This window comes from Schistocerca piceifrons, chromosome 7, assembly GCF_021461385.2.
Source record: "Schistocerca piceifrons isolate TAMUIC-IGC-003096 chromosome 7, iqSchPice1.1, whole genome shotgun sequence".
Taxonomy (NCBI): Eukaryota; Metazoa; Arthropoda; class Insecta; order Orthoptera; family Acrididae; genus Schistocerca; species Schistocerca piceifrons.
In genome coordinates, this window is record NC_060144.1 from 457,392,319 (window position 1) to 457,464,407 (window position 72,089).

Below are 72,089 nucleotides of genomic sequence, written 5' to 3' on the forward strand. Positions count from 1 at the left end.
TCATTTTTGAAGCTTACACTTTGGAACTGCTTTCCTTTGAGCTTGTCTTTGCAAGTTTGAAAGAAATCTGTACAAACATTTTTTGTGAAGCTGTCCTGGAGATTTCCTAATTTTGCGTTCTCAAATGATGGTTTGACTCTGCGGAATATCCTTGATGTTTCTTTTCTTTGTTTTCTGAATTCTTCCCAGTGCTCCGTGTTTCCTGAACTTTTCCATCTTATCCATGTGTCGACTCTCTTTTCGAGTGCTTTCTCGTATTCTTCAGTCCACCAGATTGTCCATTTTGTCTTTACGAGATCGAGTGTTTTCTTTGGGGCTTCTTTGGTCCCTGTACTGTGGTGTTGCCAGGTCCCTCATCTAGAGGAGCGTATTTCTTCTCTGAAGTTATTTATAAATCTTGTTTGATGACCATTCGGTTGGTGTTATATTTGGTCCCTTTGAGTGGATCTCTCTTTCGTGTTGGTGGAAGAAAACGCATTTTAACTTTGGAGAGGTAGTGATCAGAGTCGAATTTACCATCTCTGATTACTTTTTACAGTCATCAATTCTTTAGCGTTTGTTCTGGTTATTGTTACATGGTCTAATTGGAATTCTCCTAGGTAGTGATTTAGAGATACCCTTGTCTTTGCTTTTCTTGGGAGTTTCCCAAAATGAGTTAACATTAGCTGGAAAGTTTTGCAGAGTCCAGTGAATCTTTCTCCGTTCTGATTTGTTCTCCAATGTGCTGGATGGTCTTCTACTACGTCTCTATATTTTCTTTCTCTACCAGTCTGTGCGATGAAGTCTCGCAGAAGGAGTTTTGTATGTTTCACAGGTGTCCTGGCGATTTCCGTTTCCAGTAGATCATAGAAGTCATCAACTTTCTGTGCTTTCTTCTTGTTGTCTTCGTTAATTGGAGCGTGGCAGTTTATATTTCTTGCTTTTTCACTTGATTGTCAGTATGGATAATCTTTCAGATTTTATGAGAAGTTTATGACATTGTTAGCTGTGGTTTTGTTTACGTAAAAGGCAGTCCCCAGGAGATGGCTGTTAATCATTATCTTTATTTCTGGCTTTCCTTTGAATACTGTGTAGTGTTGTGTATCCATGATGTGCTCGTCTAGGAATCTAGTCTGTTCTATGGCCAAGATCTGAATTTCGTGGTCGTCCAGGAGCTTTTTCTGTTCTTTCTGTTTTCCAATTTGGAGAAGTGAAATTACTTTTACGGTCCCAATAAGTGTTTCTTCCCAAATTTCAGTTTGGAAGGTGCTCCCAGACGCTCCGACTCATCTTGTATGCAAGTGGTAGGACTCCCCAGAATCTTAGTTCCCGATGCATTGGGCATTGCAATGGTGGATTCCTTTATCAGGTTACCACCTGGAGTAGTGTTCTCATTTAGCGACATTTCAATTTGCGTATGAAACTGTTTTGTGTAGGTGGAGGAAATAAATTCTAAAGTAAGAACAGACTGTTAGTCTGAAATGATTATTTTTAGTGGTTTACTACACTATGTTCTTCCGCTCTCTCAGCCGTTGGGAACTGAGATTCGTTTTCCGCCTTTGAGACCGTTGACCGCTTTCACCTAGTAGCTCTTACTGGGTGCTACCATCTGAAGCCAGAAGGATACAGGTTTTGTTACGAGGTTGTTACCCCTCCCTTCTCCTTCCTCTTCACTTGCAAATGAGGCTCCGGGCTTGTGGCCGGCATAGCGGAGTTCGAATATTTGATTATTTATATATACTGTCTAAAAATTAATGTTCAGCTGCAACATTTCTGATGACGGTATTTGTGCTGAGAACAGTGCTTATTGATGGGAAGGATGGACCAATAGTAAGTGCGTCCTGATAGGGCAGGCGCAAAATTGCTAAGATAGCTCGCAAGTAGTCAATGATCGGTTACCGAGTATGTAATACACGAATCTGCGTGTAAAATGTGATCCCACGTGTTGGTACTGTCTAATGTGGATTCTAGGAATGTGTGAGAATTTTGTGGCCTTTGCGATACCCGGGAAATATTTATGACCAGTTATCTTGTTATGAATATTAACGATAGGATGGCTCTAGCAATCGTTTAACTAATTTTGTAAATGGACAAATAAAACAAAAATTATTTGTCATTATAGCATTTTACGATTCTCATTATGCTTATCATTTAAGCTTACCCACTTGCCAGATAATTATGCACTCTTTATTGCACAAGTTAGGGGGTTTACCCGTCGTCTAGGGGTAGCGTCTTTGATTCATAATCGAAACGTCTTCGGTCCCGGGTTCGATCCCCGCCACTGCCAAAACTTTGATTAATAATCAGCATTGGCGGCCGAAGACTTCCGGCATAAGAAGTCAGCCTCATTCTGCCAACGGCCTTGTCAAAAAGGGCGGAGGAGCGGATAGAGGTTCAGGGCACTCTATTGTACTAGGGGTGGGAAATTGCCCCTAAAGGCGGAAGAATCAGCAATGATCAAAGACATAGGGATGCAGAAGGCAATGGAAACCACTGCATTAAAGACACGTAACGTATATCCACAGGACATGTGGCCTGTAATTGAAGAAGTGTCATGATGATCTCTCCATTGGCAACAGATTCCGGAATAGTCCCCCATTCGGATCTCCGGGAGGGGACTGCCAAGGGGGAGGTTACCATGAGAAAAAGATTGAATAATCAACGAAAGGATAACGTTCTACGAGTCTGGGTGTGGAATATCAGAGGCTTGAACGTGGTAGGGAAACTAGAAAATCTGAAAAGGGAAATGCAAAGGCTCAATCTAGATATAGTAGCGGTCAGTGAAGTGAAGTGGAAGGAAGACAAGGATTTCTGGTCAGATGAGTATCGGGTAATATCAACAGGAGCAGAAAATGATATAACAGGTGTAGGTTTCGTTATGAATAGGAAGGTAGGACAGAGGGTGTGTTACTGTGAACAGTTCAGTGACCGGGTTGTTCTAATCAGAATCGACAGCAGACCAACACCGACAACGATAGTTCAGGTATACATGCCGTCGTCGCAAGCTGAAGATGAACAGATAGAGAAAGTGTAGGAGGATATTGAAAGGGTAATGCAGTATGTAAAGGGGGACGAAAATCTAATAGTCATGGGCGGCTGGAATGCAGTTGTACGGGAAGGAGTAGAAGAAAAGGTTACAGGAGAATATGGGCTTGGGACAAGGAATGAAAGAGGAGAAAGACTAATTGAGTTCTGTAATAAGTTTCAGCTAGTAATAGCGAATACCCTGTTCAAGAATCACAAGAGGAGGAGGCATACTTGGAAAAAGCCGGGAGATACGGGAAGATTTCAATTAGATTACTTCATGGTCAGACAGAGATTCCGAAATCAGATACTGGATTGTAAGGCGTACCCAAGAGCAGATGTAGACTCAGATCACAATATAGTAGTGATGAAGAGTAGGCTAAAGTTCAAGACATTAGTCAGGAAGAATCAATACGCATAGAAGTGGGATACGGAAGTACTAAGGAATGACGAGATACGTTTGAAGTTCTCTAACGCTATAGATACAGCAATAAGGAATAGCGCAGTAGGCAGTACAGTTGAAGAGGAATGGACATCTCTAAAAAGGGCCATCACAGAAGTTGGGAAGGAAAACATAGGTACAAAGAAGGTGGCTGCGAAGAAACCATGGGTAACAGAAGAAATACTTCAGTTGATTGATGAAAGGAGGAAGTACAAACATGTTCCGGGAAAATCAGGACTACAGAAATGCAAGTCGCTGAGGAATGAAATAAATAGCAAGTGCAGGGAAACTAAGACGAAATGGCTGCAGGAAAAATGTGAAGACATCGAAAGAGATAGGATTGTCTGAAAGACAGACTCAGCATACAGGAAAGTCAAAACAACCTTTGGTGACATTAAAAGCAACGGTGGTAACTTTGAGAGTGGAACGGGAATTCCACTGTTAAATGCAGAGGAGAGAGCAGATAGGTGGAAAGAATACATTGAAAGCCTCTATGAGGGTGAAGATTTGTCTGATGTGATAGAAGAAGAAAGAGGAGTCTACTTAGAAGAGATAGGGGATCCAGTATTAGAATCGGAATTTAAAAGAGCTTTGGAGGACTTACGGTCAAATAAGGCAGAAGGGATAGATAACATTCCATCAGAATTTCTAAAATCATTGGGGGAAGTGGCAACAAAACGACTATTCACGTTGGTGTGTAGAATATATGAGTCTGGCGACACACCATGTGACTTTTGGAAAAGCATCATCCACACAATTCCGAAGCTGACAAGTGCGAGAATTATCGCACAATCAGATTAACGGCTCATGCATCGAAGTGCTTAGAAGAATAATATACAGAAGAATGGAAAATAAAATTGAGAATGCGCTAGGTGAAGATCAGTTTGGCTTTAGGAAAAGTAAAGGGACGAGAGAGGCAATTCTTACGTTACGGCTAATAATGGAAGCAAGGCTAAAGAAAAATCAAGACACTTTCGTAGGATTTGTCGACCTGGAAAAAGCGTTCGACAATATAAAATGGTGCAAGCTGTTCGAGATTCTGAAAAAAGTAGGGTAAGCTATAGGGAGAGACGGGTCATATACAATATGTACAACAACCAAGAGGGAATAATAAGAGTGGACGATCGATCAAGAACGAAGAGCTCGTATTAAGAAGGGTGTAAGACAAGGCTGTAGCTTTTCGCCCCTACTCTTCAATCTGTACATCGCGCAAGCAATGATGGAAGTAAAAGAAAGGTTCAGGAGTGGAATAAAAATACAAGGTGAAATGATATCAATGATACGATTCGCTGATGACATTGCTATCCTGAGTGAAAGTGAAGAAGAATCAAATGATCTGCTAAACGGAATGAACAGTCTAATGAGTACACAGTATGGTTTGAGAGTAAATCGGAGAAAGACGAAGGTAATGAGAAGTAGTAGAAATTAGAACAGCGAGAAACTTAACATCAGGATTGATGGTCACGAAGTCAATGGAGTTAAGGAATTCTGCTACCTAGGCAGTAAAATAACCAATGACGGACGGAGCAAGGAGGACATCAAAAGCAGACTCGCTATGACAAAAAAGGCATTTCTGGCCAAGAGAAGTCTACTAATATCAAATACCGGCCTTAATTTGAGGAAGAAATTTCTGAGGATGTACGTCTGGAGCACAGCATTGTATGGTAGTGAAACATGGACTATGGGAAAACCGGAACAGAAGAGAATCGAAGCATTTGAGATGTGGTGCTATAGACGAATGTTGAAAATTTGGTGGACTGATAAGGTAAGGAATGAGGAGGTTCTACGCAGAATCGGAGAGGAAAGGAATATGTGGAAAACACTGATAAGGAGAAGGGACAGGATGATAGGACATCTGCTAAGACATGAGGGAATGACTTCCATGGTACTAGAGGGAGCTGTAGACGGCAAAAACTGTAGAGGAAGACAGAGATTGGAATACGTCAAGCAAATAATTGAGGACGTAGGTTGCAAGTGCTACTCTGAGATGAAGAGGTTAGCACAGGAAAGGAATTCGTGGTGGGCCGCATCAAACCAGTCAGTAGACTGACGACAAAAAAAAAAAAAAAAAAAAGAAATTGCACAAGAGTTAGATCTCGCGACTGACGAAGAAGATATTAATCCATACAACGTCGATGAGAAGAGTGGTAAGAAAGTACTATAATTCAGTTATGACAAGGGGAATGGGGGCGGACCCACTGAACTTTCATCTGTATATCTCAAGTAGTATCATTGTGCGTACCAATGTACATATTGTGGCAGATGATATTTCCAGTATTCAGTCTTCTGCCTGCCATGATAGTGTTACACTAGGTAATTAATTTCAGGAAGCTTAACAAAAACATGCTTAACGCAAATAACTCTTTAACTCAAAATAGAGCTGTGGTCTCGACAAAACACGAAAGAAAATTTTTTTTAACACGAATATTTTTCACTTATCAAATGTAAAGAGATACCTGCCTTCTACAATAGAGACTTCAATCAGATTCTTTTTTCTGGAAGGCACTCTTAAGTAAACAAGGACTGCTACTGCTGATCTTTCAGCACTAGTCTTTGGGTTCTGCCATTGTCAAAACACTGCATTTACGAATTCGATGGTGGGTCTATCAAAGTCGGTGATATGCGTACCGAAATAAGTAAACTCAGTAACGAAATTATTTCAATTCTTTTTATTTAGTTAATAATTTCCTTAAATTTAGAAACTTAATATCTGTGTCTTCACCTCAAAGACAGAGTAATGGCAATAGCAAAATTTTCGATTAAAATGATGCAACTGTTTAATGAAGTTGAGGGTAATAGCTTGGCTTGACTATATTACACTACTGGCCATTAAAATTGCTACACGAAGAAGAAACGCAGATGATAAACGGTATTCATTGGACAAACATCTTATGCTAGACCTGACAAGTTATTACAAAAAAAAAAAAGATTATGAGACTTACGCGCCGCCTACTGCGCTACCGAGGCAGGTAAAGTTATTACATTTTCACGCAATTAGGGTGCATAGATCCTGAGAAATCGGTACCCAGAACAACCACCTCTGGCCGTAATAACGGCCTTGATACCAGTGGGCATTGAGTCAAACAGAGCTTTGATGGGGTGTACAGGTACAGCTGCCCATGCAGCTTCAACACGATACCACAGTTCATCAATAGTGACTGGCATATTGTGACGAGCCAGTTGCTCGGTCGCCATTGACCAGACGTTTTCAATTGGTGAGAGATCTGGAGAAGTGCTGGCCAGGACAGTAGTCGAACATTATCTGTATCCAGAAAGGCCTGTACAGGACCTGCAACATGCGGTCGTGCATTATCCTGCTGAAATGTAGGGTTTCTCAGAGATGGAATGAAGGGTAGAGCCACGGGTCGTAACACATCTGAGATGTAACGCCCACTGTTCAAAGTGCCGTCAGTGTGAACAAGAGGTGACCAAGACGTGTAACCAATGGCACCCAATACAATCACGCCAGGTGATACGCCAGTATGGCGATGACGAGTACACGCTTCCAATGTGCATTCAGCACGATGTCGCCAAACACTGATGCGACCATCATGGTACTGTAAACAGAACCTCCATTCATCCGAAAAAATGACGTTTTGCTATTCGTGCACCCAGGTTCGTCGTTGAGTACACCATCGCAGGCGCTCCTGTCTGTGATGCAGCGTCGAGGGTAACCGCGTCCATTGTCTCCGAGCTGATAGTCCATGCTGCTGCAAACGTCGTCGAACTGTTCGTACAGATAGTTGTCTTGCAAACGTCCCCATCTGTTGACTCAGGGATCGAGACGTGGCTGCACGATCCGTTACAGCCATGCGGATAAGATGCCAGTCATCTTGACGGCTGGTGATGCGAGGCCGTTGGGATCCAGCACGGCGTTCCGTATTACCCTCCCGAACCCACCGATTCCATATTCTGCTAACAGTCATTGGATAACGACCAATACGAGCAGCAGTGTCGCGATACGATAGACCGCAATCGCGATAGGCTACAATCCGACCTTTATCAAAGTCGGAAACGTGATGGTACGCATTTCTCCTCCTTAAACGAGGCATCACAACAACATGTCAGCACGTTGTAGGGGTCTCCACCGGCGCCAACCTTGTGTGAATGCTCTGAAAAGCTAATCATTTGCATATGACAGCATCTTCTTCCTGTCGGTTAAATTTCGTGTCTGTAGCACATCTTCGTGGTGTAGCAATTTTAATGGCTAATAGTGTACTAACTCCACTACGCCCTCTATCTCTCTCTCTCTCTCTCTCTTTCTCTCGCTCTCTCTCTCTCTCTCTCTCTCTCTCTCTCTCTCTCACGCACTCTCTCTCTCTCGCTCTCTCAGCAATGTTATGTGGCTGTATTTTCTTGTCAGAGTAAAAGAAAAAAAGATGTAGGAGAATGGCTAGACACAGACAAGAAGAGACTGAATAGTTTATAGCTTTAGCGACTTTGACATGTGCGTTGCCTTTAATATGAAACAATACAACATGAACGGTATCTTCAAGGCAATAAAACTGACTTATTGCACCGCTGCTTACGCAATAAAGCCTTAGCACTGACGGACCAAGATTTGAAGATGGCCCAGTTCGGCCGAAACCGGTAGTTATAATAACCAATGTAGACTGCTGTGGTCACAAAATTATCAATCAAGATCACTTTTATCTACTCCGACAGAGAATCTCCTTTCTTCTATAACAGTGTTAGAGGTATGAAGGGTAATTCAAAGTATTTCCTACAAACGTCCAGGGGAAAGAGATAACGTCACGGAGAACAACTGTTGTTAAAGGCAAAATGTTTGCTAATGCTTGTCAGCAATGCTAGGAGTTCAAAAATGTTTCAAATGGCTCTGAACACCATGGGACTTAACATGTGAGGTCATCAGTCCCCTAGAACAGAACTATTTAAACCCAACTAACCTAAGGACAGCACACACATCCATGTCCGAGGCAGGATTCGAACCTGCGTCTGTAGCTGTCGAACATTGGCCCCCTGTTCGATTGTCCAGGTGGCATGCTGACGGCTCCACTCTAGATGTTCTCTTCTGTGAAGACGCGTCAGAGGTACATATACAGCAGGCCTCCGACAATAAAGGTCACCCTGCCAAATCTTCTGTACACTATTTGCTTCGCTATAACATGTCCAGTGAATGCTGCCAGGTCAGGTGTCAGTTGAAGTGCAGTACTAAGGCGCTACCGTCGTGTCCTTACAGCCAAATAACGGTTCTCTCTTTCTGATGTTACACGGGGTCAGCTCAGCCCTGGTCTCTGGGATAAAATGTCACCACGTACAAAAAACAAAAGATCGATTCAAATTAAGTCATCAGGCCACATCAATTTGCGACTTTCCTGCTTCCATTCCCCCCAAGTCAATCCACCGCAGAAAGCCTGGTGGTGGCAATGCATTGTAAACCCATCAAAAGAGCTGCGTTTCAGTGTGTCGTCAGTGACATAAATGTTAAATAGAAACTTGGATTGTGCGTGTGTTTGTCAGATATGTAAATAGCTTGTCAGTTACCTTGTCACACAATTCCCGTATAAAATGTGTCTGTGGTCTATAAACGCGTGGCTGGAGACCAATAGCTTGACAGATGCGTTCAATCGGGTTTAAATCAGCCGAATTTTGTGGCCATGACTTAACCTCACTATCATGCTTCTTAAACCTGCGTTGCAGAAATCTGTTCTTATGACACGGACAGTAATTCTGGTGGAAGACACCTTTGCAGTCGTGGAAGTTATCAGCATAAAGTTTGCCTTATCTACAACAGTCCTAGTGCCTATCATTATTTAGACAGGCCCCGTGTAAGCCAATAAGAACGTCGCATAGTAGAACCCCACCGGCCTACAACTTTCGCGCTGTGCATGTTTGGAGTGGCCATTTACGTGGATGACGGCACAGCCGGATATGATCACCAGCCAGGTGTTGTGAAAAACTTGTTTCATCCGATCAGGCAGTACTTTTCCATTCAGGCACTGTCCAGACTCTGTAATCATCTGCCCACTGCAATTGAAATTGACTTTGGCTTTGTTTCAACATGAAATACGTAGGGGTCGGCTCCTATAGAATGCCGTGTTCGACAATGGCCGCTGAAACAAGAGCGCCTGCACTAGCATTGTACCCTGTATTCACATCTACTACAGATGGCCGCTTATCGTACTTTACTAAGAGGGCAAGCCCCAGGACTCAATGTCCTGTGATGAGGGATGATGTCTAACACATTGTCACTCACTGGTGATTTCTCGTCCTTTAAGCACGAAAAGATTACGACAGTGACACCCAAACAGCATGAGTCCTTAAATTCATCGATATCATGGACATCAATACTTACGTTAAATTTGTTGTTACTCTCAGTTCAACTAATTGTAATTCATTTCGTCTATTTTCGGTTTAATTCTCAGTTCATGATGTATGCTCTTTACAGTGTTCATTGAATTTAACAGATATTAACAACAACAATGCAAGTTTACGAAGCTGTATGTTTAATGTGACACAGTAAAACACAATCAAGACAATGATGCATTAATAAAAGTTACCTACGTAGTTACCATAAAAATCGTTCGATACTCCTAAGTTCGTGGTCCTTACGCACATAAATTATTGGGCAAAATAATTTAAACAGAAACAACAAGCCATTGCGTGTAATTGTAATGTCACTCATTAACATCTCAATAGAATAATGTTATTTCTCTTTTGTGAAACCTGAGATTCTCTTTTTTGCGGTGTACAAAAATCGTTCTGCTTAACGTACCGATGCCAACACTGTTCAGTGTATTCTCGTAATTAGTGTCTTGATATTATTTTTCTTGTGCGAAACAGCAGAAATAGTTTTAATTTAAATGTTACTGCTGAGATTTATTTCTACTGCAAATATCTGTTAACCGCTGTCGACAATTAAGCAAGCAAATGAGGGTCAGCATTCATCGAATTAACTGTACCATGATTCCCATGTTCGTTAAAGCTTTTGCTGGACCAAAAGCTGACATCAGTACCAGACTTTCCTTATCATCTGGAGCTAGTGGGAAGTTAAATAAATCGGCGACATCTTCTGACAGACGTCTGCTGATGGTTTCCAGATGTGTCTACGTCAACATCTAGGCCCTGTGAAACACTGTGCACTGCGTCATATCTTTAGGTTTCGTGAGTTGCATTCACAGATGGAGCGTCGAAAATAAGACTACCTGGATGCCACTATGTCACCAGATACTTACGTGACATTAAATGTAATAAGCATATTGGGTAAACAGAATGAAGAAAAAGCACATCCGCTGTTTCTGTCCTGAAAGATGGTTCCTGAAGGTTTTAAGCAGGTTATTGTGAGATACATTGCGGCTTTCATCTAGTCACCAATCGAAGAGCCCTTCTTATTATTCTGTCTTCGTGTGGGTGCCGTATATTTCTGCAGTATTCAAGTACTGATAGTACAAGTGTCTTGCAGGCAGTCTCAAACTGTATTTTTTAAGCTTCGTGCTAATGAATAGTATGCTGCCGTTTTATTTTACCTAGAATTGATTGTATTTCCATTCCATATCTCTATACATTGTCGCTCCTAAATACTTCCGCGACGAGGCTACCTTCAATGAGACTCATAACTGCTGCAGTCCAAGGATATCACGCTCTTAAATAGTTTGGGGGTTGAGCACGACTGGAATTCCTCTAGCAGCTCATGTCACAACTAACGAAATTGCGGGCTCTGTTCGATAATTTAACATTTTGAACGATCAGTTGCAACTCGGGAGTAAACACTTTCTTGATGAATTTCAACCGCTGGTCACGGTCACGTAATGCGTATATACCGGTCTCCGCTAACACCGGTAATCGTGCCGTTTTCCTGAAAATAATTTTTTCTCTGCTATTGAGCTCCTGACATTTCATATCACGGGCTTTCATTTTTCGTGGCTTTATCAATACAATTTCCTGCAGTTGTTATTCCAAAAATGATATTGTTACAGTTTAGCAGAATATTTTCTTTTTATGTTGTGATGCAGCTGTATCGACTTATTATGTCCTCCACCTTTTTGTTACAGAAGTCAGTTTTGTAAGTGTTATCTTTTGCAAACTAAAGCTACGTGCAGTATCACTTTGCTACAAAAATGTATTACAGATTTCGTATTTAATGTATACTTGTAAAATTGTTGCTTTTGTTAGTGGCCTTCTACAAGGAATTGTCATAATACTTTAATGTAAAATTATGCTACTCAACACCATCGAGACGCAGTGCCTACCCGCATGTTTATAGCGCCCACTGCTTTCCCACTTTCCTTATCGCTTTAGCTTCCGTAGTTTTAAGCGGAAGTTCTTCCTTTTTAGTGACGTTTTTTCAACTTATATTTTCTCTTCTTTCCCCATGAATTTGTAAAAGTGATCGTTTGAGAACAGAATTCTAGCTTTTGCACTCTGAATTTATGTACAGAACTACTCTGTAAGCAACTACATTAGGAATTTTATACGTGATGTATATCTATTATATTTTTAACAGCCTTGTAGAGGAAATTTCACGCTTACTTTAATGTAAAATGCTGTTGTCCACCACAATCAAGTCGCAGTTCTTACACGCATGTATTTAGAGCCCTCAGCAACCCAATTTTTCCTGTTCACGTGAGCCTATATATTTGTAGCAGTTGGCCTTAGTCTCTGTCATCAAGTACACGTAACTTACGCAAATATCTTATCCTGTGACGCTTATTACAATTTTATGTTGACTAGATCGTCTATGTGTAGCATTTACTAGTGAGCATTCATTCTGAAGTACGATAAATGTAATATGGCTGCTGTCTAAAGCCATGGTTGCGATAGTTCTCGCTTTGTTAATTTTGTTTATGACAGCCGCTGCTCGGCATCACCTTATCTAAAGTACCACCACGTGATGTGACAAGTGAGTACGTTTTCTTAAGAAACATTTCCTATTAATATTCCTGTTTGTAAAAATAATTTTGTAACTGGTTTTATACATTTTTAGGGCCAACTACTTCTGAAGAATATGTTTTTACAATATATCGAAAGCTAGGTCAAGGGATAATAAGCCGTTACTGCCAACTGGTTGGCTGATTTTTCAACCTCTTCCATAAAATGTATTTACTACTCAACTAACCAGCTTAACAGAAGACTATCTAGTGACTCCACAGAAGGGATTAAACGCAAGATAGTTTCACTTTTGAAAATGAATGCACGTAATGAACTTTGTCCTGGTGCTGCCGTTTCGCCTAGATTGTATGATCTGCCGAAGTTGCTTAAGGAAGGGGTTCACCTAGGCAAATTGTTAGTAATCTGGGTGCAGCCACTTATAACCTGGTGAACTTTTTAACATCTCAGTTTACATGCTGGCAAGTGTGAACACCATATCTCATTCGGTGGATTTTATTCGAAGACTGAAATCTTTGAGGTTGAGTCCTAGTAGGTTTTGATGTGATATCTTTGCTTACACCTGTCTCTCTTGGAGAGTCCCTGAATTCGATTAGAGAAAAGCTAAGATGAAGAGTTGGTGAAGATCTGTCGTCATGTGCTGACATCCATATAGCAACATTTTGAACAGACTGGGGGATTGGCTATGGGTAGGTCTTTACCGCCCACAGTCGCCAATTTATTTATGGAGGACTTCGAAGATACGGCGCTGAAGATTTCAGCTTTGAAAAGAACGTGCTTCTGGAGACACGTACATGATACCTTCCTCGTCTGACTACATGACCGTGATGTTCTCAACACAGTTTTGGGCCACTTCACCAACGTTCATCCCACCATTAAATTTACCATGGAACTTGAAAGTGGCGGGATGCTTCCACTTTTGGATGTCAAGGTTTACAAGAAACAAGATGGTACACTGGGACATAGTTTACACCGAAAGCCGACACACCAATCGATATCTGCATGCTAAGTGTTGTCATATACCAAACCGACGCACTGGCGTCCTTAGGACTCTGGTATGTACACCCTATGCCATTTCCGACGCGAACAGTTTAGCCCAAGAACTGGCACATGTGTGGCAGTTTTGAAGAGAATGGATACTCTGAGAAGCAGATTCGTCGGTCTGTGGAGTTTAGACCGTACCGGAGATGCATGAAGAGTAGCATAGAACTGTCGCATTTATTCCTTGTGCTGTGGAAGAATTTTAAGGAGTTTAACCTTAAGCTTGTGTTCCTGCCACCTTCCAAGAAAAATGATTTGGGACTTAAGAAGCCTGAAATATATGTAACTTCGTGTCAGTATGGAAAGGCACGCATGGGCCTTCCGATTCGCACAGTTGAGGACAGGTGCGTGGATCGTCGCCACCATACGAGGCTACAACAGCCGGCGGTAGCAGAACGCTACTTAAACGACGGACACGGGATGAAATTTGACGGGACTGTGATAGCTGCCAACACTTCTGGTTTTTGTAACAGTATCATTAAGAGGCAGTTGAAGTTAGGATGGCAGACGATTTCACTAATAGAGACAATGGCTTTCCTCTTAGTAAGACGTGGAACTATACCGCATCAAAACAGAACATTCTTCTATGAGGCCACTACGAGTGGCTGAAAATAGTGTTTGAGTGTCATATATCGTTGCCACCGGTGTTCTACTGAGGGGGTAGCCACCTGCCTTGAAGGATAGCAGCTGTGGTAGGGGCCGCATGCACCTTGTACAAGAAACTAGTCAACATGCCCTTTTTGTGCAAGAGGGAACCCTACCACATTACCACCTCAAATTTCACAACACACTGAACAACAGCTTTTAAAATGATTGTGTAGGCAGGGATGCACCTGTCCCCTAGCCTCCAATAAGTCCTCTACTTACCTCTTTGGACCTCTTTTTCTGGGGCTTTGTAAAGAACATTGTCTATACAGAAAAAATTGAAATTTGAGGCAGGACTCTATAGGGCGAGGTTTGTTATCTTTCCATCAGTTTTCAGCGGGACTCAGCAGCAGCAGCGTTCCCATGAAAATAGCAGACAGTTGGATTGCCGAAATATTGAATAAAGGTGATTTTCGGATACGGCAACAAACCCGAGGAGACTTTCAACCATCAAACTAGTTAAGAGTAGGATATGTAGCACAAATAGGCGGATAAATGATTGCTGCTGAATAATTCTACATCCGCTAAATCACTGGAAACAGTAAGAACCATAAAATCTACATTTATAATTAATCACCCGAGGACACCCAAAGTACAAAAAAAAAAAAATTCTACGGAAATGTAATTCATCCACGAAATTAATGACATACAAAACACATTTTAGTGAGTTTTTTCCCACATTACGCGTCAGTATTGGAGCCTAACCATTCGAACTAATAGCGTAGATCAGTCAACAGCCTTGAGAGCGTAACAGAACTGCTCGTAATGCACCATTAGCACTCACTACAATAGAGGCAGTGCGGGTAGTGGAGAGCTTTATTGTTAAAATGGTGATACAGCACATTTCAGGAAGAGTCACGCAAAGTCAAGCAGAGAAACTACACTCCTGGAAATTGAAATAAGAACACCGTGAATTCATTGTCCCAGGAAGGGGAAACTTTATTGACACATTCCTGGGGTCAGATACATCACATGATCACACTGACAGAACCACAGGCACATAGACACAGGCAACAGAGCATGCACAATGTCGGCACTAGTACAGTGTATATCCACCTTTCGCAGCAATGCAGGCTGCTATTCTCCCATGGAGACGATCGTAGAGATGCTGGATGTAGTCCTGTGGAACGGATTGCCATGCCATTTCCACCTGGCACCTCAGTTGGACCAGCGTTCGTGCTGGACGTGCAGACCGCGTGAGACGACGCTTCATCCAGTCCCAAACATGCTCAATGGGGGACAGATCCGGAGATCTTGCTGGCCAGGGTAGTTGACTTACACCTTCTAGAGCACGTTGGGTGGCACGGGATACATGAGGACGTGCATTGTCCTGTTGGAACAGCAAGTTCCCTTGCCGGTCTAGGAATGGTAGAACGATGGGTTCGATGACGGTTTGGATGTACCGTGCACTATTCAGTGTCCTCTCGACGATCACCAGTGGTGTACGGCCAGTGTAGGAGATCGCTCCCCACACCATGATGCCGGGTGTTGGCCCAGTGTGCCTCGGTCGTATGCAGTCCTGATTGTGGCGCTCACCTGCACGGCGCCAAACACGCATACGACCATCATTGGCACCAAGGCAGAAGAGACTCTCATCGCTGAAGACGACACGTCTCCATTCGTCCCTCCATTCACGCCTGTCGCGACACCACTGGAGGCGGGCTGCACGATGTTGGGGCGTGAGCGGAAGACGGCCTAGCGGTGTGCGGGACCGTAGCCCAGCTTCATGGAGACGGTTGCGAATGGTCCTCGCTGATACCCCAGGAGCAACAGTGTCCCTAATTTGCTGGGAAGTGGCGGTGCGGTCCCCTACGGCACTGCATAGGATCCTACGGTCTTGGCGTGCATCTGTGCGTCGCTGCGGTCCGGTCCCAGGTCGACGGGCACGTGCACCTTCCGCCGACCACTGGCGACAACATCGATGTACTGTGGAGACCTCACGCCCCACGTGTTGAGCAATTCGGCGGTACGTCCACCCGGCCTCCCGCATGCCCACTATACACCCTCGCTCAAAGTCCGTCAACTGCACATACGGTTCACGTCCACGCTGTCGCGGCATGCTACCAGTGTTAAAGACTGCGATGGAGCTCCGTATGCCACGGCAAACTGGCTGACACTGACGGCGGCGGTGCACAAATGCTGCGCAGCTAGCGCCATTCGACGGCCAACACCGCGGTTCCTGGTGTGTCCGCTGTGCCGTGCGTGTGATCATTGCTTGTACAGCCCTCTCGCAGTGTCCGGAGCAAGTATGGTGGGTCTGGCACACCGGTGTCAATGTGTTCTTTTTTCCATTTCCAGGAGTGTAGATATCGTACGAGGCATAACCAACCTTGTTTCCTCCCACGCACATCTACGGATGTGTAAGGAAAGTGTGTGTGTGTGTGTGTATGTGTGCGTGTGTGTGTGTGTGTGTGTGTGTGTGTGTGTGTGTGTGTGTCGTGTGTGTGTGTCAAATACACAACGTACCGTACAGTGGGTTGAGGGGTACAATGCCTAAAAGTGTAATTTTTCATATATGTTGCAGAATGAATTAGTTTCCTTTATGTACCGCGTCAGTTGCCACATAAGGTCTTAGTTATTTTCAAGAATGCATTAAGACTGAAATCTCTTAAATTAACTGGTGTGGTAGTAGTTAAAAGTAAATTCTAGTAGGAATATTGGAAACCGCTGTTGCTGTTGTCTTCAGACTGAAGACCGGTTTGATGCTGATCCCTGTCGCAGTCTGTCCTGTGCAAGACTCTTCATTCATGCTTAACTACTGCAGGTACACTATTTTGAACCTGCTTACAGTGGTCATGCCACGGTCTCCCTCTATAACGTTTACCCCCACAGTTCTCTCCATTAAATAAATGATGATTTGCCCTTTAACCGATCTCTTCGTTTAGTTAAGTTATGCCAGAAACATATTTTCTACACAGTTCGATTGAATAGCGCCCTATCACTGATCTGATATATTCATCCAACCTCCAGCATTTCAAACTTAATTTCTTTCTGTATGAAATGTTATCATCCAAGTTTCAGTTTCGAACAAAGACTGTACTCTAGACAAACTCCTTCATAAAATGACTTTCCAACGCGGAACACGTTTCTTGCTATTGTCAATCTGCTTTTCTTTTATCCTTTCTACTTCAGCCGTCGGCAATTATTTAGTCACCCAAATAGTAAAACTCGTCAGCTTTTATTGCCTAATTCCCTGTTTGTCATCTGATTTAATTTGACTACATGCAAAGAGCATTTACTTTTGACTGTATTCATCTTACAACGAATGTTCAAGACACTACCCGTTAAAGTCTATTGCCACTTCTGACACAATTATGACGTCATTGCCCTACCTCAAAGTTTTTATTTCTGCTCCTTGAACGTAAATTCCGCTTCCATATCTCTCTTTGGTTCCCTTTATAGTTAGTTCAATGTATAGTTTCAATAAAATCATGAATAGGCTAAAATATTGTCCCACTCCCTTCTTAATTTCTGCTTCCCTTCAATTAATGTAATTTCTTTCAGGATTCAGTATGAATGGCATTTTTTTCCGTATAGAATATCTAGTACAGCACAAATAGATACCTCACTTTTAACCGTTGTTTAGGGAAACTACAGTGATGGAAAACGTATGTATGGTTACGTTTTCAGGTACTTAGGCCGAAATGGTCATTATAGCCGACGTTCTGAGTAGCAGAGCAATGGTGATAGCGTGACGACTGCGTTATCTCAGAAATGATTGACTGACGTGGCCATAGGAAATTCGTGAAAGCAATATCAGTTGCCGATTGGCAGAGGGAACGTCTAGTTGTCAGACCCAGGCTGGGGCTCGTTAATCTGCCCATCACTGCAGCTGGTATTACTCACAGTCTCGACGTAAAGGAAGAGATGACAAGCGAGTGAGATAGCTACGCACAGGAAATTCTGCAAAAGCTGGGCCACAACGCCAGAAAATGATGCGGCGGCCATTGCTTTTGGTTTTACAGTACGTTACCAAAGATTTGAGATACTTTCATAAAGGTGTATATCAGAATACAAACAGAGCGGTGGGGGTTTTAACGTGGAATCCTAGTTTGTTTTTGCTGTATAAAAGAAATGTTTACTACCGTTTCAGATTCCAAAATTAGCCAAAGCTAGTTCATAATGCTTTAGCAATGAATGTAATATTATGAAACACAAAAACTAAATATGTTAAAAATTAAAATAACGTTTTCTGCTTGCACAACAACTCATTAATTTTTCAAGAAGTGCGGGTAATGTAGAAACGCCTTAAAATTGTGTGAAACTGACTACTTCTAGCTATTAAAAATGTCAGAAACTATTTTATTTTACACTAAATTTAAATAACACAGAATATTTTTAAATGCAACTGTAATAGAAAAATGCGTCATAAGGAAGTTCACTTGCAAAAATCGCATATGTCAATATCTACTTCATTTCCTGCACACAAAGAGTGACTCCACTCCTCACACACTACACACTTAATCCACAATTCTCCCTGAACGTCTCTGGAAAATGCGCTTCCAGTAAAAATACAAATGGCGTGTTCCTCAGTAGGCTGAGGAGATGGTGCATTGCGCTCTTCATCTGAATCCTCAGATAACTTAAGCTGTTTTTTTGCATGGTTTTCTGAGAGGAACTTCACGTTTCTTCTTGCTTCTGGCAGGTGCCTTATGAAGCTTCTGTTTACCCTTCAGTAAGGAGTCTTCAAGGCGTGTTTTATAAGGAGAAGATGTCAAAACACTTGATGAACCTGGCTTACGACCTCTGTTGGAAACCGTCCTCTTTAGAGGAGAGATTGGCATGATACCTTGTGAAGAAACACACGTGTTTGATGAGGTGTTTGACAACGATGTTGACCTTCCGATTTATCTTTGCCCATCTTCACTTGGGCTGTCAGTTATTACAGGTCTGAATGCGTTCTGAGTGTCTTCTTGTCTGAGGTCATTACTTCCACCTTTAGATGCTGGATTCTCATAAGTTCCTCGCAGACTTCTGGCCTCATCTAAAGCCGACGTAGCAACTATAAAGTCGATTTCTGCCAAAACAGTCCTGTCACATGGGAAAATTCCAGTCTCCAAAAATCCTCTTGCAGCAATAGAGTCAGTCTGGCACTTTACGTAGGCTTTCCCAAACAGTTCATATATGTCATATGATCCCAAGAGCCGGCTGCTGTGCCGCAACCATTGGCGAACATTCTCAGCGTAATAGGTTTTTAGAGTGCCCATAAAGGTTTTATCAAGTGGTTAACTTTTATGAGAGGTTTGAGGCGGGATGCTCACGATTGAAACATGGTTCTCCCTTGCACGTTCTATAACTTGAAGGTTTCTTGCATGACTGTTATGCCCATCAAGAATTAACAACACAGGAGATTTTTTTGAGGGATGTACCTTAGAAATGAAGTGGTCAAACAACTCGGAGAAGAGGTCAGTTTGAATCCAGCCAGAAGGATGGCATTTACCAATTTTTTCCAGGTGGTGGTCCTTTCAGTAGAGTATCAGTCCAATTCTTCCAGGGGAAGACCATCATTGGTGGTATGAAAGTACCGCCAGCACTCATACAGCATATGACAGTCACCAGGGTTCCTCGCTCTGCCGGTGTGAGGGCACCTACTTGACGTTTACCTTTCAGTAAAATTACATGTGGCATTCTGCTCTGGACGACAGAGAGCCCAGTCTCGTCCACATTGGACACACTATCAGCACTGTAGGAATGTTTACTGTACTCAGCTTCCAAAATGTCAAAAACCTTTTCTACAGCTTCCTTGCTGAACCAGTTTACTCTTGAGAATGAGGTCCCCATAGGTTCGTGGATTGTGAGTTTATTTCTTTGTCGTCTAAGAAGAAGGCCAAACCAAGCTCTACCTGCAGCATCTGAAGTAAAAGGATGATTAATATTATTTCTTTCCACTAGCTGATATGCCATTCTCTTGACATCTAGTACAGTAAGGCCATAGAAGCGATTATCCATTTCAGTGAGATACTGTACCAGCTGCTTCTCAATAGCATCAGGTAGTACAGGCTTACGTCCAAGTCTGAAAGAAACACATTCTTCAGGTGACATATCACTATGCATAAACCTTTGAAGTGTCGTCTGAGGTACACTGAAAGCTTTTATTACTCTTCTTAACCCTATCTGCTTTCCCTCAAGGCTATTATAGCCTTAATCATGTTTTTAGCATCCCACGTCTTCACAATAGATCTTGGTTTCCGATCAGTTAGCTTTCGTGGCATCTAGAAACAGATGAGAAACGTATTAGAAGTAATGTATTTGATGTCGGTATTGTAGAAACGTTTCCACAATGCCATCGTATGTATGCTTCCACATTACCTACACAATGGCCATTTTATATTTCGGTAGATTACATTAAGCAACTATCCATTTAAGGTTGACAAAGGACTGCTAAACCCTTCTACGCACCTCCCTTTATAAGCTATCAGACTTAAAGAAAGATAACTACAAAGTATGTAGATAAATATGATACCACAACTTCCATCGAAAAAGGTTTAGAAAATGCGCGAACGTAAATTGCATCACTGCCACGGCGTCTGTTGCTCAACTGACTGCTAACCCTCTACCGTGACAAGTAGGAACTATTGCAACAATTTCTGGCTGCCCAGCTAGAGTGCAGCACTCTGCAGGCCAGATACTAGACGTTTCCACATTACCAACATGCTTCCACATTTACATCCCTACCTCTACCATCGAAATATTGCAATGTGTTATTGGTTTACTTCATAGAAATGGGCAGAATACGTGTACCTTTTTTTTTAAATATAGTAAATGAGTTAATTTAAGAAGTAGAATAAGACTATTTCATACAGTGATAGACGAATTGTATGCCATTACCTTGAAACTGGATGACAGTTCTTTCAATGCCGGATACGTCTTTGAAATTTAGAAGAAACAATGGTGATGTAAAAATCTAGGATCATACCCATTGTGATTTTGTTTCTGTGTCACTGGTATCATTCTCTTGCATTGGTTTCCCAGAGAAGCGTTCTTGATAGAGCTGGCAGGTTTATTGACGAAATGAGGAAGAATTGAATGTTCCTGAAGACAACAATGGGCAAGAAGCCGTCGTTAAAATAGAAACATATCAGCATATGAATGTAGAAGACTTCTGAAACAGTGATAGGTATAGCATGCACAATTCGAATCAGGTAAAGTGTATACTTCAGTTTTCAGACATGTTTAATTCTATTTTCATGTGTGGTCCATTATATAAACATGTTTCCTGTATTTATAATGCACCACAGGGTATTTGAAAGAGTATCGTTGGATTTTGTGTTCTAGACGAATGAAGATAGAAACTTGGGACGCATTTCAAATTACGTATCGAAAGATAAAGCTTTCTTTGGATCCAGTTATACGTTGTCGGTTCACGTGCCTGCCGGTAGGGGTCTCTGATTCACCCATCTCGCTAACTTATTTGAGGCACTGAGAGCACAAGCGGACTAACCCACACGTTACGTTTTGTGAATTTGAGGTATTGACATGTTGTGATAACAGTATACGAGTATTATGCAATGCATGTTGATCTGTTTGTTTATCTGAAGGTTTGTCTAATGTAGCAACGTAAACATTGCTGTTGCACTCAACCGCCGATAGATACCGTTGAGAGCAGGAGTGGACTATGCGTCATAGTCCATTTGTGCTCTATGCTCTCCGTCCACTGCCATTGCGCGTGACGCCGGCGAACGAAAGACTTGTGTATTTAGTGTGGAACAACGTATTGGACCAGTGACCACGTGGACGTGTATTTCAGTTGATCAGCATGGCAGCCCCTGCGAAAAGCGTGGAGGAGCAATTGGAAGGTTAGTTTGTATTGTGTTCCATTCCTTTTTTGCGGATAACATTGTCGATTGTACACTAACGCGTTCATATGCAAACACGTCTAGATGTACCGTATCTCGAATGGTGACTTTGTTCAGAAAATGCAGGTTGTTTTCCATACGAAAACAGAATGACATACAAACAATACTTTATGTATTGCTATTTTGTGTAATCAAGTAACGATCACTTGTAATGTTATGTGTACAACAATGTTTTACCGCCCGCCGAGTTGTGTTGAGCAATTGCTTCGCCTGTGGATACCAGTGCACACGTTGACCATTACTGTAGTGTAGTTAATATTACATTGAGGGATGGATATTGTTATTACAGAGATGTTTGCGTCCGATGGGGAAGTGCCGGGAGACGCGAGAGCGAGCACGGCTGCAGCAACAACTGTTCCAGAGGACGTGCCAGAGACGAACGACGATGCCGTGGTACGGAGCCGAGGAAAGAAGCGCCTTAGAAACGAAGATAAATGGCTTCGTAACATTAGGAAAGAACGGAGAGCTCTAGGTCAAGAGTATGTAAACCGTAAGGGTAACCTTGTACCTCGAAAGGAATTGCGGAAAATCAGCGAGTGTACGTGCCGGTATGAGTGCCACAAACACATCAACGAAGAACAGCAGGAACAAGTGTTCAATGAGTTTTATAATTTAGGCAGCCACGATCTGCAGTCGGCTTTCCTGTTTACCATGATTAAAGTCGTTGATAAAGCACGGTCTTACGTAGGTCAGCAACATTCACGTAGGGAGAAGACGAGATTGTATTACTTGCTCAATTCAAATGGGTCTGAAACGAGGGTGTGCAAAAGATTCTTTCAGAATACTTTAGCCGTATCTGCTGGAAGAATCGATAGGGTACTCAAGAATAAAGGGGAAAAAGCCACCCCTCCTCGTGATGGTAGAGGTAAAGGTGAACCTGGTAATAAAACACCTCGCCACAAAGTTGATGTAGTAAAACGTTTCATAGAAAAATTCCCGGCGTATGAAAGCCATTATGCGTATCATAAAAATAACGGTAGAAAGTATTTAGGACCAGATTTAAATTTATCAGTCATGTATTCACTGTACTGTGCAGAGGAGCAAATGCCCGTTTCTCATTTTATTTTCCGCAAAATTTTTTACGAAAACTTCAATTTGTCATTTCATCCACCAGTGTCCGACTCTTGTCGAACATGTGATGCTTTGCAGGTAAAAATAACAGCTGCCGATAATGATAAGGAGAGGACGGAGTTAATTGCAGAACGTGAATTCCATCAGCAAAAAGCTGAGTATGCACGGGCAGGTTTACATAGTGATACATTGCTTAGCAAATCAGATGGTAACGTTACAGTGATAACATTTGATTTGATGAAAACTTTGCCTACACCGATCATCTCAACTGGAGTTTGCTATTACAAACGTCAGTTGTGGACATATTGCTTTGGCATCCACAATATGCACAATGATGATGTATACATGTTTCTGTGGCATGAATCCATTGCGTCGAGAGGGCCACAAGAAATTGGTTCTTGTTTGCTGTACTTCATACGCAATTTTGTCAGGACTGAAAAACTAATTATGTACTCTGATCAGTGCGGAGGCCAGAATAGAAACATAAAGGTTGCTGTACTGTGCCAATACATTGTCAACAGCTCAGAGTTCTCTGTGAAGGAAATAGACCATAAATTTTTAGTTAGCGGACACTCGTACCTACCCTGTGATCAGGATTTTGGCTTAGTTCAGAAACGAAAAAAGTATTTTCCTAATATTTACCGTCCTAAACACTGGAATGATGTGGTAGTGAGTGCCAGAAAAAGGAATCCATTCAAGGTAATTAATATGAATGCGGAATGTTTCTTTTCAACAAAACAACTCGAAAGAAACATCACGAATCGAAAAATGTCTTCTGGCAATTGTAAAGTACAATGGTTGAACATACAGTGGCTGCGGTATGAAGCAACCAACAGATTCAAAATATTGTATAAATACTCGAACCAAAACCAAGAGCCATTTCAGGAAATTGATGTGGCCAAACGAACATCCACATGCATCAGCAATCTCGAACTGCTTTATCCTAATGGAAATGTAATTACAGAGGCAAAAAAGAAGGATCTGCTAAGTTTGCTTCCGTATGTACCTCCACTTCATCATGATTTCTACAAAACTTTACAAACGTCATCAAATGCTGTAGAAACATTGCCTGTGGATGATTTTGAAATGTAACACAATGCGTAACATTACAGAAACCAATGTAAAATGGTACATGTAATGTGTACAATGTATACTAGTAATGAATACTATTGTCACATGCATCAGCGTACTAACGGACCTGTCATTGAGAATGTTCAACTACTTGGAGCGAAAATGGACTAAGCCACAACAAAACTGCTAATATTCTACTATATAGTACTTTTGTAATTTATCTATGTCAAAATATTGTTCAATAAAACCACAGTTACATCATATGCATGTTACAAGGCTGCAATGTATCACAAACATACATTATTTGTGGGCCCGTATTATGAGACCTGTTTCCTCCATATTGACTTCTCCGTGGTTAGTCCGCTTGTGCTCTCAGTGCCTCATTTGTTCATTAGCCATGTGTGTCACGTCGGAATGGTGTTAACGTAGCAACAATAGTTTTTGCGTTCTCGAATTCAAATGTGCACTCAGTTACAATTAAATGACAGACGCGAGTTTCGTCGAGATGGCGGTACAGTATCTCCTATGAAGTAAGAGTATCTTGCATAGGACTTATACCCCTACATGATGTCAAGTGTGTCTGACTTTCCTGTGGGTTTTGTGAAATTCTCATTCTCCGTGCATCTTGGACAGTTTCCAGCCACTGGCTGGGTCTGTCGGGAACACAAGCCTCTCCATCGTGTTCTGTCTTTCCACCATTCCCCCTCTTCCACCTTCGTCCAGTTCTCTCCTCTTCTCGTCACACGTTCCTTCACTCCCTTCACCCATCTATCTCTTGGTCTTCCCCTGGGCCTCTTCCCCTCCAGTTGCAGATCAAACATCCTCTTTGGAATTCTTCCCTAATCCATTCTCTTCATGTGTCCATACCACTGCAGTCTTGATTTTTCTATCCTGTGCTGTACTGGTTCCTCCTTTAGTCTTTCCCTCACATACACATTTCGCAATCTGTCTCGTCTTGTTACACTCAACCTGCTCCTCTGGAACTTCATTTCACTAGCTTGTATTCTACTTTTGTCGCTTTTGTGCATTACCCATGTCTCACTTCCGTATGCCAATATGGGGACAAAGTAGGTTCGGTATATAATTCCCTTGGATTTCTGTGGCACCTTCTTGCTCCAAATAAGCCCCCTAATGCATTTGAAGAACTGCCCTGCGTTTCTGCACCTTTCATTTATTTCCATTGCTTTCCCCCCTTACTTTCATTCATGCTCCCCAGGTACTTGAAGTTCTCTACCACTTGTAGTTTTTCCCCTCCACAAGTTATATCCACATTTGGCCTATTCTTCTTCCTTGTTTTGACAATTATTTCACTTTTCTTTGCAGAGAAATGCATTCCATATTGTGCTGCCGTTGCCTCCCATACATCTAACTGCTCTTGCACCTCCTTCTCGCAATTTCCCCATAACATCAGGTCATCGGCAAAAAGCACTGCTTTCATTTTATGATCTCCAATTGCATCTGATACTTGCTGTAGGATTTCATCCATAACAATAATAAACAATAAAGGCGAAAGTGCACTTCCCTGTCGCAGCCCATTTTCCAGCTTGAACCATGCAGTACGTTCCCTCCCCACTTTCACACAACTCTCACTTCCCTCATACATTTTTCTGACTTTTCGTGTTATCTCTTCATCTATCCCTTTTGCGTTCAGCACATCCCAGAGCTCGTCCCTATAGATACTGTTATACGCTTTCTCAATATCTAAAAGGGCCATGATTAAGTCCTTCCCGTACTCATAGTGCCTTTCCTGCAGTTGCCTTACCGCAAATATGAGGTCCGTTGTTGATCTTCCCGGTCTGAAACCATACTGCTCCCCTTGCAGTCTACTTTCAATACTGCTTCTTATTCTCTTCTCCAGGATCTTTTCATAGATTTTTCCACAGTGGCATAGCAGGGTGATTCCTCTGTAGTTCTCACATCTCCTTTTATCCCTTTTCTTGAAAATCGGGACTATAATTCCTTTCTTCCAATCCTCAGGAACTCTGTTCTCCTTCCACACCACCCTCAGCACTCTGTATAGCCACTGGGTTCCTACTTCTCCTGCTGCTCGTATCATATCACTGTTACTTCGTCCCAACCTGGTGCCTTGCCCCCTTTCATCCTCTTTTTGGCTTCTTCCACTTCATTCCAAGTTAGATCATCAATTTCCCCACTAATATAATCGTCTGCTGCCTTAGGCTCTCCATCGCTGTTAGTTACCCGCTTGACGGCATTCAACAGATCTTCAAAGTGCTCCTTCCAAATCATTTGAGCTCATGCATTTCCTCCACAACTCTTCCACTATTATCCATGATCCGCAGGCACTCGCTTCTGTCGTTCCTCTTATTTCTTACCACGGTGTAAAGTACTTTTTTGTTCCCTTCACTGTCCTCTTCTAACATTCTTGTCCATTTTTCCATCCACTTCTTCTTCTCCGCCCTTACTATGGTCTGTGCCGCTTTCTTGCATCCCTTATATTTTACCCTAGCTTCCTCTGTTCGGGTCTGGAACATTCTCTGAAGGCTTTGCTCTTTCGAAGTACTGCCTCTTTACATATGTTATTCCACCATGGGGTTTCCTTACTTCTCCTCTTTGTGCTAGTTCTTCCGCACACAGTCTCAGCTGCCTCAACTAGAGCCCTCTTAAAATCTCCCCATTCTTCTTCCACTGTTCTCTGATCTTCCTTTGGCAGCTTCTTCCTGATCAGTATCTGGTACTGGGTCCTCCGTTCATCCTCTTTCAGCATCCATGTCTTCAACCTTTTCTCCTGTATGTCTGTTGCCCTCCTATCTTTTTTCTCTCTCAGGGTGGCTACCAACAGCCGATGGTCACTGTCTAAGGCCTCAGATGGAATGACCTTAACATCTGTGAGGCTGCTCATCATCTGCCTATCCACTAGTACATAGTCTACTACTGAAGTTTGGGACCAGTCTCCACTGTACCAAGTTATTTTGTGGCTACTTCTCTTCTTGTACCAGGAATTTGCGATCGCCAGCCCATTCCTCTTGCAGAATTCCAGCAACAATTTTCCTTCTCTATTTCGGTTCCCCCAGCTCTCTGGTCCCATTATCTCCTCGAATCCTTTCCTGTCTGTGCCAACATGTGCATTGAGGTCCCGTATTATAATCTGATTACCTCCATTTAGCTGCTTTTGCATGTCATCTACAATTCCTCCTTCTCCTTTTTTGTACACCCCACCTGTGGGGCATATGCTTGGATGATTTCAATGCTTTTTCCTTTCACTCGTACTCTGGCTTTTATCATTCGATCATTGATACCTTCCACCTCCTCCTGCAGACCCTCTCTGACCACTATTGCCACTCCGTTTCTTTCCCTCTCATTCCCTATCCAGTACAGTTTACATCCTTTACTTAGTGGTTTTTCACCAACTCCTCTCCACCCAATCTCAGAAAGTCCCAAGATCTCCAATTTCCTCCTTTCCATCATTTCTACAATTTCTTCTAACTTCCCAGTTAGAGTCCTTACGTTTAAGGTGCCCAGTCGTAAACCATCTCGTAATCCTTTTCCATTGCTTGATCGGTCTCCCATAAGTCCAACCCCTCGTCCAAGTCGTGGGAGATGGGCAACGGCACAAAGTAGGGGACTGCCTATAGGGGCGATGTACAGCGGACACTTCGTGTGCCCCAGGACCGCTACGGTAGCTGGGATGGCCCTATGGGAACCCTGAAACGTGACGGCTAACGGGGCTCTGGTGAAGCTGCGATAGGCCAAGCAAGCCAGTAGTGGATAAATCAACTGCTTTCAAAAAGGGAACATGCCTCGGATCTCCGTGCATCCGCTTGTAAAATATTGGGTAAATTAAGACGGCGCGAACAACAGACGTGAATGTTCTAACTCCGAACGTGTTTGCAAAAATGTGGGGTAAGTGTGACTATCGTTCAGACATTTGTTGTGGCTATGATGGAAAGTAAATTGGCCGGCCGAAGTGGCCGCGCGGTTCTGGCGCTGCAGTCTGGAACCGCGAGACCGCTACGGTCGCAGGTTCGAATCCTGCCTCGGGCATGGATGTGTGTGATGTCCTTAGGTTAGTTAGGTTTAACTAGTTCTAAGTTCTAGGGGACTAATGACCTCAGAAGTTGAGTCCCATAGTGCTCAGAGCCATTTGAACCATTTTTGGAAAGTAAATTGAAAATATGTGGAAGCTAAATGAGTAAGTTTGGCCAAGATGTAGTTCTAAAAAGTATGCCTTGGTGGTATACCCATGCTTTTAAAAGATATACTCATGCTTCATTTGATAATAAAAAATTTGTAGCCCTAAGAGTTAGCTAAAATTCGCTGGAACTCTATACCATTTATAAGGTCAAGCCTTGTGAGGCCAGATGAATATCATGGAATTATACTTTATTTCTGGTTAATTCTGCGGGCTTTCAAAAAATTATTGGTGGCCCTCAACTATGTACCCTCAGACTCAGAGTTGAAATATTAAAAGTTTTCGCTGATTTCGTTGTTCAGGGGCTGGGATACGTAGTTGCCGCATTAGAAACCAAATACTGCTGAGTCTACAGTATACAATACGAATATACACAGGAATCGAATGGTCGAAGGTTCCTACACCCGGAAATTGCGAATTTTGAGTGTAACCCAGAAATTTATAAATCTGCAGGTACTATTTTTAACGACTTTGAATGATGAATACTATAGCAGAAGTACGTTTAAGAATGCCGTTTATTACTGCAAAACACTTATTGGTGTCGATGGTCCAGCAATTAAATAAAATGTAAGTTGAATAACAGGGATACAATAGATTCCCTTCACATAATCAGTTATGGGCAACAATATAGCTCGCGTGATATTCACTTCATAACGCATACTACATCTTCACTGCAGAAGTAATGGAAATCTCACAAGGGCACAAGTCGGCACTACGAAATATCCCGCGACCACGCGCTAACTGCTCAACACATTCTAACTATTTCCTGCGATCCTCCGCCGCGCCTCACCGCCCAGCATATTCCCCTGTGTCCTGTGCGACCCAATGCTCCTCCCCCACTTCAATACAGTCTCTCCATTGACTTCAGTAGCCACGTACCGTAGTAACGATCCCTGTGATTGGCTAGAGCACTCCCGCAATGTCTCAAAGCCAATGCACACTTACAAACGTATAGAAACACATACAAAATACTGGATTTACATTTAAATAACTTGAAATTAAATAAATATTCCTATGGCTGGGCCGTAAACACGCTCTAACACACATTATTACATATGTCAACAAATCGAATAAGCATACATCAAAGGAACAGAAGCATAAGTAGACCAGTAACCTAATGTCTCTGTGCTTTCTATAGCACTGTAAGTATTAGACCAGTTTTTTCATGAATAGTACATATCGCATATAAACAAAGACATGACAAATAATTTCGCCGATGACATTGTAATTCTGTCAGAGACCGCAAAGGACTTGGAAGAGCAGTTGAACGGAATGGACAGTGTCTTGAAAGGAGAGTATAAGATGAACATCAACAAAAGCAAAACGAGGATAATAGAATGTAGTCGAATTAAGTCGGGCGATGCTGAGAGAATTAGATTAGGAAATGAGAGACTTAAAGTAGTAAAGGAGGTTTGCCATTTGGGGAGCAAAATAACTGATGATGGTAGAAGTAGAGAGGATATAAAATGTAGACTGGCAAGGGCAAGGAAAGCGTTTCTGAAGAAGAGAAATTTGTTAACATCGAGTATAGATTTAAGTGTCAGGAAGTCGTTTCTGAAAGTATTTGTATGGAGTGTAGCCATGTATGGAAGTGAAACATGTACGATAAATAGTTTGGACAAGAAGGGAATAGAAGTTTTCGAAATGCGGTGCTACAGAAGAATGCTGAAGATTAGATGGGTAGATCACATAACTAATGAGGAGGTACTGAATAGAATTGGGGAGAAGAGGAGTTTGGGGCACAACTTGACTAGAAGAAGGGATCGGTTGGTAGGGCATATTCTGCGGCATCGAGGGATCACCAATTTAGTACCTGAGGGCAGCGTGGAGGGTAAAAATCGTAGAGGGAGACCAAGAGATGAGTACACTAAGCAGATTCAGAAGGATGTAGGTTGCAGTAGGTACTAGGAGATGAAGAAGCTTGCACAGGATAGAGTAGCATGGAGACCTGCATCAAACCAGTCTCAGGACTGAAGACCTCAACAACAACATGACAAATAAATATGTTTATAAGCATGCTGCTACCGTTTTTTCGTGTAACTGTGGAGTACTTATGGCTTGACGCAGCCAATAGTAATTGGCCACTTTTACCTCAATAACAAGTCAGTAATTCATACCAATTTACGTTTACACTAATGTCTATCGACAAAATCGGATGAACCGTTTAGATTTTGGAATTGCGTTGTTGGGTTTTACTTGTATCATTTACAGTCAGATACTTAACTTCAAACTAATGAAGATACTAAAAATCTGATTACACCGTCAGAATTGTCGTGCAGATAATGGTAACGTACATGATTCCTTTTAAGGTATCATGATTCCTCTGGCTAGTATCAATTTCTACATGAACTGTGAAGTGTCCAGCACTATGGTTCCAAAAAGTCCGCCATCTTTGGCAGTCCTGGCACACAAACCTCCTTCATTGACACAAAGCCCATGCCTTGACACAGCGTCAACATGGAATTCCCAGACAAACGGTCGGCCTGGACCACACGCTGGGGCTACCCGCTTGCTCCGGCTAATATTCGGCACCACGCGGTTGCTGCTGATCGCCGGTTTGCTGAGCTGCCTATGCGGACACGCCAACGCCAACTCCGAACTTAGAATATTTTCAGGGTGTCACAACTCGCCTTTTACCTCACATACGTCCACTTATTAACATTCTGGCTTGGCAGAATGTTCAGAAGCAGCACCCTTCAGTTCATACAAGTACGTATAAAACAAATTACAATGAATAGAATTAAGTGATTAAAACTCCCGGCCAACAGTGTTTACTGAATTTTTGTAGTGGTGTGGGAGCAGCATGAATTTCGAAATAAACTAACACAAATTATGAACGAAATGGCATATTAAATAAATTTCTGCCTTTCAGTTACGCATAAATAGTTTTTAGGAAAAGAAATAAATTTTTAAGGCACCTTCACTTAAGTGCGATTTTGCAAGCACTTCTTGTGCCACTCACTCACTGCTAAGGCGCCTTCTTGCACTAGTTTTTTCGCCGCACTATACGTTTTCACAGGGAATTTCGCACAAAGTATTGATCAACTCATATCAGTCTTTGGACCAAGTGCCTCACAGAAATCGTGTCTTCCGCTGAATTCCGAGCTCCGCCGTTTATCGTGACAAATCTATTTACAACGAAAACCAAAAGTAGAAATCCGTCAACAAACCATTTCCCAAACCCAACAATGATCCTCGCTAAAGAATCTCTCCAGCAGAAAACGATACTTTAGGAAGAAAGTCACAAGGCAAACGACTGAATCACAGTAAGCTCGAATTCCCACAAGTTCTATTTAATTGATTTTAATAAAGCCTACCTGCCTCCACGCACCAAAAAGTATGCCAATACAATTACAATTTTAATACCCTCCAAATTGACCACTAAATTCTTTGCCACCCTCATTTACAAAGCATAAATCAATATACACTCCTGGAAATTGAAATAAGAACACCGTGAATTCATTGTCCCAGGAAGGGGAAACTTTATTGACACATTCCTGGGGTCAGATACATCACATGATCACACTGACAGAACCACAGGCACACAGACACAGGCAACAGAGCATGCACAATGTCGGCACTAGTACAGTGTATATCCACCTTTCGCAGCAATGCAGGCTGCTACTCTCCCATGGAGACGATCGTAGAGATGCTGGATGTAGTCCTGTGGAACGGCTTGCCATGCCATTTCCACCTGGCGCCTCAGTTGGACCAGCGTTCGTGCTGAATGTGCAGACCGCGTGAGACGACGCTTCATCCAGTCCCAAACATGCTCAATGGGGGACAGATCCGGAGATCTTGCTGGCCAGGGTAGTTGACTTACACCTTCTAGAGCACGTTGGGTGGCACGGGATACATGCGGACGTGTATTGTCCTGTTGGAACAGCAAGTTCCCTTGCCGGTCTAGGAATGGTAGAACGATGGGTTCGATGACGGTTTGGATGTACCGTGCACTATTCAGTGTCCTCTCGACGATCACCAGTGGTGTACGGCCAGTGTAGGAGATCGCTCCCCACACCATGATGCCGGGTGTTGGCCCTGTGTGCCTCGGTCGTATGCAGTCCTGATTGTGGCGCTCACCTGCACGGCGCCAAACACGCATACGACCATCATTGGCACCAAGGCAGAAGAGACTCTCATCGCTGAAGACGACACGTCTCCATTCGTCCCTCCATTCACGCCTGTCGCGACACCACTGGAGGCGGGCTGCACGATGTTGGGGCGTGAGCGGAAGACGGCCTAACGGTGTGCGGGACCGTAGCCCAGCTTCATGGAGACGGTTGCGAATGGTCCTCGCCGATACCCCAGGAGCAACAGTGTCCCTAATTTGCTGGGAAGTGGCGGTGCGGTCCCCTACGGCACTGCGTAGGATCCTACGGTCTTGGCGTGCATCCGTGCGTCGCTGCGGTCCGGTCCCAGGTCGACGGGCACGTGCACCTTCCGCCGACCACTGGCGACAACATCGATGTACTGTGGAGACCTCACGCCCCACGTGTTGAGCAATTCGGCGGTACGTCCACCCGACCTCCCGCATGCCCACTATACGCCCTCGCTCAAAGTCCGTCAACTGCACATACGGTTCACGTCCACGCTGTCGCGGCATGCTACCAGTGTTAAAGACTGCGATGGAGCTCCGTATGCCACGGCAAACTGGCTGACACTGACGGCGGCGGTGCACAAATGCTGCGCAGCTAGCGCCATTCGACGGCCAACACCGCGGTTCCTGGTGTGTCCGCTGTGCCGTGCGTGTGATCATTGCTTGTACAGCCCTCTCGCAGTGTCCGGAGCAAGTATGGTGGGTCTGACACACCGGTGTCAATGTGTTCTTTTTTTCCATTTCCAGGAGTGTATAACTTACTTAAATCCACGAGGTCGCTGACCTCCATGCACCTTCAGTGCTCAAACTTCCCCGTCTTGCACAGGAACTAGTTACTAAGGACTCCCCAGTTAAAACACTAGTGAAATTACGTAGTAATTTTCACAACTAACACATGCTATCGATAGAGGTCTTAATCTACCACGTTAAAGGCAATTTGCGAGGGGGCTCAGAGTCTAAAGTAGTTGAGTGCAGGGAACAGTAGTGGTTAGTGCATTTAATAGACAGCGTTATCGGAGACGGTTGGAACGCGCGTTAACCGGCAGCAGCTACAGTTAAGTCAGGCGACTTCTCCAGTTGTGGACACAGATCAACAGCAATATGACCGCAGCGTCTTCGAGTACTCCTGGGCAGCTTGTGTCTACTTCCATTACAACCGAAGGCATCACCGTGGCAGAGGGAACCATCTCAGATCAGATAAGTGTCTGCACAAATAGTGAGATAGTGTTTAACTCTGAAGTTCCGGCTCCACTTATAGATTTCACGAATAGAAACAGTCACCTAGTAGGTGTAATTCTGAAAACGGAAGTGAGCCGGTTAGCCAGAAATCAGAGCACGAAAGTGTAACTAGTTGGAATTCAGGCAAGAGAATGAATGGGGGGGGGGGGGGGGGGATATGACGTCTCAGATAGCACAAGTGATACACGGATTGGGAAATAATATGAGTACAATGGTAAATGATATCTGTACAATTGGAACAAGTATGTGTACATTGCGATCAGATTTGAGTAAATTGTAAACAGTTATGGATACAATTTGGACTGATGTGGGTTCAATGCGAACTGTAATAGGTTGCGTATGAAACAGGAAGTTGAAAAAATTATGGGTAACCTTTAAAAAGTAATTGATGATAAATTAAAATGTGTCCGAGTGGATTTGGGGAAAGTTACAGACGAAGTTGTAATAGTAAAATCTAAAACCAAATTGGTGGAAAAGGATCTTGGGGAAACAACGAATAAGGTACAGACGGAACTTTGGGGCAAGGTAAGCGACTGTATAAGAGCTCAAGATGCTCATAAAAGCGATGTAAATTTAGCAGTTAGTGACATTGCCAATCGGGTAGATGAGAGGGGCAAGGAAGTATGCAAAAGTAAAGATAAAGTAGAGTTCATTATCACTAGTGAAAATGAATTTAAAAAAACAAATGCAACAGATAAAATGTGATTTAAATCCGTTAGCCTCCAACAGGCCATGCCAGTTGTTTATGGCATGTCGGACGAAGTGAAGGTAAAATACGTTAAACGGCTTTTTGAGGGAGACCCACAGCCTTGTGCAAATGTTAAATGTAGTTCTTGCGAATCATACGAAGAATTCGAAAAGTGTCTTTTGAATAAATTTTGGAGCAAGGCAAAACAGACGCGGATTCAAAATTAATTTTTAAATGGGCCGAGTTGCAGCTACGGTAATGGGACGATGAAAGATTTTTGGAAGAGCGAAATTGTCAAGCTTATGCATGTGAAACATCCGTTGGGGGCTTTAGGGGAAATCGCCACGTTAAAAAGGTGATTACCCGAAAATTTGCAGTGGGATCTTGTCCATAGTCCATGTGATTCCACGGATGAATTTCTAGAATTTGTAGAAAAAGTATAGCGGGCCTTTGTAGTTCAAACCTCAGAGTTATCAAAATGGGAGTCCAAATAATCTTCTCAAAAATTATAATCCTGAGGGATATAAAAGGAATTCTCATGGAGATAGTAGCTGGAATGAGCAGAATGGTCGGAGAACAAACGGGAGTGATAACTTCCGTGAACGGGGCCCAAGTAAAGAACGCAGATTTGAAGGGGGAAATTCGCGCGAAGTGCAATCGCGTAACAACCGGCCAGGAAACTGATGTTCGCCACATCTCAGATCCGGGGATGGCGATCTAAACAGGCGATGAAAAGGACTGGAGATAATGGTAATGGCATAAATGACAGGTTTGGAAAGAAAAATGGTTCAGATGGCTCTGACTGCTACGGGACTCAACATCTGAGGTCTTCAGTCCCCTAGAGCATAGAACTACTTAAACCTAACTAACCTAAGGACATCATACACATCCATGCTCGAGGCAGGATTCGAACCTGCCACCGTAGCGGTCGCGCGGCTCCTCTGTAGCGCCTAGAACCGATCGGCCAACCCAGCCGGCGATTTAAGTAAAAGTAATGGGGATAAATTTGCGGGGAATGACGTAAGTTATGAATGTGTAATGAATGATTGTGTGAATGGTGAGGAATGGAGAGATTCAGTGGTTCAAAAAGAAATTAAAGAGGAGATGAATTTGTGAAAGCAAATTGTGTGGAGAGTTCTGAAGAGGTATTAGCAAATAGTAGCAATTGCAGTAAGGAAGGTACTATACTAGCAAGTGTTTGTGAGTCAGCAAAAAGCGTCGATGTTAGTGAAGGCGGCGTAGCTCTGGTCTGGCCAGTTGCAAGCGAGGGTGATTGTGTTTCGGCGGAAAATGCCAATGTTGCTAAGGGAGGCTTAGCATTGGTCTCGCCAGCAACTGAAGTCAAAAATGTATCGGCGGAAGTAGACGATCTCTGTCTAAAGGAACAGAATAATGGTAATATATGTAATGATGTGGAAGCTACTGTTATTGATACTTCGGAGGAAAGAATGTACGCGTTTCTAGTCACGAATGAAGGCGAAACGAAACTTATTGATGAATGTGTGGATCTAAAACGTTTGTCAGAGTATGAATGTGAGAATGTATGTAAAGTAGGATCGGGGGTTAATCTGGATGAAAAATGTGTAGAAATGGCAGTGTGTGCTGATTTTAGTACGATCACAGTGGAATGTAGCAAGTCTGGAAGTCCCAAAATCGTACGACAAGGTGGCAGCAATTTGTGTGATGTAGCGGCGGGGGATAAAGTTGTGTACGATTCACGTAATGTTAGTTTGTTGACGGAGGGAAGTAAGGTTTGTGATGTGAATTTATGTAGTGATTTAAATGGTGTATCATCAGATAAGGTTGCTGAGACGATTATTTAAGGTTATGATGGCTTAGGCATCGGTGTATTATTTCAGAAAGATAAAGTGTTTAACAGTGAATTGATGTGTAATTTTTTTGAAGCTGCAAGTGTCAATATTTTGGAGAAGAAAAACAGTAAATTTAAGCATGCTGTGATAGTGAATCGGTAAAATGTGTGGAAGAACTAACAGAAAATTTAGAGAGATCTGAAGTAAATAGTGTGGATGGGGGTAGTTTGTGTAATGAACTTCGTACGAATTGGTATATGAGTGTGATTTTAGTGTGACTGGCGATGGTATGGTAGAACGTTACGGTCGTTACTGACGCATATGTGAAAACGAGACAAGTTTAATATTGATAGAGGTTTAGAAAAGCGAAGGAAATATTTAATGAACTATTTTGGGATGAACATGAAATTGGGGTATAGATAGAACAGGATGTGTGTATGCTTGAATTGAAAGACAAGGAACGAGACGTATAAAATGATTTATTAAGGGAGAAATATTTAGAACGAAAGGAGGAAAGTAAATGTACAGCCAGTAATTGAAATTTAAGTTGGCAAATAAACGGTAGAAGCACTTCTAGATTCAGGCAGTAATGTGTCAGCTGTTTCGGAAAATTTTATGAACATGTTCAAAAAGAGGAAACTAGTAATCGTCATTGTCACTAGCGTGCAGATTAAAAAGTCAGTTGGTGGTATGAGTAAGCCAATTAGACAACGAACACTTTTAGAATCTAAATGTGGAGAAAATAAATTGGAAAGTTTTGTAATGAGTGGTCTAGTAAAGGAGGAAATTTTAGTAACTGACATCCTGTGCAAATACAATACTTCGCTTAATTGTGTAGTAATTGTGTGGGGAAACGCCTAGAATTTTAATTTCAGACTGAAAAAAGACAAGTAAAATTTAAAAGACTTTCAACAGGTGAAAATCAGATTGCTCATGCCATAGTTACTTAGGGTTGGTGTGAGGAAGTCGATATGCATAACAGAATTAAGGAAGTGATTGATGCAGTCAAGGATATATCAAAAGGGAAAAATGAAGGGTTGTGTGGTTTGTTGTACCGCTACGAGGACGTATTCTCGGATCGACATGGTAAAGTTACGGGTTTTGAGTAATCTATACAAGTGAAACATCACGAACCAACAACGTGCAAACCGTATGTAATACCTATAGCTGATCGGTATACCGTCAGAGCTCGATTAAAACAAATGTTGGTGTAGTAACCACAACCAACAGCGGGAACGCCTTGGATTGCTGATCGGAGCCGCCAGGCAGGGAAGCCGCCTGCGGTGCAGCACGCACCACCGGGTAAACACAGGACGAGTCGGACGACAGACCAACGACAACTGACAACAACCGACCACGACCGACTATGAGCGACACAACATGGAAGAGATAACAACGAGGGATTGTGGAAACCACAACACCAAACACCAAACGTAAATCCACTCGGAACCAGAGCCAGGCAAATGTCAACAACGAGCAACGACCAGAATGCAGTACCACCGAGATAGAAACGAAAATCCAGAGCGAGTACCAGACTGGCTGGACTAGGGCAGAGCGGGTGCCTATATACGAAACCAGAGGGAGCGGCTATTGGCGGGTGTCTGCACGTGGCTTAGTGGCGCCCTCGCTGCGCGAGAGCCGCTGCTTGGAATAGCCGCTGTGGAGGCGGAGCCCTCTATGGGCTGACCACGTCCATTTGTTCTGCCGCGTGTTCGACTTCCGCGGCGGAAGATATTAGATCCCTCCCCCCGAAATTGGTGCATAGGGGCGGAAATGCCCCGGACGATGCCGAGGCGGGCGGAACGATGGCACGGGTTGTGAGACGTCCGGTGGGACCACTGGGGGAAGGGAGTGCAGACTGTCTGCGGCATCCATCAAGGTGTCACCAGAGGGCAGGGGGTCAGTGGGCGTCTCTATACCCCAGCGAGGCGGAAGGGGTGTCTGCAGAGCCGGCAAGGAGATGGAGGGTGAAGGGAAGGGCTCCCCCTCGAGGGACATGTCCGCACCAGGAAGTAGGGAAGGCGGTGGGGGGGAATCAAGACAGGGGCTCGAGGGCGGAGTTGGTTATGGTGGCGACGCTCGAGCCCTCTGTGTGTCTGTACGGTCGTCACTCGCCGCCCAAGAGCTGCTGTCACCATAGCGGGCGTCCATGCAGGTGTGCTTCCATAGGAGCGGGCCCACACGGCCACGCCCGGGGAGTAGCGCTGGAAGGGGCGAGAGCGGGGCCTAGAAGGGGATGGTGTCAGCAGATGGAGGAGGGTCGGAGGTTGTCGCCCGTGAAGGAGTTCGGCAGGACTGTGACTGGCCACCAGTGTAGTGCGGTAGGTGCTTAGAAAAAAGGTGAGGGCCGAGGTGGTGGCCGATGGCTCCATTGATTTCGTCAGCTGCTTTTTGAAAATGCAGACCAGGCGTTCCGCCGCGCCATTGGATGAAGGATGGAAGGGGGAAGAGCGGATGTGTTTGTTACCGTTAGCAGAGCAGAAGGTCTGGAATGAGGACGCCGTGAATTAGGGGCCCATTATCTGTGACCAACGTCTGAGGAAGGCCTTCAATGGCCAACACCTGGGCCATGTGAACCACATGGAATAGGCATAAATGATGAGGAGGCACATGGAGCCTAAGAAGGGGCCTGCAAAATCGAGATGGATCCTGTCCCTGGGTTGGCTGGGTGTTGGCCAGGGCGCAAAAGATTGTGGAGGACTAGCCTGATGACGCGCACACACTGTGCAACCACGGACCAGGTGCTCAATGTCTCCATCGGTCCCTGGTCAATAGACATGGCGTCGAGCCAACGCCTTCATGCAAGACATCCCATAGTGTCCGCAGTGTCATAAGTGAAGGACGCGGTGGCGTCTGTCCAGAGGGATGATCACCTGATGGGCGTCCGAGTCCGTGGACAACAGGAGGACGTACTCCATCACCGAAAGTCTGTGTGAGACGTGACGCCACTGGCTGAAGTCAATTTTCAAACGTCGCGTAAGGTATGGAGGCCAACCATGGGTCACATAGCGGAGGATTTGCCGCAGAAAGGGGTCCCTGTGCGTGGAAGCGGCGATTTGCGTGGCTGTCAGAGGAAATCCATCGAGAGTCTCCCGGCAGGCAGAGTCGAGGTGGGAGCACAGGACTTCCTGCTGGTCGAACGCCGGATCGTGTCCTGCTGGGAGACGTGACAAGGCATCTGCATTAGTGTTTTGACTGGTGGGCTTATAGCGGATGGTCTAAGTGTAATTACGCAAGAACAACATCCAGCGCTGAAGACGCTGAGCCGTCTGTTCCGAGAGGTGCGAATGGGACCCGAAAAGCGACACTAAGGGCTTATGATCCGTGAGGAGGGTGAACTGCGCCCCAAACAGGTATATGTGAAATTTCTGGCCCGCAAAAATAATGGTAAGAGCCCCCTTTGCACAGTGGTTAACGTCTTGGATGCATATGCCACAGGTTGTTCTGACCCATACTCATTCCTGTGTGCCAGGACTGCCCAAATCCCGTACGCTGAGGCATCAGCCGTCACCACCAAAGGACGATCCGGAGAGAAAGGCGTCAGGCAAGGGGCAGACTTCAGCATCGTCTTCAGGCGGTTGAAAGCCTGATCGCAGGCAGATGTCCACGTGTAAGGTACCCCTTTGCGACGCAGGCGATTTAGGGGATGCGCGACGTGGGCGGCTTGGGGTAAGAACTTTAAGTAATAATCGACATTCCCCAAAAATACCTGGAGTTTGGATAAGTTTTGTGGACGGGGAAGGGCATCGATAGCTGCGACATTGCGGTCCGAAGGGCGAATGCCATCTTTACTGAGCCAATGTCCTAAGTACTCCACTTCCGGTTGAAATAAACTGCACTTCTCCAGTCGACAACGTAAACCCAAAGCCTGCAGGGCATGAAATAAGGTACTGAGGTTGCCCAGATGTTCCTGGCGCGTGCGCCCCATGACTAAGATATCATCGAGGTAATTGACACAAGCCAGTATTGGTTGTGTAAGTTGCTCGAGATACCGCTGGAAAATCGCAGGGGCAGAGGCAATGCCAAACGGAAGACACTTGTATTTATAGAGACCAAAAGGCGTGTTGATGACGACGATGGTCTGCGATTCCTCATCCAACGGCAATTAGTGATAGGCTTCTGCCAGAAAAGTACTCGCCACCTGCCAGTTTAGCGAGAAGGTCTCCCTGTCGAGGAATAGGCTAAGTTTCGACCAAAGACTGAGCGTTGACTGTAGCCCCAAAATCCCCACAAAGACGAAGCGATCCATTGGGTTTCTTGATGACCACTAAGGGCGTTGCCCAGGCACTCTATTGTACTGGCTCGATAACCACCGCAGCCTGGAGCCGATCGAGTTCCTGCTTGACGGCCGCTCGCAAAGCTACCGGAATAGGCCGAGCCCGACAAAAGCGAGGCCGTGCGTTCGGCAGTAAAGTGATGTGTGCCTGGAACTCGGAAGCGCAGCCCAGGTCTGCCGAAAACAGGGAGGAAAAGGACGCGCACAGATCGTCTAGGTCCTGAAATGGAACCGTAGTTGAATCGAACTGCACTTTGTCTTGAATGGAAAAGCCAAACCGTGTAAACGCATCTAGTCCAAAAATGTCCGAAGCCGACGGGTGGTCCACCACAAATAGGGTAAGGGCCGGGGAACAATTTTGTAGATAGCCATAACAGAAAATTGCCCTCGGAGAGAGATGGAACCGTCCAACCTGCGAGAGGGTGAAGACAATTCTGGAGACCCGAGACGTGCATACGTCGTCAGATTGACCAAAGAAACTGTGGCCCCCGTATCGACCTGGAAACGGACGTCCTCGATAAAAATGCGTAGGGTGAGGAATAACTTTTGAGCCAATGTGTCGGTCTGAGGGCGACTGCGTGTAAAGCATGGAAGGCCTCCTGTTGGCACTCAGGGGCGGGACGGGGGAGGGGTCGAGTGGCTACGACAGACAGATCGAAGGTGGCCCTCATTCAAACAGAGCGAACACGTCTTCCAGCGATGGGGACAGTCAGCTCGAGTGTGGGCCGAGAAGCACTGGGGGCACGACGGGAGGGGGCCACGCGGCCGACGTCGAGGGGCGACCGGCGGTTCGAACGCCACAGAAACGTCAGACAGCGAGGAATCTCGACGGCGGTGCCCTCTGGAGACTGCGCCCCATCGGCGGCGATAAGGAGTGGAGCGGGAAGTGCACTCGACTGCTGCCACCTGGGGCCGCGCCATGAGACGTTTGTTCGCCGCTTGAGCAATTTCGAAGGAACGGGCAATACGTAGAATGTCTTCCAACGAGGGGTTGTCCAACTTTAACGACGCAGTGCAGACCTCTGGATCGGGCGCAGGTTGAACGACCACATCCTGATTTAACGAATCTGCATATGACGCCTTCCACTGCTGATTGGCGCACGTGAAGTTGCATTTGTGGCTGAGGCCTTGCAAATCCGTCACCCAGGAACGGTAGGACTGACCCAGCTGCTTGTGGTATTGATGGAATTCCAAGCGAGACGCAACCAAGTGGTATCGCTGGGAATAATAGTTAGTTAGCAACACACAGATCTCGTGAAAGGAGAGAGCAACGGGGTCGGCCAACGGTGCCAACTTGCGGAGCAAGAATAACGTGTCCGGTGAGGCCCAAGACAAGAACAATGGCCGCTGCCGCTGCCGTGAAATGTGGCTTCAGGCGATGCAGGTACGTTTCCCAGTCCTCTTTTGCGTCGTTGAACGGTGGGAACAACGGCGGTCGTAGGAACGTGTCTGAAAGATGGGCACCTGGGGAAAGAGGTGGGAGGGAATCCCGCTTATTGACCCTGTCCAAGAGCAACTGCAGTGAGGTCTGTAAGATCTCCAACTGCTGCTGCTGCTGCTGTCGCATGAGCTGCTGCTGTTGCTCAAAGAGAGTGAGTAATTTCTCTTCCATGTACCTATGTTCCGTTTACCTCGTCGCCAAATATAGTAACCACAACCAACAGCGGGAACGCCTTGGGCTGCGGATCGGAGCCGCCAGGTGGGGAAGCCGCCGGCGGTGCAGCATACACCACTGGGTAAACACAGGACGTGTCGGACGACAGACCAACGACAACTGACAACAACCGACCACGACCGACTATGAACGACACAACAAGGAAGAGATAAACAACGGGGGCTTGTGGAAACCACAACACCAAACACCAAACGTAAATCCACTCGGAACCTGAGCCAGGCAAATGCCAACAACGAGCAACGACCAGAACGCAGTACCGCCAAGATAGAAACGAAAATCCAGAGCGAGTACCAGACTGGCTGGACTAGCTTTTTTTTAATTGTATTTCAATTCCCCAACGGGGAGGGCTGGCAGCAACATATACGCTGCTCTTTAGCCGAAAGACATAGAACAAACAATAGAAGACATTTAAAAATAACAAAGGAGAGAATATGGTGAACACAGATATAAAAAAGGTGGAACATCATGGGAGGCTATAGACAAAAAACGGGGTGACCGTAAAATGGAGATAAAAAACGGTTAAAACTGTTTAAAAGTATCACACACAAAAAGCCACACACTGCCACAATTAAAAGAACACAAGGCACAGTATGACTGGAGCATAAAAGCTATCGACGGATGGCATAGCACAGAACAAACACTGACGGAAAACCTCAAGGCAGTACACAATTAAAATCACACCTCTTGATGCACAGGAGAAACAGCACTAGAAACAACACTGATGTGGCACACTGATGATGATCAAAACAGAGGATCTGCCAGGCACAAGGAGATGAGGGAGACCGGATGAAGGGAGGGAGGGGAAAAGATGGGGGAGATGAGCGGGGGCGCGCTGAAAAGGGCCAGGTAGGGAGGGATGTGGGAAGGAAAGAGGTAAGTATGGGGTGCAGGGTCTCAGGGGAGGGGGGAGGAGGAAAATCCGCTCTGGGAGAAGGAGGGAAGAGGAAAAAAGGGGGCCCAGGGGTGGGGGGGGGGAACAAGGCCAGGTTATAGTTGGAAGGAAGGGTAGATATCACGGCGAAGTTCGTCATCTGGGAGGGGGAGGCGTTGGAAATGGCCCTGATGAAGGAGATGGAGGGTGTGGAGGTGGAGAGACAGAGCGATACAGCGATAGAGGCACGGCAACAGGCGGGGGGTGGAGAGGAAGGAAGAAACCAGAGGGTGGGGGGGATCAAGCCTGCGGACAATGTAAAGGATGCAGAGATGTTGGTGGAACAGGAGGAGGTGGGGGAAGGGCACCAGTTCATACAGGAGACGTGTGGGGGAAGGAAGGCAGATACGGAAGGCAAGGTGGTGCGCATGGCGTTCAAGGATTTGGAGGGCCTTGTAAAAGCGGGTGGGGGCAGAGATCCAGGCAATGCTGGCATAACAGAGGATAGCATGTATGAGGGAGTTTTAGGTGTGGAGGATGGTAGAAGGATGCAATCCCCATGTCCGGCCAGACAGGAGTTTCAGAAGGTGGAGGCAGGAATGGGCTTTCTGCTGGACGGTCTGGAGATGAGGGGTCCAGGTGAGGTGTCGGTCGAGGGTGAGGCCAAGGTATTTCAGGGTGGGGGTGAGCTGGATGGGACGACCATAAAGGGTGTGGTAGAAATCATGGAGGCAAAAGGAGCGAGTTGTGTGGCCTATGATGATTGCCTGGGTTTAGGAGAGGTTGAGACGGAGGAACCACTGGTTACACCAAGTGGTGAACTGGTTAAGGTGGGTTTGGAGGGTACATTGAGACTGTTGAAGGGTAGGATAGAGAGCCAGGAAGGCGGTGTCATCAGCATACTGGAGAAGGTGGACTGGTGGGGGTGGCTTGGGCATATCAGCTGTATACAAGAGGTAAAGGAGAGGGGAGAGGACAGAACACTGGGGGACGCCAGCCGTGGGATAAAAAATACAGGAATTGGTGTTGTGGAGGGTGACATAGGAAGGATGGTGCGAGAGGAAGGAAGCGACCAGACAGACTAAATTCATAGGCAGGGTGTAGGTTTGGAGTTTAAAGAGGAGACTGGGATGCCATACATGGTCATAGGCATTTTGGAGGTCAAGGGAAACAAAAATGGCGGAGTGACGGGAGTTGAGCTGGGGGGACAGAAGGTGAACAAGGTTGAGGAGTTGGTCTTCAGCAGAGAAGGAGGGTTGGAAGCCACACTGGGTAAGGGGGAGGAGGTGGTGTTGAGCAAGGTGCTGATGGATACAGTGGGAGAGGATGGATTCAAGGACCTTACTGAAGACGGAGGTGAGGCAAATGGGACCATAGGAAGAGGTGGCAGAAGGGGGTTTGTTGGGTTTGAGGAATAAGAGGACGCAGGTGGTCTTCCACAGGTCAGGGTAGAAGCCAGTAGAGAGAATGACATTATAGAGATGGGCGAGGACAGTCAGGAAGGAATAGGGGCTTTCTTGAAGGTGATGGTAGGTGACACAGTGGTGACTAGGGGCCATGTTGCATTTGGTCCAGAGGATAAGTTTAATGTCTTGTGCTGTGATGGAAGTGTTTATGTTGGAGGGGGGCAGCTGCCCCAAGTACTGGAGTCTAGGAGCAAGTGGAGCGACTGAGGTATCGGCACGTTCCATGATGGTGGGGAAAAGAGAATAATCAAAGTGGGGATCATCGGGGATGGAGAAGACCTTGGAAAGGTGGGAAGCAAAGTGGTTGACCTTACTGAGGTTGTCAGGTAGGGGGCGATCGTTATGGAGAAGGGGGTAGTGGGGAGCGGAAAAGGAACCAGTAAGGTGATGGAAGGCGGAACAGTACTTGGAGGAGTTGGTAGGGAGGGTGGCATTGAGTCGTGTGCAGGTCTGGCGTCAGTCTCGGCGTTTCGTTGCTGTAATAAGGTTCCGTACGTGTCACTGTATTTGCCGGTGGCGTTGGAGTGTATCCCCGTCGCGAGTGCGCAGGAAGGAGCAATAGAGGAGGCAGGATTCACGGAGCAGGAGGACAGCCCACATAGGGAGAGTGGGAGGGTGGGGATGGATGGTTTTAGTAGGAACAAGGGCCTCCACGGCGTCAGTAATTACCTTCAGAAGGAAGGACGAGGCATGGATGATGTCGTCAGGATGGCGATAGGGAAGAGATTGGCTTTCGACCTGGGTGGAGATGGAGTCCCGGTAGGCATCCCAGTTGGCACGGTGATAGTCATGGACGACCTTGGGAGGGGGTGCTGGGTGCGGAGCCCGAGGGGGGCGGTGAGCGGTAATGACGCGCTTTTGGGGTTTTTTGGAGAGTGGAGGCTGGGAGGAAGGGAGAGGGACGGGAGGAGAGGGAGATGGCGGGTGGCAGATCCCTGTGGCGTAGTGGAGGCGCCAGGAGAAGCAGCCGGTTCAGTGGTGGCGATGGTGGCTCGGCACGACGTGATGCGTGCGGGATATGCAGATGACTAAGTGACGGGGTGGGTGAGAGAGGGGAAGCCGACCACCTGAGGGGTGGCAGGAGAGGCGGCAACAGAAGCGTACGTGAGGGCGGGGGTAGTAGTGGGAGCTGTTGAGGGTGTGGAGGCTGGAGGAAGGGTGTAGAGATGTGGGTATACAGCAGGGGAGGAGATAGGGGGATGGGTAAGTGGGGGAAGGGGAGGGTAGGTGTAAGGAGGGAGGCCAGGGCGGCACTCCAGGAAGTGACTGCGGGAGAGGGGGAGGGGAAGGTGTAGATGACAGTGGAGGTGGGAGTACTCATTGCAGACGAACGGCGACGGACAGACGGACGGGCAACAGGCGGCGGCGGCGGCGGCGGCGGCGGCGGCGGCGTTGTCGCGGCGATGGTCGGCGACGAACAGACGTACGGACAGCAGGCAGCAGCGGCGGCGGCGGTGGCGGCGGCAGCGGTTACGGCGACGGCGATGGACAGCGAGCAAGCAGGCGGACGGACGAACAGCTACAGCAGCAAGCGGCGGGCGGGCGGGAGGACAGACAGACAGACAGACAGACAGACACAATCTTCGAAGACGGAGATTCCACCCTGAGAATAGTCCAGGCTTTGCAATCTAACGCTTTCGAAGTAGGGGATCCAACCCTCTAGATGGCTGAACTAGGGCAGAGCGGGTCCCTATATACGAAACCGAAGGGAGCGGCTATTGGCCGCTGTCTGCACGTGGCTTAGCAGTGGCGCCCTCGCTGCGTGAGAGCCGCTGCGCGGAATAGCCGCCGCGGAGGCGGAGCCCTCTATTGGCTGACCACGTCCATTTGTTCTGCCGCGTGTTCGACTTCCGTGGCGGAAGGTACTAGAGTTGGATTGTTGTATAGTCGAACAATGTAGGAGCGGTTGGTTCATTCCTATCGTTATTGCTAAAAAACGTGATAATTCGGTCAGAATAGTATTAGATGCGAGAAAAATACTATATCATGTAATTGTAAGGGAATTTGGAGGAACTCCTGGAGAATTTTAATAATATCAGTTTAATGTTCAATGTTGATCTCACCTCGGGAGTTTGGTGGATCCCATTGACAGAGGAAAGCACACGGTACGCTTTTTCCATTATGAATGGCGAAGTTACCGGTTTAGTTTAGTACCATTCGGACTTACAATTTCTGTGGCAGTATTTGTAAGAGCGTTGAGTCATGTTGGGGGGCAGAGTCTAATGAGCAAACTCGTGAAATACGTAGATGATGTACTGATAGCTACAGAAACGTGGATTGAGCATTGTCGAGTTTTGGAGTATGAACTCATGGCTCTGAGACGAGATAGATTGACTTTAAGGCTCGCAAAATGTGAATTTGTTCCAGCAGAAATTCAATTCTTGGGGCGCATCCTTACTTCGGAAGGAATTTTATCTAGATCCGAAAAATTAAAGTCAATTACGGAATGTAATAGAGCCAAAAGTAGGTAACAACTGAAGCCATACTTGGGCTTGTGCGGTTTCTACAGAAGTTTCTTGGGGGAGTGAGGAATGAATATCCTGAATTTAGGCAAATTGTTGAAGAAAAATGCAGCTTGGAGATGGTTCAAGGAATATGAAACGGAATTCCAGGGTATAAACTATAAATTGTGCAATAGCAATATGTTGTACTACCCAGATATGAATCTCCCTTTCTGTTTAGCGTCGGACAGTTCGGACTATGGAATACGTTGTGAGCTATTGCAGGAAAAGCTAGTCGATGGAAAAATTGAACACCGTAGTGTGGCATTCTCCAGCCGCATGCTAAATAAGCACGAACGGGGATACAGCATATCGGAGAAGGAGATATTCGCGATCGTGCACGGATTTAAGAAATTACGCATGTATTTAGAGGGCCGGAAAGTGACAGTGTTGTCGGACCAAAAGGCCCTGAATTATCTGCAGGGCTGCAGGATACTTAAAGACCGCTTAATGCGTTTGGTAATGTTAATGCAGGCGGAGTGCGACCGTTGACAACGGGTCAAATATTACTGCACGACCGCGCAACAGGGGGAAATCAAAGAATTATACCTACTAAATTGGACGAGTTACTGGATGTGGACAATTTTGGCCCACTATCAACAGGAAGCGGTGGCATGAAGTACATCTTTGCTGTGGTGGACGTGTTCTCTAAGTTCATTAAACTGTATCTGATACAGAAAGCGAATACAAAAACTCTGATCGCCAAACTGGAGAAGGATTTCTTCATTCCAGGTGGGTGGTGTACGTGAGCGCGTTTGAGAACGTACTCAACAGCGTAAAAAGTAATGCTAGCGGGTATTCACCTTTGGAAGTCATGACCGGGGTGAAACCAAAGTTCCTACTCACAGAAACGGTGGAATACCCGCCACGAAAAGCTGAATCGACTGCTGAAAGAGAGCAGGCAGTAACAGCCCACATGAAAAAGTTAGCTCCTGGAAGGAAATGTAGACACGATGGGCGTTACAAACCGATGAAGTACAAAGTAGGGGACAAAGTGCTTGTAAGCACCAAAGAGCGTTCCAGCGAAGTGGACGGGGCGATTAAGGAACTATTCGAGCTATACTATGGACCATTTTTGGGGCAGAGTGCCCTCACCCAAATGTATACCATTTAAAATATGTTGTCTCAGGAAAACCTTTGGGTCTAAGAAACGTGACGGAGTTGAGGCTGTATAAAGAGAAAGGGGAGAAATGAAATTCTGTTATAAGGGTATCTCCTTCATCGACACAAAGCCCATTCCTCGAGACAGCGTCAACATGGAATTCCCAGCGACGTAGTCAGCCTGGATCACGTGCTGGGGCTAACCCTCTTGCTCGGGCTAATGTTCGGCACCATGCGGGTGCTGACGACCCCCGGCTTGCCGAGCAGCCTGTGTGGCCACACCAACTCCGAACTTAGAATATTTTCAGGGCGCCACAACTCGTCCATTACCTCACAATTACCTGCAGTGTGGATTTAATTTAATGCAGAATTACTTAATCAGAGAAAAATCTAAAACATACTACATATTAGACGATTTTTCTCAGAGAGCATGGCATTTATCCGCTAACAAGCTAACACATAGTACACAGTTACGATTAAAATTGTACTGTAGAAGTACTGCGTTAAACTACAGAAAATTATTCTGTGAGGGGTAGATGGACGATAATAATGCCGTGTGTCATTCATCTGATGGGGCCCGTCCCTCATCATTCATCTACACAAATTTCATTCACTTACAAAATGTCGCCAGTGGTTCCTCGTAGGACTTATTCAAAATGGTTCAAATGGCTCTGAGCACTATGGGACTTAACATCTGTGGTCATCAGTCCCCTAGAACTTAGAACTACGTAAACCTAACTATCCCAATGACATCACACACATCCATGCCCGAGGCAGGATTCGAACCTGCGACCGTAGCAGTCGCGCGGTTTCGGACTGCGCGCCTAGAACCGCTAGACCACCGCGGCCGGCTGGGACTTAGTTCTTTTGGGCTTAATAAAGGTAGCATTCGGGCAGGAGTGTCCCAGTTCTGAATAATAACTTGTCTCACGACACGGTATTTTTGATCCAGCAGCCCCAACTCTGTCACAGTAATGGGTTTACATACCGGCAGAAGCACGTTTGTACGCCCCTGCTCTAAATCGACACCCAGTCCACTATTAGCATCACACCCGCCATTGTTGTATGACGAAGTCATTACCAATTTAAAATATGTTCCAAAGGTTTTACACGAGGTGAGATATTACCTGGAAGCGAACTTTCAAATATACTTGTAGCTAAGAATGGTTACACTAATTAGGTATTCATAATTTAACCCACTGTTAAAAGAGGTCCTTTCCATAAATGTAGTCTCAAGTGATTGTAGGATCTTCAAAATTATCTATGACACTTGTGGTTAAATACGAATCATCATCTCGTAGAGTGATTAGTAATTCGCCCATCTTAAACCTACAGAAAATGACTATCATTTCCCGTCTACTTTACACATGATGATTTTTCAGTGAGAGCTTACATATCCCTATATTTTTAACTTTACGTAGAGCCGCATTTATCGAAACACTATGTTGTGTTGTTTCTCTAAAACAAATGCTCCCAGCTTATTGGAACAGAGTGAAATCACCCAAGGAACCGGCAGACGACTGTGACAGTGTTCTTAAGGCCGCGTGCCCTTCTGGAAGACGAATGCCCTAGTTTATCTGAGGAGCGACGTCGTCCGGCCGACGTTGACAAATCGCGTATGCAGCCGGCGATAGCGACCCGCAGCCTGCGCGCTATGCAGCCACGTGGTACATGACCTGACTGCAGAGGCAGAGAGAAAGGGTCCTGCTGACTGTTTTCGGGGGAATAGCCGTTCCGACTTCTAGCTTCCGAAATGAGTAAGCCATTATAATACGAGTTTAATAGTACTGTTGGCTTTAAATAAACATCAGAAAAGATTTATAAATCTTATCCGTTAGAGAAATAAATGAAGCGCTTCGTTGCATTGACATCTCCCTCGGTTCTTGGTTGAGAAATTTACACATTATGAATGAAAGCATACACGACACTGGTCTAACATTCTACAATATTCGTTATTAATTTCACAAAGCAGTTCACGGCTGTTACACCATCATCATATTACACAAATATACAAAATCGTTTGTAATCGTGGCCAATTCTATATGTCAGTCTGGCAATGTGATACGCACAAGCCTGTAGAAACAGCATGGAAGTTATAAGTTTAGAAAATGAGAGTCTACTTTTGCAAAGCGTCAGTTTATAGAAGGCCAGAGTTACTTGGTGGAAGAAGGAAAGAGGAAAGTTCAGATTTTTATGCGTTCAGTGTAAGCATCATGTGTTACACGATAAGTATAAAAACGTTGTCTTGTTTCCCGCAGCATACGAAGCAGATGGTCTCTCATTATCGAATTCACACCTTCGACAATGCGATGTCGCAGACGTTCAAGAGTGCCAGGAAAAGAGGGAATAAAAACGCAGTGTTTTACGTAACACCACAGATAAAAGTCGCAAGACGTGACGTCAGGAGACCTGGAGGGCCACCGGCGACGATGTTCGTCTTCTGCTCCTCCTCTTCGAATCCAACGTCCTGGAATGGTGTCATCCAAGTAACGACGGACGTACTTAGAGAAATGAGGAGGGGCGCCACCTTGCATGAAGATGAAATCATTTGAATCATCTTCAAGTTGAGGCAATAAGTATTTTTCAAGTGTGTCTAGACAGGTTAGTTCTGTCACAGGTTTCTCCATCAAGAAAGTAACAGCGCCAATGTGACTGTTATTGGAACGTCTGCCCGAACTATTCAAATTTTAAACTGTAGTCTATCCAGGAACGATGGAACTATGGTGCTATCTTTTGCAACTTGGAAGATATAAATGTTTTAAGTCTGTTCGTTCTTTTCGAACAACTCTGTACTGAATGACCTGACACAGTTTCCTTACGCGCCACTTCTGACGGCAGGTACTGCTTACACTAGCATCCAAGCCATGTTGTCAATTAGCCCCCTTACTCACAAGCGCCATTTTTTTCCTTTATTTCAGTTGCTATGATTTCTCTTGACCCGCAAAAAAAAAATTATATAATCACGGCTCCTTCACTCACCTGCTTAACCTTACTAACAAATCTGTTTACAATGTACGGTCTGTTGAAGAATATATTACTTTGTTTAGTCACAATCTGGGAACGTGTCACCAAAGTTCATTTTCAGTTTGTTTTTTCGAGGAACAATTGTTGTAATTTGACATGTAGTTCATTAGTTAATGTGTCACATATTTTATTTTCATTAAATAATCATACATCACATTCTCAGTTAAATAAAAGTACACGCTAGGTCCCTAAATCTAATATTTCCTCTAGGGAAATGGAGACACTCTGTAGATGAAATAGTTCAAAATCTTTAAACTAACAAACTTTCGCTACATCACTTATTTATCTGTGTACCTGATGATGATTGCAACAACGGAAACCGATCTGTGAATAAATAAAGTATTGTGGAATATTACACCAGTTCGTTCGTAATGAAGCATTTTGTTACATTTCTTAAACACTGGTAGATAAGTTCTCAGGAGAAAATGTGAGTCACACCCTTAAATTGGTACTCTGGTCCCTTTGAAAACATGACGTAAATCACGGCAGTCAAAAGATGTGTGTCGGGCAATCAACCCTAATGATTTGAATGTGACCATGGCAATACCGTGAATGAAGTTTGGTAGCGCATCAACGTGAACTTTCCACAGCATTAATAAGACAACAGAAAATAGAATTAGCAGAAGACTGGAATAGTAAGAGTGGCGTTAAATGGATCTCGGGATCAAGGAGGACATGATGAGATGATGATGATGATTTATGTGTACCAGCCACAGCCCAGTAAAACAGCATGGTAATAGTTTTGTGAAGGTCACTTGTCAGCAGGGAACGGGGAACTGATCTCAATGACAATCGGTTGCAAACAAGACCGAAATGGCTACTGTCATTGAGTGACACTCCATGTTAAACGCTTTCCGAGTTAACATTGTGAAAGTAAAGGCATTTGAAGGATATTAAGAGTCGATTCCTAGCTAAAGGCCGTTTTTCATAGTGGTACATAAAGCTAAAGTATTTCAATCGGCCAAACATAAAATATGCAACAGAACAGTTGCTGATTGGTGACGTGTAGCATGGTGCAACTATATGAAAATGTACCTTTTTGCAAATGAAGCAAGGCGTCAAACCCGCACTGTGTGGAGGCTGTCGTTAAGGTCGAACGTTGTCGTGGTGCGTTATACGTACCATGATTTGGGCATACTCTTTCAGATTACAGTGAACGTAAATCGGGAAGTTAGTATGAAGTGCTGCTGTCTCTTTCGTTCGTCATGATGACTATGCTGTAGACTCTCGCAAGATGACAGAAGCTGTGTTCACAGGATGGTTTGTAGACAATCTCTGTATCACAATCAATCTTCCAATTAAAATCTTAGGTGTGGTTCTAGAGGATTTATGTTTATACAATGGCGATGTTATTCCTTAAGTAGGAAGTTAATATTTTTTAGGAGGGTATTAACTTCAGTTTAAAAATTGATGGTAGGATTTTGGTGTAGCTGTATGATTTAATTGCATACAAAATTCTACAGGAAATCAACAAGATCCTACATGATAACTTTGTGTATGAAACTAACTATCCATTAAAAGTAGCCTGCATCTGCCAATGATCTGAAAGATATACACAAAATTGACAAAAACCAAATGATCTATCTAGACCTTCCCTTTCTCAGTCATAGCCCAGTAGCGATTATCAAACGGAAACTAATTAAAGACAAGGAGGTCACACCAGCAAAATTCGCTGAATTGATTAACATGTCGAAAAACTTATTGAAGTATACATATCTTTCGTTGAAAAAGTCTAGAAAAAATCAAATGGGCTAGCTAAGGATGCCATAATATCAGTAACTACAGCGAAATTATCCCTCAGCCACCTTACAGAACAAATTTGTCACAAAAACGCCGATATGCATTCAACGTTAAACTCAGAGAAGATATGTAGATGATACATTTCCTGTTATTTACGAGACGAACAAAGAAAACGTCCAAGACGTTCTCCAAACCTTCAATAAAATAGAAAGGAATATTCAGATCACCTTTAAGCTGAAAATAAGCAGTACCACTAACTTCCTTGATCTCCACCTGCAGCCAAGCTGCTACCCCTACATGCACAAACTAGCAGCATAACGTGCAATGATTCACAGAGCCCGAAAATCCCACTGAGTAATGAGAACCTCCAGAGTGAAGTGAGAATCATTAAACACATGTTCATAAATGGTTATAAATCCACACAAACAGACTATTTAGCTGAAAAAAAAATAAAAAATAAAATAAAACGAAGTAACTATTAGGAAACTGGACAATATACTAACACTATGTTTCTGCTACTTCGGTTATATCTCCAAAACACTGGCAAATCATCAGACCACGTAAAATAAGAATTACATTCCAGAAAAACTGTAAAGTTTGGCACAGACTACCTCAAAACCTAAGACCCAGAAAAGATATACTCTCATCCTCATGTATATAAACTCATGAGTAGTAATCGCCTGCTTCAGTAGAATAGTCAAACAGTCGTCAACTTTCATAGTAGAGACAAAGAACCATCAACACCTTCCGATACAACACAACACTCAACTCTTCAATAGCGCCCCATTTAAAATATGTACTATATCTATTTAAAAACGCACAAAGTAACCTCAACATACTTCATACAATGAAGAAAGAACACAAGACGTCTACATAAGAAGAACAAGAATTCTAAAACCACAGAATGCTAACTGTGAAAATCTGCTGAATGACATTAATGAAACAGGCTCAACAAAAATTCAAATGCTTTGATGATACTTTTCATAATATAGAATAAACTACAATATACATACAAGCACACCCACTCATATATATGATCTGTTAAAGTTCATCATTGTAACACATGAAAGAGTTCAAGAAATTTGAACTTTTAATATAAAGTACCTGGAATAGTAGATTGTTAACTGTTTAGATCTTTTGTTCCTCAGATCCATATTATGTTTATAATCAGCATGAAGTCTAAATTCAATAAGAACTCGCTAGATTAAATTAACTTTACCCTTACCATTAATGACTTTCTCTCCTGCTTATGAACATGTTCATATTCTGCTGTAGCCCATCCAGATTTTTTAAAACACAAGATAAAACGCATTCAAAAAATGGCTCTGAGCAGTATGGGATTTAACATCTGAGGTCATCAGTCGCCTAGAAATTAGAACTACTTAAACCTAACTAACATGAGGACATCACACACATCCATGCCCGAGGCGGGATTCGGACCTGCGACCATAGCGGTCACGCGGTTTTTAGACTGAAATGCCTTGAACCGCTGGCCACACCGGCTGGCAAACGTATTCACCTACTGGTGTACACGACCATTTAACATCATAATTGAATTGCGATGTACATTAAACAAATAGTCGATGACGATAGCCTGGAATCGGAGTTGGATTTTTTAAAGAGGACAATGAAGGCAAACGGCTATGATAGTTGTTCAATCGACAGGGCTTTTAGAAGGAATATTAATGAAGCTAATAAGAATTACGATGAATCGCCTTCTCACTCCGTTATGGTACCATTCGTTTCTGGGGTCACTGGCCGCAGAAGGTGAATTCTAGAGAAAAATGGTATCCAGACAGCTTTCGTTAGACAAAACAAAATAAAAGACTTTTTTCGACGAGAAACTGATGCATCTGATTGCCTCCACAATTCAGGCGTCTATGTAGTGACATGTGGCTGCAGCAAAGTGTATATAGGCGAAACGGAAAGAGCAGGTAAAGAACGCATTCAGAAACATGAAAGGATCACGCAGCTAAAACGAAGTGTAAAATCGGCAGTAGTGGAACATTATGAGATGTGGCTTTGACATAAATTTTAATAAAGTACGTGTGCTGGCTAAGGAAACCAACGTTTATAGAAGATAGTTTCAAGAAGCGGTTGAAATTTCCTACAATTCATGTAATTTCAATTGAGAGGACGGCTATAGGCTTCCGGCATCGTGGCTACCAGCCATCAAGGAAGTGAATATGCGTCCGCGGTGCGCGAGCAATATAAACAACGCCCTGCAAGTCACCTCCGCGGACAATAATATTATGGGTAAACATTCCCCCTCACTTGCTCTGTCCATTTCGCATCTAGCCAATGATGATGGCTAACCAACAGCAGTAGGAGGAAGTTCAACCAATAACCCTTCCCCAGCGTAAGTGTGGAATAGTGCCTTTCTATCCAATGACGCCCCTTCTTCTGCGTCAGCGTGGGGATATTAGCCTATGACGATGGCCCACCCAATGGCAGCCACAGGAATTTTAACTAATACACCTTCTCCAGCACAAACGCGGGAAAACACCTCTTTATAATAGAACGCAGCTCTGGTCTCTGAATGTGTTCTTGAAATTTCGGCCACCTAAACATACTGAAGAAGGTCGAAACGACCATTATTTTAGAAGGAAATAAAAAGCGGCCTACCAAACGAGAATATCTTAAATTTAAAAACGTTTTTGACTGTAAGTCCTGCAGCTTGCCACAGCCCATCCTCATAGCAGATGGAATAAATGAAAATCACTATCGGATATAAATGATATAGACAGAAATTTTTTCCCTGCTGAATGATTTACAGTAATTGTTAATACAACCATCACCATAAACAGATCAGGCCCAGTGGAAGACGTGCATCTATAAGTCCATCACTGCGGGCACCTCTTCACACTTCTCTTGGCCTGCTTCGTTGCTTTCGACTGGCAACAAAATTCAGTCTCTTTGAAAATCACAGAAAGAAAAAGGAAAACGCAATCTTAAGGTCTAACAGACATTTTACAAAAATGAGTCTTTGGGTCTGCAATACCGTTGAACAGCGCCTCATAGTGATAAAACGAAACGTATTTTCATAAATAATACTAATAGTGTGATGTTTCATTTTCCTGTTGGAGGTTTCTTTGTTTGCTTCCTACGAGCTTGCAGTAACAACTTGTCAGTTATCTGCCATTTATTGAACCAGTTGCCCAACATAAACTGCCACTCTTGTATAATCAATACAGATTTAATTTTTCACTTGGCACAACTATCTTCTAATTCATATAGTAATACTAGTCTTTTGTTGTTAACACGTTTTAAACGCCTCTAATGTATATAAACGTAATGTAGGAATTTACTTTGTTCGCTTGCACAATCATCCCTCCTATAAATAACAATGTATAATTAATATGTTTCGTATAACTGTTAGTACTCCTAAACTTTGAGTGAAACAGCTTGCTCCAGTCGTCAAAACAGAATTATTTGTCTGAGAAAAACCTATCTTTCTCGAACTACTTACTGCAGAGACGGTCACAACGCAGATTCTGAATTGGTATGGTAGAGAAAATTGACTTTGATTGTCCAGAAGCCTTACACAATTACTTGTCACTTGCGTCAGAAATGGAATTCTACGGTGCTAAACGACGGCAATTTCGATAAATACATCGCTTCTAGAACAGACGGTGATCATCATTATTTCATGCCGCAAGGAATATAAACTTTCTGACGTGACTGCTGTGTGGTACAATATAAATGGGCCTAGAACTATTACTTGGTGCAGACAACTGAGAAAACGGCGATCACCAGCAAGAGTTGCAGATAATTGATTATTTCATATTTAATGCTCATAACATCTGCTACAGTTATCCACTACATAAAAATACTATCTTCACATTTCCTCATCATTAACGTGGACGTGCGTGTCTCAATGTAAAGAAGGAATAGTTACATGTGTTGCTTCAATTTGCTATAAATGTGGAAAAATGTGGTGAATGTTTTAATGGTTGTTTTTTTAGGAGTATCAGGGAAATTTTAACTATAGGAGAAAATACAGGAATATACTGACTACACTGAGGAAACTTATGGGACATTAAAATGTTGTCTGTAGCATTCGAGACTCTGGGACAGACGGAACGAAAGAACTAAAAAGTTTCGGAATATTTTGAAAAATTTTTAAGGTATTCAAATTCATTAGCAATTAATCAATGCCGCGCGTTTGAAGCACCATGTCATCTACTGCGAGGGCCCTCCCACAGGAGGTTCGAGTACTCCCTCGGGCGTGGGTGTGTGTGTTGTTCTTAGCATACGTTAGTTTATGTAGTGTGTAGGTTTAGGGACCGATGACCTCTGCAGTTTGGTCCCATAGGACTTCACACACATTTCAACACAATTAATATCACTCTGTCAATGTCACTGTGCATAAAAGAAGGTGAAGTATTGGACTGACGCTTAGGGGAGTTTTTGCCCTTGGGATTGGAGACTGGCACTAAATGTCGAAGAATCATCGAAGTAAAGCACTACATGAAAACATTTAGTACAGTTTAGCTAAATTCAATACGTCGTCTTTCTGGAAAAACGATTCAGGATGTTCTCGTTCAGATCATTGGGGTGAAAGAGGATAACCAAAGAGCGTATTAGCGTTTAAAATTGCTCTGTTATTGTGATAAATAAAACCAGGGAAATTAGGCAAATAACTAGGCTTTATTAACAGGAAGAGAAGGATAATGAAGAGTGATAAGAAAATGCGAAAACAACAAACCACAATGTGTAAAGGAGAGACAAGGAAAAACTGTAAAAGAACTGGGCTCAAGATAAATTGCTTCCTTCACAAAAATTAAAAGTAATTTCAGAGATATGTTAAGTTTTAGTTATTAATGTATGGCATTCTCTAAAGTGCAGGAAGGAGACCTGCTCCAAGATATGGCAAGAGAAGAAGAACGTTTCTTTGTGCTTGTAGATACCAACGACAAAAAAAGGATTCGACTCAGAAAAGGCTACCAGCATTCACTGATGTAACTAGCATTAGTGCAAGGTTTAAAAACTAGAAGACTCGCTGATCTGCTGCCAAAAATGTGTGAAACAGGAAAATTATCGTTAGATCCCAAGAATTTCTACGATTCAGTAAGTACTTAGGATGGTGATAAGTCTGCCGAGAGCAAAACTGAGTCAAGACTTTGTGGCCTGACAGGGTTGTATGGCATCGCTAGATTTAACCAACACGGTCGAGTACTTGGGTTGTAGCATGGGTGAAAGTGCATTCGGAGTATTAGCGTGATGTAACTTAGGAAATGGTTTTTGGCTACGGAATACACACAGCTGATTCTGTATCCGCAGTTTGTCCATGACATTTAGCCACATAGATAACAATAAAGATCTCAGAAAAACAACTGATAAAATCTTAAAGCAACATACTGATGTGATCTACTTTTCTCTTAGGGAAAATTTATAGAACGTTATGGTCGGAAGATCTGTGTTGCAAACGGAATTTAAGATGGTCAAATGAGATATCGGTTGGTTATCAGATATACTGCAGAGAAATGGAAATGGCAGTAAATAAAGATTGTGACAATGTTTTACTTGAAATGAACAGTACAGGAGAAATTATAGGTGCAGGTTGAAATGTCAACAAGAAATAAATAGAATATTACACAAAGTATCTACGAAGGAAGTCTTATTACACTAGGAAGATATTCTGAAAATACGTAACAGTTATTCCGTAGATATCAGTTAGGTACATGTAGTAGCATACTAACATCCAAAAAAATAGTAAGGTGTGGAAAGTTGCAGAAGCTGACAAGGTGCAGTAAATACTACTATATAATAATAAGGGAATTTAATACAAAAGTAGGGCCTAAACTTAAGAAGAATCCTTCAGCGGTGATATATGAATATGTCTCCAGATACAACAGAGGTTATACTTAAATTGGAGAGCCTTATACAGAGTGAGTCAGGACAGGGACTGCGGTTGTTGTGTGCGGATGCGAGCCGAGTTTGTGACAGTACGCTGTCAGCTTCAGGCTGTGATGGCTTCGGTTAGACAGCTTGAGGCTGCGGTGGATGGGCACTACTGTTGTGGGCTGGCCATGGGGATCCAACGGGCGTCCAGCACGCCAGAGTCCTCCGATCGGTCCTCGCCGGTGGCAAACCCAGTTACTGCTCGCACTGAGGCTGACCCTTCATCTGTGGTCGAGTGGGGGGTCACCCCAGGGCGAAACAGGCGGCGAGACTTCCCAGGCGGCCGCACGTAAGGACTCCCCAGTTTGTCTGACAAACAGGTTCCAGGTGCTGTCTGTGGCTGACACTGTCGCTGAGCCAGATGCTGTCGCCTGTCCTGTTTCAGAGGAAACGACTCAGCCTGCAAGATGCGGGCAATCGCAGATCACTGGTAGTTGGGAGCTCCAACGTCAGGCGCGTAATGGGGACCCTTAGGGACTTGGCTGAGAAGAAGAGTAAGAAACCAATGTGCTCTCCGTGTGCATACCGGGTGGAGTCATTCCAGAAGTGGAAAGGTTCCCCCCGGATGCCAACTGCAGGTGGTTACTCACATCAGTACCAATTATGTGTGTCACTTTGGATCAGAAGAGATTCTCTATGGTTTCGGGCGGCTAACAGAAGTGTAAAGGCTGCCAGTCTTGCTTGCAAGACGAAAACAAAGCTGACCATTTGCAGCATAGTCGACAGGGCCGATTGCGGACCTCTGGTACAGAGCCGAGTGGAGGGTCTGGATCAGGGGCTCAGACTGTTCTGCGACCGTTTAGGCTGCAGATTCCTCGACTTGTGCCAAAGGGTGGTTGGGTTTCGGATTCCGCTGAAGAGGTCAGATATCCACTATACGCAGGAGGCAGCTACACGGGTAGCAGGGGCTATGTGGCGTAGACTGGGCGGTTTTTTAGATTACAGGGCCTCGGGAAAGCACAAGAAGGGCTTTGGTCACAAAGGGTACAGGCTGAACACGGGAAGAACGTAGATACAGGAACCATTGGTATAACAGATGTAAACTGTCGTAGCTGTGTTGGAAAAGTACCAGAGCTCCAACCGCTAGTAGAAAGCACTGATGCTCAAATCGTTACAGGCACTGAAAGCTGCCTAAAGCCGGATATGAGCTCAGCCCAAATTTTTGCGAAGAACCTAACGGTGTTACGAAAGGATAGGCTAAACACGGTTGACGGTGGCGTGATTGATGCTGTCAGAAGTAGTTTATCTTGTCCCGAAATTGAAGCAGATACATCCTGTGAGTTAGTATGGGCAGAGGTCATTGTTGGCAACCGGAATAAAATAATAATTGGATCCTTTTACCGATCTCACAATTCAGATGATACAGTTATTGAAAGGTTTACACTCGATATGTTGACGACAATAATGTTGTCGAAAATACATGTTTAATTCCGGAGGTACGCATAAAATATCATCCGAAATTGTACTAATCGCATTCTCTGAAAATTATTTCGAGCCGTTAGTTCATGAGCCCACGCGAACAGTAAACGGTTGTGAAAACACACTTGACCTCTTAGCAACAAATAATCCTGAGCTAACAACGAGTATCAAAACGGATTCAGCGATTAGTGAATACAGAGTTGTCGTAGCGAGATTGAATACTGTAATCCCCAAATCCTCGAAACATAAGCGAAAAGTAAACCTATTCAAAAAAGCAGATAAAAATTCACTTGACGCTTCCTAAAAGACAATCTCCACTCATTCCAAATTAATAATATAAGCGTAGACCTGATGTGACTTAAATTCAAAGAAATAATATCGGCAGAAATTGAGAGTTTTGTACCAAATAAATCAACGAACGACGGAGCTGATCGTCCTTGGTACACAAAACTGGTTAGAGCACTGTTGCAGAAAAAACGAAACAAACACGCCAAATTCAAACAGACGCAAAATCCCCAAGATTAGCGATATTTTACAGAAACTCGAAGTTTAGCGCGGAATTCAATGTGAGATGGCTATAACAGCTTCCACAAAGAAACTTCGTCTCGAAACCTGGCAAAATATCCAAAGAGATTCTGGTCTAATATGAAGTATGTTAGCGGCAAGAAACAATCAATGCCTTGTGAGTTAACGTGCGAATTGTTACTCCCTGAAAATATGCTAAGTTGGCGTGGCCGTACGGGCCGCTCGGCCAAACCGGGGCCCGGCAGCAAACACGTGGTGGCGAACGTTAGCCGGACGAGAGGGGTGGCCCCAGCGCGTGGTCCAGCTGCGTGGTTGGGAATTCCGCTGTGACGAGGACGGTGCTTTGTGTCGATGAAGGAGACGTCTACGCCGGGAGTGCCAAAGATGGCGGACTTTGTGAAACCTTAATGGCAGACATTTTCCAGTTCGTATAGAAACTAATAGTAGCCAAGTAACACCCAGAATCGAATTTCCAAAATATAAATGCTCATCCGATTTAGTCAATCACCGTGTTTTTAGAAAGCTGTTAGTGTAAACCAAAATTTTTATCAATTACAGGCATGTAACTTAACTAGTACATGGGTTATTGGAGGTCAAAGTTGCCGATTACTATCGATCGCGTCAGGCCGTAAATTCTCCACAGTGACACGAAAAAACGGTAGCAGCGTGCTCATAAATATATTTATTTATCTATGTTTTGTTTATATCCGATATATACTATTCATGAAGAAATTGGTCAAATGTTTACTGTGTTTTAGAAAGCACAGAGACATTAGGCTGCTGGCCTACGTTTTGTTGTATTCTTTTGATGTATGTTTATTGAATTTGTTTATGTATTTAGTGAAGTGTGTTAGAGCGTGTTTATGATCGAGCCGTAGGAAGAATTATTTAATTTCAAGGCATTTAAATGTAAATCCAGTATTTCGAGAATGTTTCATTATGTTTGTGTGACTGTGCGTTGACACGAAGACATGCCGCGAGCATTCTAGCCAATGACAGCACTCGTGAATGGGGAGACTGGATGGGAGCATGGTTTCTGGAGAGGACGGGGGGCAGTTCCGAACAGGGCGGGAGTTCTGGACGGTACGGCACGGGAGTGTGGCGCGAGGGAGAGTACGGCGCTGGACACAGGAGGCAGTGCTTGACAGGACGGGACAGAACACCGAAAGTGCTGGACGGCGCGGCGGACGCACAGTCGCGGGAAAGCCTTGGAGTGGAGCAGTTTGCGCGTGATCGCGAAAGATAGAAATGCTTCGGAGTGCCGACTTTTACTCCTGTGTGATTTCCATGGCTTCTGCAGGAAGACGTAGTGTGCGTTTAGAAGTGAATATCTCGCGAGCTATGTTGTCGTTCATAACTAATTACGTGCAAATGGCTCTGAGCACTGTGCGACTTAACTTCTGAGGTCATCAGTCGCCTAGAACTTAGAACTAATTAAACCTAACTAATCTAAAGACATCACACACATCCATGCCCGAGGCAGGATTCGAACCTGCGACCGCAGCGGTCGCTCGGCTCCAGACTGTAGCGCCTAGAACCGCACGGCCACTCCGGCCAGCAGTTACGTGCAGTAGGAATCTATTGCTTCCCTGTTACTCAACTTATATTTTATCTAATTGCTGGACCATTGACACCAATAAGTGTTTTGCAGAAGTATACCGCATTCTCAAAAGTACTTCTACCATCGTACTCATCATTTAAAGCCGTTACGGTAATACATGCAGATTTCATTTAGTTACAATCTTTCATTTACAAATTTATATGTTACACTCACAATTCGCAACTGCCGAGTGATAGGAACCTTCGACCATTCGATTCATGTTGTATATTGTAGACTCAGCAGTATTTGACTCGTAATGCGGCAACTACGTACCCCAACCCCTAGACAACGAAACCAGCCAAAACTTTGAATACTGCAACTCTGAGTCGAAGGGAGCGTAGTTGTATTGGAAAGTCCGCAGCCTTGTCTGTGCGATAGGAATGACTCGCGACTGGGGAAGACCTAGAACGACGAGGACACCTGCAATGGACGAGGCAATTCTTCGTGCAGTTGACGATAACCCTAATGTCAGCGTCAGGGAAGTTGCTGCTGTACAAGGTAATGTTGACCACGTCACTGTATGGAGAGTGCTACGGGAGAACCAGTTGTTTCCGTACCATGTACAGCGTGTGCAGGCACTATCAGCAGCTGATTGGCCTCCACGGGCACACTCCTGCTAATGGTTCATCCAACAATGTTTCAATTCTCATTTCAGTGCAAATGTTCTCTTTACGGATGAGGCTTCATTCCAACGTGATCAAATTGTAAATTTTCACAATCAACATGTGTGGGCTGACGAGAATCCGCACGCAATTGTGCAATCACGTCATCTACACAGATTTTCTGTGAACGTTTGGCCAGGCATTGTTGGTGATGTGTTGATTGGGCCCCATGTTCTTCCACCTACGCTCAATGGAGCACGTTATCATGATTTCATACGGGATACTCTGCCTGTGCTGCTAGAACATGTGCCTTTACAAGTACGACACAACATGTGGTTCATGCACGATGGAGCTCCTAACATTTCAGTCGAAGTGTTCGTACGCTTCTCAACAACAGATTCGGTGACCGATGGATTGCTAGAGGCGGACCAATTTCATGGCCTCCACGCTCTCCTGACCTCAACTCTCAGGACTTCCATTTATGGGGGCTTTTGAAAGCTCTTGTCTACGCAATCCCGGTACCATATGTAGAGACTCTTCGTGCTCGTATTGTGGACGGCTGTGATTCAATACGACATTCTCCAGGGCTGCATCAGCGCATCAGGGATTCCATGCGACGGAGGGTGGATGCATGTATCCTCGCTAACGGAGGACATTTCCTGTAATAAAGTGTTTGAAGTCACGCTGGTACGTTCTGTTGCTGTGTGTTTCCATTCCATGATTAATGTGATTTGAAGAGATGTAATAAAATGAGCTCTAACGTGGAAAGTAACCGTTTCCGGACACATGTCCTCATAACATATTTTCTTTCTTTGTGTGTGAGGAATGTTTCCTGAAAGTTTGGCCGTACCTTTTTGTAACACCCTGTATAAAAGATTTTGCAGACAATCTGAGCAGCCGTCTTCGGTTGTTTGCAGATGACGCTGTCGTTTATCGACTAATAAAGTCATCAGAAGATCAAAACAAACTGCAAAATGATTTAGAAAACATATCTGAACCGTGCGAAAAATGGCAGATGACCTTAAATAACGAAAAGTGCGAGGTCATCCACATGAGTTCTAAAAGGAACTCGTTAAACTTCGGTTACACGACAAATCAGTCTAATCTAAAAGCTACAAATTCAACTAACTACCTACGTATTACAATTACGAACAAGTTAAATTGGAAGGAACTCATAGAAAATGTTGAGGGGACGGCTAACCTAAGACTGCGTTGAATTGGCAGACACTTAGAAAATGTAACAGACCTACCAAGGAGACAGCCTACACTATGTTTGTGCGCCCTCTTTTAGAATACTGCTGCGCGGTGTGGGATCCTTACCAGATAGCACTGACGGAGTACATCGAGAAAGTTCAAAGAAAGGCAGCACGTTTTGTATCATCGCGAAATGTGTGAGAGAGTGCAACAGAAGTGATACAGGATTTGGGCTGGAAATCATTAAAAGAAAGGCGTTTTTCGTTTCGACGGAATCTCCTCACGAAATTCCCAACTTTCCCTCCGAATGAGAAAATATTTTGTTGACACCTACCTACATAGGGAGGAACGATCACCACGATAAAATATGGGAAATCAGAGCTAGTACGGAAAGATATAGGTGTTCACTCTTTCCACTCGCTGTATGAGATTGGAACATTAGAGAATTGTAAAGGTGGTTCGATGAACCCTCTTCCAGGCACTTGAATGTGATTTGAAGGGTATCCATGTAGATGAATTTTACGTGCTTTGAGGAACGGCTGTATTAGTGATTCTGAGCAAAATACGTCATGTGAATGTGTGGCATGTTCTTAACAGTCCCTGAGACAACTATTGAAAATGAAGGCAACAGGAGAAATTCAGGTGTCAATAAATGAAACAATGTGTTATAATGTTGTGTTTAATTATGTACGTCACAAGAGTGCTCAAAAACGCCACCGTCAACTGTAATGCACATTGCAGCTCTTGTAAACAACTGCTGTTTTCCTGATCTGAGCCCTCTCTTACTGTCCCTTACTTGGGCACACGCATACCGACTCTTCGCCACCCAAGTGGAAGTTACGTGGGCACTAAAATGGTCTGCAAAGACAACACTAAGTAGCCTAATGTCGCTTTGGTTGTTTTCGCATTTGAGTGCTGGTGAGGAAAGACAGGCTACTGTAGCTGGGTGATTTTCACAGAGCTGTATGTCGGATACAGTTAGAAGAGGGCAAATATTTATTTCAAATGTTTGTTCAAAACCATCTACATCTATAGATAGTCCGGAAGCCACGATACGGAGCGTGGCGGAGGGCACCCAGTGCTACTACTTGTCATATCCTTCCATGTTCCGCTTAAAAACAGAACAAGGGAAAACGACTATGTGTATGCCTCCATATGAGTCCTAATTTCTCGTATATTTTCGCTGTCCTTACACTCAGTGTTAGTAGGCGGCAGTAGAAACGTTCGGCAGTCAGGCTCAAACGTGTTTCTCGAAAAGAACGTTGCCTTCCCTCCGGGGATTCCCTTTTGAGTTCCCGAAGCAATTCCGTAACACTTACGTGTTATTCGAACCTACCGGTAGCAAATCCAACAGCCTACCTCTGAACTGCTTCGATTTCTTCCTTCAATCCGACCTTATACGGATCCAAGACACACGAGCAGTACTCAATAACAGGTCACATCAGCGTCCTTTACAGGTGAAACATATTTTCCTAAAATTCTCCCAAAAAACTGAAGTTCACCTTTGCCTTCCGTACCCCAGTTCTCACAAACTCGTTTATACTTGTTTTCTAGTAGATGATTAGGTAGGTCATCATAATGATTAGGAGGATCTTCAACTTTTTCATAAATGAGGTATATCTGCACTGGTACAGAAAGAGTTAACATCAATTACTTACTCTTCAGCAGATGAGGCTCGTTGTCAGATTACTACACTCACATTGTCAACTTCTTGTGTTAGAATACTGGCTAAGCTCTCTGTGGTACCTTGCAGAGACTGTGGAGCCAAACCAAAGTAGGCAACGTGAATAGCTAGCACAGACATTAGTGAGGGCAATTTGCAACTACGAATCGCTGGCGCTCCAGAAGGGCTTCAGCATGAAAAATATACCCTCCGAATTCGATAATATAACTGAAAACTATTTAATTAAGCAAACAATGGAGAATCTATTTCACAGTCTATTGTCAATAGCATCAGTAAACAGGAAAATCAAAATTTCAGTAAAAAAAATATGTCATTTGGAAAGTGCTTAAATATGACTTTGTATCACTATAGAAATAAGATAGCTAGGATTAATCGTAAAACTTCTCATTAAAACTCCCCAAAAATCTTAATACATCCCACAATCCCTTGGTAGTCGTAACGTCCCTCACTGACTTTGTTCATATACAGGATACACGAGTTCATATAAGATTTCCATAATCAACAAATATAATAACGCGAGTATTTAAAGTTGCTCTTCATAATTAATTTTCATGCACAATAGATGGGAAATGTCTCCCCTGCTAGCTCTGTAAGACCAATCTTACCTTACAAGTCACATACAGGGAGGGCGGCAGGTGGTTGGTGATGAGATTTTCCAGAAGAACTACTACTATATTAAGATCTTGATATACCAAGAAGAATTACACGTCAAATTACTCCATAATACTATCGGCTTCTGTCTTAAGCCTACTGATGGCTAAACAAGATCTCTCATGCTAACATGTTGCAGCTGCTGAAAGTCAATTATGCATACAACTATCCTCACCTCTTCTTCAACGACCAAGATACAACTCTGTCGTATCAATGCAAAAGTTTGGAAGCATAAATTGTATACTATATGAAAAACTATTGAATTTACAAAGCAGAAACATTTCATCAATAGTGTAAATCAATGTTTCTCCAGGCTACAACAGAAGGTTAATATCAGTGAGAAAATTCAACAAAACAAACCAATAAATCTCTTCCATGAAATTTAAATTATACGCTTTCAGCATCAGAACTCTAAATTTGCAACTTCACAAACAAAACATAACAATTACACTGTATTCTTAATTAAAAGAGAAACGGCTGTTCATAAACTGCTATCATAAAGTCCAATTAAATACTTGCACTGTCTAACCAAGAATATTATTTCAGCTCATAAGTGAAACGCAAGTATCTTCCTGAACCTGTATTCATCTGTTCACAATGAATACAGTAATTAAGTATGTGTAAAGGAATCATTTTCTCGTCCATAAAATGAATGTGATAACGTGAGCTGGTGCTACCACATGTGGCAGCCAACATAGCCTTACCTTGCCTGATGCCTGGAAAGTAACTTACTGCCAAATAGTTGGTTTCTGCCCCATTATCTCCTCTGTGTGCACCCTTATCCCATGGCATGTTATTGCAGTCGTTAGATGTAATTCGTTTCCATCGCTATTTATCTAATCTACATCTGACAAAATGGTCGTAGTTTGAGTTTCATGTATTTAACCAAAACATAAAGACAGGAAATAGCCAGATTAGAAATTACTGTTGAGCATGTGTGATTAAGATTAATGTATTTATCTCCAAAAAATGGTAACACAAAATTACAATTTCACAGTGGGAATAGTGATCATATTTAATTTTTAAAAAAGAACCTGATACCATACACAAAACCGACCTTGTCTTTCTCGAATACTGTAGTCGAAACAGATATGTTTCAGGAATGATGCGGTAACCATCTTCTCGGTATCTAATCGTTTCCTCTCTCTCATAGCCTAAACCACTAAATATAAATACATGGTACAACTGGGGTACAGAAAGAAACCAAATCTCGGCTTAACAAACACTTGACTCACAATTCGTTGCAGTAAATTAACTTGGAACTGTGATGCTGATAATCTGATGCAGTCATTCAACATCACAGCTTCCCGCATGGTAAAGTTGATTAATCCAAACAGTCTGTTCTTCAAACATAGCTCCAGAATAAAGCATTTCTCATCACTCCAGAATACAGAGTAAGTCTCCACAGAACGAGCACTACTACCAGAACGAAGGATTAAAGAAGAGTAATGACCAACTCCTTTTTTGAACCGAAAAGACATGGCGAGAACTATTGCTAAATTATTTTACGCCAAACTGCTTGTCGAGGCAAATATACCGATGCAAAGAGTCTACAATCATACTATAATGGGTATGCAATGAATCTATATAAATTACTATCTTAGACGTTACTATAAAATACATATTGTAGATCTAGAAAAAGATGAAATAGGTCAATAAAGTAGCCTATATGGGTTTTGTAAGCTTATGGAACAATAACGAAAGCAATTTAGACGTGGAAATAGCATTTTAGAACCTAAAGTGACGGTCCAGTGTACCTTGCAGAATGTGGGGTGCATAGATCAAATTACAGTCTTCGCCAAGTGTACCTTAACCTATGAGATAAACAGGCAGTCAAAGTGAAATGAGCCATATGTTTGACACTGGACACTTAGATCAGAATATGAAAGTGTGTGTGTGTGTGTGTGTGTGTGTGTGTGTGTATTTGTTGGCCTGTGGAATCTGCGATCGGCCTATGTAATAGAAAGAGGTGTGGCTTAAGGAGTATGTTCCATCTACCCCCTCACCTGCCTCCGTCCTCGTCACACTACTTGTCCTTCTAAGTGGGCAACATGTATAAGAACATTTACCATCTAGCAGAGACTCCCTATCTATACTGCTGCTCCGCTTGTATACTTTCTTACCGCACAACGTGCCTGCAAAGCCAACGCATTGCACTCAGTCTCTCAGTGAACAATGGTCATAATATTTTGGCCTATCCGTGTATATTGCTGTAATTTTTTTCTTTACGAGAAATATTTTGTTTTTCCTCCTCAAGTATTCCATCCATTACCAAAGGGTTCTCAACAGTTGTCTAACTTCAGTGGGTGCCCTCCTTAGGGATGTTCACTCCGTTTCAACTGATTAGCGATAGCAAGCCTATGTTGATACAACAATTGAGTTACATCGTACGAAAATGATACAGAGTGTCCAACAACGAGCAGCAGGCGGATTCTCCAGCGAATGTGAGATTGGCACAGAGCACGTTGCAGTGTTAACACATACTAAATGTGTTGGTAGTATGAGCAGTTAATAACTGGAAAGTCCTCTTCATGAATTCAGTTACGGATTCTTCGTAGGATATCACACAGAACAGAATTGGAAACCTACCTTGTCGAGAGCGGAAATTGTTGGACAAGGCAAAGTACTTTACGAATATAAATGCATCAATCGAAATTACTCATCGCGATAGAGAAATAGAATCTATTCCATGTTGACTGTGGGTGGGACTTTAGACAACATGGGTAAATATAACCATGATGATTTGCGTCGTGTTTGCCAACTACTTATCATCCCATCAAAATTCAAATGTTCAGATGGCTCTAAGCACTATGGGACTTAACATCTGAGGTCATCAGTCCCCTAGACTTAGAACTACTCAGACATAACTAACCAAAGGACATCACACACATCCATGCCCAAGGCAGGATTATTATCAAGTTTGATTAAATACTTAAAACAATAAAAAACTGCTAGCCACTTTCTGCCTCTTTTATGGAAACGAGAGTTGGTGTGCTCTAAGCTGCTGAGTTTCGACTACTGTGCCGTGTCTAGGCAACAGCTATTTCCTCAGATTCCTATTTGATCATCGTGTCATGCTGACGCTGCTGGAGGGCGGATCCAATGCTTATGTGAGTACGAAGTGTGTCACTGTGACTGAGCTGGAGACAACCATAGGCGGTGGATTAGTTAGTTGTTGGAGTGACAAAGGACAACAGCCTAGTGTAGCTGTTGCTTTCTTTTCCTGATGCATGCACAGCAACTCCAATGGAGGTGATGGAACAGCTTCTGCATGACTTAAGGAGCACTACTTGAGTGCCTATACATCTGATGGTGGCATCATGGTGGCATTGTGCCTGAGGCTGTGTGCGGTGTTACGTGTGAGCTGTAGCCACTAACAAACGACTTCTTTAGCCACTCATAAACAACTTCCTGTACGGAAGTCTGTGCGTGCTGTGTAACTAGTTGTTTGTTTTTATGGGGTGTGGGGCATGTGATGGTGTGTGCTGTGAGGCAGTGTGGACATAACTGTGTTATTACATGCACTGGGTGTGATTACGTGTATTAAGCGGAAACTGAATTTTTATCGAGATGAAAGTAAATCAGTTGTTTCCTCTAGTAGTTGTAATAGTGTAATAGCGTATTGTGTTACTCACCCTATGTGCTTGAGCCAATTGTTCTCTGCTGTTGTACTAATTTTTTTCTTTCGTTATTCTTTGTCTGAATGAGTTGGCACATATGTTACTATATAAGAGGTTATTCAGACAGAATCGTCGGTAGTGTTGTAAGTAGCTCTGTCTTAGTTGTTTGGTGATAGTCGTAAAAGTAGATGAAGGAGTAGGCCTAGTTGGAGTTCACGTAACTGATACGAGATTAGATCAACAGTTCTGTGGTGTCGTAAGGTTTACAGTGACTGTTAATGGGTCTGGCCGAGTGAAGCACATTGTAAATTATTAATGTTGTTGCCTGGTTTTCTGTTGTGTGTCAATAACTGAAATAGTTATGTACCTGAATTTATTCGAAAATTAATATAGGGATAATTGTGTTATTGGTTATTTTAGCCATACTTAAGTTTCTTTTAGTTGTTGGAAGTGGTTTACCTTCTGCTACTTGAAGGGTCAATACTCAACAAAATGATTGTTAAACTACGACACACGTTTTGCTCCCAGCTCGAGCCTCACGCTATCTAAATCCCACGCTACACTATTTTTCTGAGTCACCTGTGAAAGGCGCAATGGACCCTAAAATAATGTGCTACAGTGTTATTTACGCGTCACACACACACACACACACACACACACGCTCACACAGACACACAGACACACACACACACACACACACACACACACACACACACACACACACAAAGTTCGCTGTCAATCACGATCTCTAAGACTGGGGAGATTTTTATTGCAGAGTCACACATAAAGTTATATTTTTCCAGTACACACGTAAAACTATGAAAACCATTTTTTTTCAGGTCACCGTCCGCTATTTCGTGACGTAGGTCGAAAATGAAACTGTTGTAGACTAGAGAAATATAGTTGATATTACTGACTGGTAAATATAGCCGTATATTATTGTTGATCCTAAGCCTACTTGATGTTAGCTGCACTGATGGTAGAAAAACGAACATTCATCACGTGACCTCCCTTAGAACTTTATTGGTACTACTTCACCACTCCAAGTACCATTTTGAGAGACAAAGAAGTTAATGCGTCACGTTCTGCATTAGAAAAATATAATGAATGCTGCAAGTACGCTTCTCGGGTTTACCGCCGGATCGTATTGCGTAACGCACAATATTTCCCCGATGCAACTGCTCGACATTATCAGGTGGTGGTAGCTGCTACTGTCACTACTGTAAGGTGCGACTGATAGTAGTCGTGTGGCGGCGTCGGAATTTATCATGACGGAAGAAGGCAATGCGCGTGCGCGGGAAGACGCTCGTAGTTGGAGGAAAGCGGCGCACCTGGTGCCCCTGCTAGGAGCCGCAGAGAGGCCATCCGCGATCCGCGCGTGCGCTATGGGCAATGAGTGTGCTACCAGAAGCTCCTGCGGTTAAAGTCTGAACTAAATCTCAGTTACACGTTGCGTCACTTGATGAATCGGAAGTTCTTATTTTCCCTGTTTTTGATTTAATGGCAGCCAGTGCTGGATTGCAGGCGACGCTTAGTTGAAAACCTGCATCCCAGTTGATAAGATTGTCCCCCGTGCTGATATGTATGGCCTCCGTACCGACACAGTCCCAGAAAGATGTCGCTGGGGATAAAATTTGCGTCTGTTCGTAAAACATACGATGTCCCGTGTCCAGGCAATGCTCCGCTACCGCTGATTTATCAGGTTGCTCCAGGCGTGTGTGACGATGGTGTTGGACGCAACACTCTTGCACGGTTCGGCATGTCGGTCCAATATTAGATTTTCCACATTGGCATGGGATTTTATACACACCACGTTTCCTAAGGCCAAGGTCGTCTTTGACCGAGCACAATAAATTCCTCAATTTTGCTGGTGGCCGAAAAACACACTTGACGTCGTGCTTTATGAACATTCTATCTATTCTCGAAGACATGCCGCCAAAATAGGGCAAGAACGCTGTTGCCGTGGGTGCCTCCGTATCTTCAATCACATCCCTGCTTTTGAGTTTCCTTGGAACGGAATTCATCTCGTATCTGCCTATCGGAATAGCCAATCTGGAATACCGTTCTCAGGTGTTGTAGCTCACCAGGTAGGCTGTCGGCATCTGAGACTACATGTGCTCCATGCACCACAGAGCACAGCACACTACCGCGTTGCGCAAGACTTGTAGCCTGGAAATATAGCTCTGTAAGAGTTGATTTGCGATAGACTCTGCGTTTCAGTGTACCATCAGCTCTTCTTCTGACTAAGACGTTCAGGAATGATTAAGACGCCATCC